The sequence below is a fragment of the Ornithorhynchus anatinus genome, chromosome 18 (genome assembly GCF_004115215.2).
Source record: "Ornithorhynchus anatinus isolate Pmale09 chromosome 18, mOrnAna1.pri.v4, whole genome shotgun sequence".
Classification (NCBI taxonomy): domain Eukaryota; kingdom Metazoa; phylum Chordata; class Mammalia; order Monotremata; family Ornithorhynchidae; genus Ornithorhynchus; species Ornithorhynchus anatinus.
In genome coordinates this window covers 21,528,896-21,600,120 of record NC_041745.1, presented here as the reverse complement: position 1 = coordinate 21,600,120, position 71,225 = coordinate 21,528,896, and the positions used below count along the sequence as shown (strand labels likewise).

At 48.5% G+C, this 71,225-nt stretch overlaps 4 long non-coding RNA genes across 6 annotated transcripts; all 4 read left to right on the top strand.

Annotated features, from left to right (window-relative positions):
• Positions 1-27,619: 27,619 nt before the first annotated feature.
• Positions 27,620-43,954, top strand: LOC114805434. Of its 2 annotated transcripts, none has more exons than XR_005661047.1 (3): positions 27,620-27,668; positions 42,719-42,913; positions 43,564-43,954. It is a non-coding gene; the product is annotated as an uncharacterized LOC114805434 (long non-coding RNA). The 2 variants fall into 2 exon arrangements; XR_005661046.1 differs by lacking the exon at positions 27,620-27,668 and adding an exon at positions 41,570-41,658.
• A 3,875-nt stretch (positions 43,955-47,829) lies between these two features.
• On the top strand, positions 47,830-49,880 carry LOC114805435. Its single transcript, XR_003753413.2, has 4 exons — positions 47,830-48,046; positions 48,571-48,700; positions 48,831-48,947; positions 49,606-49,880. It is a non-coding gene; the product is annotated as an uncharacterized LOC114805435 (long non-coding RNA).
• Positions 49,881-55,818: 5,938 nt separating this feature from the next.
• Positions 55,819-56,340, top strand: LOC114805504. 2 transcript variants are annotated; one of them, XR_003753479.2, is made up of 3 exons: positions 55,819-55,909; positions 56,063-56,120; positions 56,257-56,340. It is a non-coding gene; the product is annotated as an uncharacterized LOC114805504 (long non-coding RNA). The 2 variants fall into 2 exon arrangements; XR_005661076.1 differs by having other exon boundaries at positions 56,288-56,321.
• A 2,459-nt stretch (positions 56,341-58,799) lies between these two features.
• Positions 58,800-60,632, top strand: LOC120638970. The gene is made up of 3 exons (XR_005661035.1): positions 58,800-58,899; positions 59,999-60,093; positions 60,475-60,632. It is a non-coding gene; the product is annotated as an uncharacterized LOC120638970 (long non-coding RNA).
• The last annotated feature ends 10,593 nt before the right edge of the window (positions 60,633-71,225 follow it).

Here is a 71,225-nt window from a genome sequence, read left to right as displayed (position 1 = left end):
GCTGGATTTCAGTTTCTGAATTTTCTTGGAATAAAGAGCATCTGCCATGCTATTCGCAACAGCCAGAGCGGTGAATCTGCTTTGATGTTTATTCCTTTATAAGGGGAAGAGCCTCCTGAACTACTTAGCACATCCTTCCCTTACTTGTGACCATTCCTCAAAAACCACTTCCTCCAGGAAGCGCCTCTGATTGACCCCAGCTGGTTCTGTTCCTTATGATTTCTCTAATTAGAACACTCACCAGGGATGAAGGGGTACGTTTCTGCTGTTTGTGACTCTTTAGGGCCTCTGCTTTGATCATCTCTGATCCACTTCTAACTCGTTTCGGGTATTTGGATACCATCCTTCTCCTCCCCTACACGGTAGGTGACTGGGAAGCAGGAGGCCTATTTATCTGCCACCAAATGCCTAGCACCATGCTCCCCCTTCAGTGACTAATGTGATGGGAGCCTATTGGAATTTTGGGATTTTACCATTTTTGCCGACTCTCCCTTCATCGGTCTCCTTCCCTGTGCCATCTCACTCTGCTAGCTTCTCTCTCTGGGGCCGTGTCAGGAAGGATGTTTCCTCTTTGGAGCCAATCTCTCGAAGGCTCCCTCTGAGTTTGATACATTTGATACAGCTACTCCCTTTCACCGTCTTGGTCGTTGAAGCTTTCAAAAAGATTGGGCAGCATTTTGCTGTAATTACGGGGTCGGCCTCTGCATTAAGTTGTAGCGAGCTTACAGTGAACGTTTCCATAAAATCTATTAGCTTGAGTATTTTTTGCACCCCTAGAATGGAAACTCTTAGGCCCCTAATTGGATTTTCAAGATGCTCAATGTACCATTCCATTAGCAAATTACACCTGACAAGTCTTTATGTGGACAGAATTTTCTATCTGCAGTATCCGGTCTTCCGATTCATAAGGACATTTTTCTATTCCTGCCCTTCTTCTGTCTTGTGCATTAAGATGAGCTGCATTGCCCAGAAGTTCCCTCTTAATGAAGTCTTGGGTGATTGTAACGCAGGATAGTTGATATCAATTCCTCCAGGATTAGCTTTAATTAATCATTCTATCCTTTCTGCAGAAGCCAAATTTTCCCCTTAATAATCAACCAGACCCCTTTAACCATGGGGTTTACTTCGGGATTCAACTGTGCCTTTATGTGGAGGAGGCATATAGGACCCTTGGAAAGAGAAGTGGGCCAATGTGCCCGACTGCCACAGAGGTTGTGGACCAGGGAGGATTGAAGGGAAGAGTGTCAGTTTCATGTTGGAGTGGGGCTGCCCACTGACCAGGAAATCTGATGGGTGAGCCCAGAGGAATTCAGAGAACTGCCATACTCAGAATGTGGGAACACAGGATGTACTTCCACTCTTAGCATCATGTCCGGAAAGGCTCTGTCAAATTAAAAATGGTGGAGGCTGAAAGGGGACTTTGGTGCCTGTCTCTCTCTCTCAGGTCTCCCTTTCTGTCTGCGGTCACATGGTAGACGACGACGGGAGAGCGGTAGCCATCTTGAACCAGCGCAGCCTCCTCGAACCAGTTCAACCGCCACGATTCAGCTAAGGTTTGCGTTGGAGGTCTGCGCCTTCATTTGCAGGCATCACGAGGCGGCGCGGATGTCCCGAACCAGTGCGGCTGCCACTAACTGGCTAAAGGGTGGGCTGGGAGTTTGCACTGCCGCTGGCCACCCTCGTGAATCAGTGTGGTCTCCACCAGTTGGCTGGACTCTTCCAACTCCTCCGACGGGGGACTGTCCCCATTTACATGGATGAACATTACGTTTGATTTGGATCCGGAAGATCTTTTGGAGACTTCCGACTGTTGAGGTCAGTTTGGATAGTGAATTTTCCCAGCTCAGGGGGAGGGGTCAGTTTGGTACCCATGGAGCAGGCCCGGGGCTCCTGTCAGTGAGCACAAAGCTTCCGGTGGAGCGAGGCGTGATGCAAAGTGTGATGATGTCTGGATTGAGTGCTTCGATCTCGCCCGTCTCACCGCCCACCCCTGGCCCACGTCCTACCTCTGGCCTGGGAGTCCCTTCCTCCTCAAATCCACCAAACAATCAGTCTTCCCTGCTTCAAAGCCCTACTGAAGGTTCTCCTCCTTCAAGAGGCCTTCCCAGACTAAACCCCCTTTTCCTCAGCTCCCCCTCCCTTCCTCGTTACCTCGACTCGCTCCCTTTGCTCTTCCTCTCCTCTCCATCCCAAAGCACTTAGGTATATATATATGTATATATCTATAATTTTACTTATTTGTATTGTTGCCTGTTTACTTGTTTTAATGTCTGCCTGCCTGCCTCTAGAGTGTAAACCTGGTGCGAGGAGGGATTGTCTCACTTTATTGCTGTATTGTACTTTCCAAGCACTTAGTACAGTGTTCTGCACACAGTATGCACTCAATAAATATGACTGAATGAATGGTTAAAGCCCCATCTTGGGTTTCCTTCCTCTCAGGGTCCTCACCTCTTCCATTGGACTCCAAACTCTAAATCCCTACTTTCTTCTACTTCCCTCATTCATTCACCCAATCGTATTTATTGAGTGCTTACGGTGTACCGGGCACTGTACTAAGCACTTGGAAAGTACAATACAGAAATAGAGACAATCCCTGCCCACAGTGGGCTCACAACCTAGAGGGAAGCAGCTTGGCATAGTGGATTGAGCACTGGCCTGGGAGTCATAAGGTCACGAGTTCTAAAGCCAGCTCTGCCACTCGTCTGCTGTGTGACCTTGGGCAAGTCACTTCACTGCTCTGGACCTCAGTTACCACATCTGTAAAATGGGGGTGGAGACTGTGAGCCCCATGTCGGACAGGGACTCCGTCCAATCCAATTTGCTTGCATCCACCCCAGTGCTTAGTACAGTGCCTGGCACCTAGTAAGCACTTAGCAAATACCGGCATTATTACGAATTTCCCTCCTTGGTGTTAGTTGATAGTGTTGTTACTAAGTACTGAACCAGTAGCCCCTGTTGCTCAGATATGTCCTTCAAAGCAGTGATGTGTGCTTGTAAATCAGCCATTTCCTTCCATAGGGATTGGATGCCATCCACAAAATCCTGGAGTACAGCTAAGCCCCCTCTGCCAATTTCAGAAGGGGTGGCCATCCTCTCCTTTGGGGAGGTTGTTAGGGCCCTCCCTGTTCATTAAGGGCCTTGTGGATGAACTCACAAATGTGTTCTACCGTCCCCAACGCAGGCCCCAGGGGCTCCATCCCTCTGTCCACAGTCGACTGTGACATGATGCTACCACTTGTAGAGAGAGACGACACAGAGATGACAGTTTGGTCCGTGTCAGGCACCTAGAATCCCACTCTTTTCCAGGAGGACTTAGCCGGTCCAGGTACTGAGCATGGCCCATACAGGTCCATTGGCATAATCTGGCCATGAGATAACACGGTCGATTCCCCTTGGTTTTCCCAAAGATAGTTTCTCCCGCAGGGAACCATCATTTGTCCCCGTGCTGTTGGTTAGGTTCCGTGACTTCTCATTGGTGTTTGAGCAAGACGTTGACATCCCTTTGTACCTGTTCCTCATTCTCAGTCCTCTTCCAATGGTCTCGTTGATCTCTGCCTCATGGCCCAGTCTTCCATCTTGGAGCCATGTCGCTTGGGGGGCAGAGAGGAGCACCTCCAAAGTACACCAAGGTGACAGGGAAACGTGGAGCATTAGGGACACTCGCAATCTTCGATGGGTGGCGGTTGGAGGTGTCCTGGGATGGAACCAGCTCCAGGAGATGCTGTGGTTCCTCACCATTTGGCTGTGTGTGGGAAAGAGGAGGCAGATCTAGGGTGTCAGATCGGGTCCAACAGTGCTATGGAGCCCGAGCCTGGTGAAAGGAAAAGCTAATGAAAAATCAAAAAGCAAAGATCAGAGTGAACATGGAAGAAGCAGTAGGATTTCAGTCTCCTCAGAGAGCTTAGACCAACAGTCACAGAACTCACAGCAGCACTTACGGCGGTGACTGTTCAAAGTTAATAATAATAATAATGTTGGTATTTGTTAAGCGCTTACTATGTGCAGAGCACTGTTCTAAGCGCTGAGGGAGACACGGGGGAATCAGGTTGTCCCACATGGGGCTCACAGTCTTAATCCCCATTTTACAGATGGGGTAACTGAGGCTCAGAGAAGTTAAGTGACTTGCCCACAGTCACACAGCTGACAAGTGGCAGAACTGGGATTCGAACTCATGACCTCTGACTCCAAAGCCCATGCTCTTTCCACTGAGCCACGCTGCTTCTCAAAGTTCTAAAAGTTGGGAAGTCCTCACTCTTTGGCTGTTCAAATCTATTCTGAGCTAGAAAAATGTTTGATGGGAGCCCCAGTGTAATGGAGTTGTGGGCAGTGTCGATGTCATATGGCCATGACCTGGGGGGTCGGGAGTAAGATGAGAAGAGGTGAGATGGATGGCTCAGACAGCTGATGCTGATTAGATCCTTCCCAGGGCTGAAGCCATTTTGATGGGAGTCCTTGTTTCATGGGGTTGAGGTGAATAAGGGGAGAAGAGGAAGGGTCGTTGGGGTGACTTATATGGATGTCAAGATGAGGAGGCAGAATTGCCAATGAATTTACTCATTGGACTGAGGGAAAGAAGGGTTGAGGGCCAAATTTCTCAGGTTAATTTCCCGGTAGTCACTCGTTCACGAGGCATGTCAGGAGCTGAGGTTCTGGGTGTCATGATGGGAAGGTGGCAGGGATCATCTCACAAGCCCGCACCCTTGGTGTCATCCTTGACTCTGCTCCCTCATTCACCCCACACATCCACTCCATCACCAACACCTGCCGATCTCACCTTCTCAGCATCGCCAAGATCCGCCCTTTCCTCTCCAACCAAACTGCTACCTTGCTGGTACAATCTCTCATAATATCCCGACTGGATTATTGCGTCACCCTCCTCTTTGATATCCCATCCTCCTGTTTCTCCCCGTTCCAGTCTATTCTTCATTCTGCTGCCCGGACTATCTTTCTACAGAAACGCTCTGGGCATATCACTCCTCTCCTTAAAAGCTTCCAGTGGTTGCCTATCAACCTTCGCATAAAACAATAACTCCTCAGTCTTGGCTTCAAAGCCCTTCATCACCTGGCCCCCTCCCACCTCACCTCTTCTCTCCTTCTACAGCCCAGCCCGTACACTCTGCTCCTTTGTTGCTAACCTCCTCAGGGTCCCTCGTTCTCTCCTCTCCCGCCCTCGACCCCTGGCCCACATCCTAACTCTGACCTGGAATGCCCTCCTTCCTCACATCCGCCAAACTAACCCTCTTCTCCTCTTCAAAGCCTTACTGAGAACTCACCTCCTCCAGGAGGCCTTCCCAGATGGATCTCTCCCTTTCCCTCTGCTCCTCCTCCCCTCCTTGTTTCCCCTACTCCTTCCCTCTGCTCCTCCTCCCCTCCCCATTCCCCCGACTCCCTCCCTCTGCTCTTCCCTCTTCCACCTCCCCACAGCACTTGTGCACATTTGTATATGTATTTGTATATATTATTTATTACTCTTTATTTTGTTTAACGATGTGTAAATATCCATGATTATATTTATCTTGATGATATTGACACCAGACTACTTGTTTCATTTTGCTTTGTTGTCTGTTTCCCCTGTTTAGACTGTGAACCCATTGTTGGGCAGGGATTGTCTCTATTGCCTTAGTACAGTGCTCTGCACATAGTAGGTGCTCAAAAAATATGATTGAATGAATGAATTGGTAAGAATTGTGAAGCAGCATAACCTAGTGGATAGAACAATAGCCTGTAATCAGTAGGACCTTGGTTCTAATCCTGACTCTGTAATTTGTCTGCTGGGTCACCTTGGGCAGGTAATAATAATGATAATAGCATTCATTAAGTGCTTACTATGTGCAAAGCACTGTTCTAAGCACTGGGGAGGATACAAGGTGATTGGTTGTTCCATGTGGGGCTCACAGTCTTAATCCCCATTTTACAGATTGGGTAACTGAGGCACAGAGAAGTTAAGTGACTTACCCAAAGTCACATAGCTAAGTGGCAGAGCTGGGATTTGACCCATGACCTTTCATTCATTCATTCAATAGTATTTATTGAGCGCTTACTATGTGAAGAGCACTGTACTAAGTGCTTGGAACGTACAATTTGGCAACAGATAGAGACAATCCCTGCCCAATGACAGGCTTACAGTCTAATCGGGGGAGACAGACGGACAAAAACAAGATAACGTAATCACGATAAATAGAATAAAGGGGATGTACACCTCATTAACAAAATAAATAGGGTAATACGAATATATACAAATGTGTACAATGCTGAGGGGAGGGGAAGGGAGAGGGGGAGGAGCAGAGGGAAAGGGGGCTTAGCTGACGGGTGGTGAAGGGGGAAGGGGAAGGGAGCAGAGGGTGGAGGGGGAGCAGAGAAGGAGCAGCGGGAGCAGAGGGAAAAGGGGAAGCTCAGTCTGGGAAGGCGTCTTGGAGGAGGTGAGCTCTCAGTAGGACTTTGAAGAGGGGAAGAGAGTTAGTTTGGTGGAGGTGAGGGGGGAGGGCATTCCAGGACAGTGGGAGGACGTGGCCCAGGGGTTGACGGTGGGATAGGCGAGAACGGGGGATGGTGAGGAGGTGGGCAGCAGAGGAGCGGAGCGTGTGGGGTGGGCAGTAGAAAGAGAGAAGGGAGGGGAGGTAGGAGGGGGCAAGGTGATGGAGAGCCTTGAAGCCAAAAGTGAGAAGTTTTTGTTTCGGGCGGAGGTTGATGGGCAACCACTGGAGGTTTTTAAGGAGGGGAGGGACATGCCCAGAGCATTTCTGCAGGAAGATGATCCGGGCAATGGAATGAAGAATAGACTGGAGCAGGGATAGACAGGAGGAAGGGAGGTCAGAGAGAAGGCTGACACAATAATCCAGCCGGGATATTATGAGAGCTTGTACGAGTACGATAGCTGTTTGGATGAAGAGAAAGGGGCCGATCTTGGTGATATTGTAAAGTTGAGACCGGCAAGCATTGGTGATGGATCGGATGTGTGAGGTGAATGAGAGAGCCAAGTCAAGAATGACACCAAGGTTGCGGGCTTGAGAGACGGGAAGGATGGTCGTACTGTCCACAGTGACAGGGAAGTCAGGATGAGGATAGGGTTTGGGAGGAAAGATAAGAAGCTCAGTTTTGGACATATTGAGTTTTAGGTGGCAGGCAGACATCCAGGTGGAGATGTCCTGGAGGCAGGAGGAGATACGAGCCTGAAGGGAGGAGGAGAACAGGGGAGGAGATGTAGACCTATGACTCCCATGCCCATCCTCTTTCTACTGAGCAACGCTGCTTCTTGTCTGTGCCTTAGTTACCTCCACTGTAAAATGGGGAATAAGACTGAGCCCAAAGTGGGACATGATTAGCTTAGTACAGTGCCTGGCACATAGTAAGCTCTTAAGAAATACCATTAAAAATGCACTATGGCATGAGAATACAGCCAATAGTTTTAGGTAAAAGGACTGATAAATGCCTGTTTCTTTACCTTTGGTCCCTGATTTTGCCTATCATCCCAGAGACAATCTGAGAAATCCTTCCAGATTTTGTGAAATGACTTCACTCACTCCATGTGAGGATCTCCAAACAAATACACTGCAATAGAGCTCTGACAATCTGTGTGGAGTTTTAAAATGTCTCTAAAAATGCAGGACAAAATCCTCTAGCCTTTGACTAGGAAGTTTTAAGGAAGCCAAAAAAAAAAAAAGACTGTAATCCAAATGAGGGAAACTCCTTTTAAATGAAGGTTTTAGTCCTTCTTTATCATATGGAATTGCTAAACCTTCCCACTCTGTTCCAGACATTGAACCCAGTATGCTATGGGCAGCTCTCCTGAGAGCGACATGACTGAAAGCAAAGTTTTGAAATGCCGGCCCAGCAACACCCAGAGAGGATTGGGGAAGATTAGGATTTATGTTACACTTCATTCTGTCAAGTTTTAACTTTCCCTGCTCAATTGTGCCTTCCTTTCTTAGCATATATTAACTCTCACCCAAATCCTTCACAGTGCATTTAGAACCAAATAAAGCATTAATACATTCATCTGTGTGAAATGTTCTCTTAACTATTACCTCGGGCAATCATTTAGTTGAATTTGATAAGGAGAGCACATTGACATTGTTAAGGTTAATGACCCAGTGATTAACAATACCCATTTTTCCCATCAAATGGTTTTAGTCATTGTTTCACAGAACAAAAGAAACAACAATTTGTACATTACCCACTGTGTCCCAGAGTGGTGTCTTTCTTTTCATCATTAAAGGTAGATGAATATAATTGTCCTCCAACCTATATCAGACTCTTGAATTATTTTCAGTCACCTACTTCACTGACAAGCAAGTTTTCCATTAAAAATCATTTCTATGTTGAACCAAATTGTCTCTGTACCCGAAGGGGATATAAATTGATTGAACTGGAATAGCAAGCGCTTAAAGAAAATGAAGGATTAGCATTTGGTTGTAGGATTCCATGGAGTCTGCAGGAAGACAGTTTTAGCAAAACCGCTGGATTATTTCACCATTTCACTATTTTTTCTGACTCCTTTTCCATGGTCTGTATGCCTCCAGGAAGTTTGGAAAAATGGCTAGAGGTCCTCAAACAGATTACGGAAGCAGCATGGCATAGTGGATAGTGCACAGGCCTGGGAGTCAGAAGGTCATGGGTTCTAATCCCAGCTCTGTGGCTTGTCTGCTGAGTGAACTAGGGCAAGTCCCTTAACTTCTCTGGGACTCAGTTGCCTCATCTGTACCATGGGGAGTGAAACTGTTAGCCTCATGGGGAACATGGACTCTGTCCAACCCATTTGACTTGTGTCCACCCCAGTGTTTAGTCCAGTGCCTGGCACATAGTAAGCACTTGACAAAGACTATGATTATTAATATCATTATTATTGCTGGATCCATAGCCATCATACACCTCATTAATAAATGCCCCCAGAACTTTTTCCTTCATTATCTGCCTTGGAATCCATGACATCACCTTTAGAACAAAGGATTATGAGGTTACAGAGGAAATGGTCTGATTTTCTTTGGTACTTGGTATTAATAATAATGGTATTTAAGTACTTACTACGTGCCAAGCATCGTTCTAAGCGCTGAGCACAATTCCAAGCGCTGCAAGCACTTACTATATTCCAGGTACCGTACTAACCACAGAGGTAGATACAGAGTAATCCGGTAGGACACAGTCCCCGGTCTACGTAGCTCACAGTCTTATTCCCCATTTTACAGACCAATATTCAGGATTTAAAAGGCCTACTATTGAGAAAAAGTATTTATATATTATCTTCTAAAAATGCTGATTGCCATGACTGTTAACCCCTGACTATATGCCAAGCACTGTTCTAAACTCAGGATTGAGAAAATATAGTCTGGTGGGAAAGAGTCCCTGTCTGACGTAGGGCTCACAGTCCAAGTAGGAGGAAGAACAAGTATTTTACAACGGAACCACATGAAAGGAAAGTGACTTGCACACGGTCACACAGCAGACAAATGGCAGATCCAAGATTAGATCCCAGGCCCTCTGTCTCCCAAGCCACACTCTTTCTACTAGGCCACGCTGCTTCTCACTTTTGCAGGTGTATATATGTTCAATAAATTGTTCATTTCTTTAATTGTAAATATTTCTTATTCAAGTCTCCCCATTTCAGGGCAAGTTCCTTCTAGGTTGAGATCCTATCACTTCTTTGTATTTTACTTTTCCACTTGCTCAATTGGCAGGGTATGTACCTACCGATTCTGCTATATTGTTATAGTGTACTCTCACAAGCGCTTAGTATACTGCTTTGCACGGAGTAAGCATTCAGTAAAGACCATCGATTGATAAATTGATTGTTTGCATCACTGTCACCTGAATGACCCAATTTGGGTAAATGGTCTGGGTCAATTTTCAAATCTCCATTTTACTTTGTTAGTGGAAACACAGTTGTCATCAAATTCCACACCAAAACACTGTTGGGTCTTGAGACTCAAAGGGCCCATTACAAATCTCCATGATAAAACTAAAATCTTATTGTCTCTCCATCTCTTCACATGTCATTAGATCACTTGCCCCTTACCTTCCCCGATTAGACTGTAAGCCCATCAAGCGGCAGGGACTGTCTCTATCTGTTGCCAACTTGTTCATTCCAAGCGCTTAGTACAGTGCTCTGCACATAGTAAGCGCTCAATAAATACTATTGAATGAATGAATGAACCTTCTTCCCTCCTTGACTGTGATCTTCAACATTAATTTTTCAATACTTCTTCCCCATTGCTTTCAAACATAGTTATGCATTTCCTATCCTAAAAAAAAAAAATTCTCCTTTGGCCCAACAGCTTCCTCCAGTTTTCTTCCCATCTTTCTCCAAGCATTCCTCTTCCTACTCCTTGAGAGATTGTTTACATTAGCCTTTTCCACTTCTCTTCTATTTCTCTTCTTGATGTCCTCCCTTCTGGTTTCTGCCCACTTCAGTCCATGGAAACAGCTCTAAGGAAACCCATGACAATTTCCTCAACAAATCTGATGACCTTTACTCTAATCCTCCTAGACCTTTTGACTGCCTTTGACAACGTGGACTGCCCCCTTCTCCTTGAAACTTTATCTAATGTGGCTTCATTATCATTGTCCTCTTGGTTCTCCTATATCTCTGACAACTCTTTCTCAATCTTTTTGGCATATTCCTCTTCTTCCTCCCATCCTGACAGTGGGCATCCATCAAGGCTAAGTTCTGTGTTGTCTTTTATTTTCCATTTACACCCACTCCTGTGGAGAAATCGTTCATCCCTATAGCTTTAACTATCATCTCTGTGAGAATGATTCCCAAATATCCATCTCCAGATCTGACCTGTCTCCTCTGCAGTCCCTCCTTTCCTCCTGCCTTCAGGCCATCTCTGCCTGGATATCCCACCAACATCTCATGTTCAAACGGAACTCCTTAACTTTCCATACAAAACAGGTCCTCCTCTACCTTTCTCATCTCTGTAGACAGTGTCACTATCCTCCCAATCACACCAGCCCATAGCATTGGTGTTCTCAACTCATCTCTCTCATTCCATCCACATTTTCAATCTGGCCCCAAATCCTGCCAGTTCTACCTTTTAAACGTTGTTACAGTCCTCCCTTTCCTCTCCATCCAAACTGGTACACATTGAATCAAGCAGTTATCCTATCCTGCCTGATTACTTCACCTGCCTCCTCGTTGACCTCCCTGCCTCCTGTCTCTCCCCACTCCAGTTCATACTTCACTCTGCCTCATGGGTCAGTCAACAAAATAAAATGGTCAACCCATATCTCCCCAGTCCTCGAGAATCTCCAGTGGCTGCCCATCTACCTCTGCCTCAAACAGAGAACTCCTCAACATTGGCTTTAAAGTCCTCAATCACCTTGCCCCCTCCTACCTCACCTCGCTATTCTCACACTTCACTCTTCTAACACCAGCTTAATCACGATGACCTGATCTTGTCTATCTCACCGCTGATCTCTTTCCCACATCCTCCCCATAATTTGAAACTCCCCTCCTTCCATAAATGCCAGACCACAAGTCTCCCCACCTTCAAAGCCTTATTGAGGCCATGTCTCCTCCAGGACACCTTCTCTGTTTAAGCCTTCCTTTCCCCAGCTCCCTTTCCCTTCTGTGTCATTTATTCACTTGGATCTGTGACCTTTGGGTATTTCATTTCACCCCACCCTCAACCCCAAAGCATTTATGTACATATCTATAAATGATATATTTGAAATAGTTTGTTTTTATCAATGTGTCTCCCTCTCTACATTTTAAGCCTGTGGGCAAGGAATGTGTCTAGGAAGCCCATTGTACTGTATTCTCCCAAAGTCTTAGTACAATGCTCTGCACACAGTGAGTTCTCAAGAAATACCAGTGAAGATGATGTTGATGCCGATGATGTTTGCCTAAGTAATATGATGCTCTTGAGGACCGAGCAGGTATTTGGAATGCACCTTCCTAAGCCCAGGAGTAAACACTGGGTGGATGGTGGGGTGAGATGTGGTTCAGAAGGCAAGGAAGAATATGGGAAGGGTTGAAGGGAAGATCACAATATTTTTACATGAGCCTAGTCTCTGGCTTCAATGGAGAGATTCAACCTCCCAATCTGGCTAATCTTCAACTGTTGATTTTTTTCCTGTGAACAGTCCCCACTTCACTAGATTATAATTTGTCATGCCAGTAAAGTGGAATAGCATACAGCATAAGGTGATGTCATCTGGGTACACAAGAAAATTTTGTTCATCCCCAAAGCACTTCTCTAGGAAGGCTCCTCAATCCTCAACTTTCTCCACAAATCTTTGCCTTTCCTTTCTGGGTCAGTGTGAAAATTGGTGCAGTGTCTGAGTTGTGGATCTCAGTGGCAGAAAGGCCAGCTCAGAGAGGACTGGTACCAAAAATCAAAGCAAGGACTTTTAAATGTGCAACTGGACAGAGGACAAGCCCAGTAGACCCTGGTCAGCCTGGTGTCTAACTGGTTGACTGCACAAGCTAACCATTAGATCGCATTAATTGAGAGCCTCTGGCCCGGAGGGCTCACATGGTAACAACTGAATTTCCTTACCTTTGGCTTAATGGCTGTGTGAGATGAGTACTAAAAGGCTGTTCTGCTCATCCTGGTGTGGGGAGGACCACAGAAAGGAGTATTTAATCTCCCTTATCGACGAAGAAATCTGAAACTGAGTCAGAACATTGGTAAGGAAAACAAAGTGCCACCTTCCATATACGGATGCACCGTCTGGGACAGCAAAGTAAACAGTGGCAGAACACTCCACAGGTCACCAGCAGGAGAGTCTAGGCTTTCTGGTTTTAGAAGAGAGGGTGGTCCTTCCCCTCTCCCCGCTTGCAATTATGATACATTTTGCTCTGTGATTTTCCTCAAGTTTACCGCACTCCAGAGATGGATTTTTAAGTGGTTTGGTATTTCAAATGCTCTTTGGAACTGTGGCCAACAGGAGCCAGGAGGAAAAGAGAGGCATTCCTGGTGCTCTCAATCTGAGGGAGAGATAAGGGATTGGTGTTGATTTTCCAAGGGGGAGGCTATCGTGAATGGAACCTGCTCTTTCCCCTTATGCCCTCTGATTCTTGGGCGTTGTCACCTCAGGTATCTATTCACCCAAGCTGTTGGGGGGCAGGGGCTCTCAGGAGCCACTGTATTTTTTTTTCTCTTTATTTGCTCTACCTTCTCCCTGTGCCACACTCCTTATCACCCCATCCTTCTTCGTCCCAGATCTTTTTGTAAAGTTGCCTTGATCAAGAGTCCCCATCTGCTATCTCTGAAATGCAGGTGAGACTCCCCCAACCTGCGGCCCATTTCCCTACCAAACCAGACTCCTTCCCTACATTTTTTCTTTTCCAAGATGTGTCTCACCCTTTCTGATCTGATTCCTTTCTTAATGATATTTGTTAAAAACCTATTAAAGTTGTATCTTCTCCAAGAGGGCTTCCCAGACAAAGCCCTGATATTCCTAAATCCTCCCTTCTGTATTAACTAGGAACTTGGGGCTGTTTACCTGAGGCATTTTGATATTCACCCCTCTCCCAGCCCCACAGCACTTATGCATGTATTGATCTGTTATTTATTTATTGATTATCTTCTCTAGCTTGTAATTTCCTTGAGGATGGGCAAAGTATCTACCAACTCTATTGTACTGTGTTTTCCCAAGTGGGAGAGTACTCTGTCCAGGGTGAGCACTCGGTAAATATCATTAATTAATTGAATGATTGATTTAAGGCACTCATACAGCTCTCCCCCTCCTACATTACCTCACTGATTTATTTCTATAGCCCACCATACACCCACTTCATTCTAAGACCAACCTATCTCAGGTTCTCACTGCTGACCCCTTTCCCAGGTTTTCCCACTGGCCTGGAACTCCCACCCCATTCATATCTGAAAGACCACCACTCCTTCCATCTTCAAAGCCCTGATAAAATCACACCTCTCCCTAGCAGACGTTCCTGACTTAAGACTTTTCTACCCTTATTTGCCTAGTCTTCTGCACCTCCTATGAACGTGGGTCAGTACCCCTTAAGGAATTTGATTTTTTACCCCATCCCCACAGCACATACATATATATATATATATCTCTTATGTAACCTCCATGTGGGCAGGGATTGCATCTATCACATTGAATGTATCGTATTTTCCCAACGTACAGCATGGCACAGGAATGTTTCAAATGAAGCTCTCTTGTTAGGTGGGAATAAAGCAGGGACTGGACGCCTCGGTCTTAAAAACTAAGATGTTTTCCCTCCTCAAACCTTCTCCTCCTTGCCCTTCTCTTCCCGGTCCAGCGCCCTTTTCAATAGGTGTCACCCGTCACCGGGGACAGGTTCTTTCGGAATCAGCGTGGCGAGAGAGAGAGAGAGGCCGGGGATGGAAAATATGAGTTTTGTATAAAATTTATTCCACAGGGTGAATTGAATTAATTAGTTATTTAGGTGTGATGAATCGGTCTTCCCTTTTGGGAAGAATATGGTGTTAGAGCTTCCCTAATGGGAGGAATACACTGGTTTGTTACTCACGTGTGGGCGGACACCCGAGCCCAACCAGGCAGAGCTCACTTATGGTTTATTCGCACATGGTGAGGCGGCTGGTTCCCACCATGTGCACACTCACTCGGAGGAACCCACTTATGCGTTAGACCCACTTGTACGTTAAAACCCACTTATGCGTTAAGTTGACTTATGTGCTACTTGCACGTGGTGAGGTGGCTAGCTCTCGCCATGTGTGCACCCACTCGGGAGGAATCCACTTAGACTTTCAATCTACTTGGGTGTTGAACCCACTTATACCTGAGACTTACTTAGGCATTACACTCACTTTTGCGTTAAACTCACTTGTGTGTTACACTCACTTATGCCCTAAACTCACATATGCATTACCCACTTATGCATTAAACTCACTTGCGTTGCCCACTTATGCATTAAACTCACTTATGCGTTACACTCACCCGTCCCGCAACCCCAGTCTCTGTGCGTTGGTCATTGGTCCTGGTGGCAGAATGGGCGTCTGGCACTCTGGGCAGGGAAAGACACGTGGGTGGCTGTTGCTACCGCTGCAATCCTCCAAGAGACCAGAGCACTAGAGGCAACAGGTATTTATGACCTATGGTTTGGGTGGTCCCAACTTCCATCCTCTTCAATCTCCACCTCTTCCACTCCCTCCCCTCCTATACCTTATTGGGTCGGCACAGAGGTGAGGGGCACCTACCTTCCCCCCTCGCCCCCTCTGGCCAAAGAGGTTACGTCACCGGTGGCATTTTGACCTTGGGGTAGCTGGTGCCCAGGTCCACCTTGGCACAATAGGCCAGAATGAATCCTGAAAGGTTTATGCACCAGTTAAACCACCAACTTTCCAAAGAGAGTGATCTTGGGTCCTTGGGGAAAATCAAACCTTTTATTCAAGCTCCTTTGTTATTTCTTGAAAGCATTTGGCTCATAATCAAGACCTTTTTATAATCACAGTTATTTCCTGTTTTTTTAAAACTATCATTCTTTTAGTTTCCAGTATGTAATGAATAACTTTTCCCAGGTTTGGACAACAAAGAAAACATCTTCAAATAAAGAGAGAGAACGGAAAAGTCAACCAGGCTCCTAATGAGTTATTTTGAATAACGATGTCAGTCCATTCTCCCGGTTCTGCGGGGGAAGAAGGGGAAACCAACTCACATGATCTGAAAAGTTTAATTGTAAGAGTCATAAAAGAATCTTTCGTTCAAAATACATATTCAGTGGATCCATTCTAGTTAGTGCGTCGGGAGCTCTTAACCAAAAGAACTTCATCCCCATTTTTCTTTTTGGTGCCAAGAGTTTTAAAGAGGACAGGAACATCCCTTCAGAGCAGGGACACCATGTTTTCTACTTTCAGTCTACTCTCTCAAACATCTAGGAGGATGCTCTGCACAGAATAGGTGCCCAATAGAGTGATCAACACTCAGTAGACACAGGACAGTGAAAAGCACCTAAAAGGCATACAATACAGTGTTCCTCATATAAAAAGCACCCAGTTGAGTGCTGCACACACAGCAGGTGTCCAGTACAACCTGCTGAACCAAGAAGGTAACCAGTACTGCACTCAAAAGACACTCAGTGCAGTGTTCAAAGCAGGGTGGCTTAGAAATAGGGCAACCACCTGGGAGTCAGAAGAACCTGGGTTCTAGCACTGACTCTCCCACCTGTCTACTCTGTGACCTTGGGCAAGTCACTTAATTTTTCTGTGTCTCAGCTACCTCATCCGTAAAATGGGGATTTAGAATGTGAACCCCATATGGGAGAGGGATTGAGTCTGACCCATTTTCCAAGTGTCTATCCCATCCCTTAGAACAGTGCCTGGCACATAGTAAGCACTGGACAAAGACCTCAGTTTCAGAAGCCCAGTACAGGACTTGGTTCTTTGTAAGTGTTCGGAAAAATGCTCTCCACAGAGTAGGTGTCTAGTTGAGTTATATGCATACAGAAGGTATTGAGTAAATAATGATAACAAAGAGGTAGATTTCCATGTAGTACAGTCCTAAGTGATCACGACACTGGGGACCCTAGGTAAGTCTCTGCTTTCCCCGATCTTAGAAAAACTAAAAATGTTCCCTGTGAGTGAGACAACAGAATAATGTCCGAGATCGACAGTTAGCTCTTGGGCAGAAACCATAGTACATGATTTCCCAAATATTATTTCTGTCTTCATTGCGCAGTATGACTTTGCGAAATAAGAGGACCTGGGTTCTAATTGTGGCTCTGTCACTTGCCAGCTGTGTGACCTTGGACAAGTCACTTGGCTTCTCTATACCTGAATTTCCTCATCTGCAAAATGGAGATTCAGTACCTGTTCTCACCCCTTCTTAGTCTGGGAGTCCAGTGAGGGACAGGGACTATGCCTAATCTGATAAATTTATATTTACCTGCACCCTGAGTCCAGTTCTTGGTACACAGTAAGTGCTAACCAAATACCATAATTATTTTCATGAGAATTTAGAGAGAGACATACCCCAAGTAGAGCAAGGTCCAAAAACTGGCCTCCTGCAGAGCAGTTTACAGAGGAGGTATCTTGGTTCACCCAGCTATGAAGACTTGGGAGAATTCCATTGAGCCTTAGAGACCAGGTATGGGCCACCTTTCCTGGAAGACCAGTTGGTTCCTTCCAGGACTCGCAGTTCATGATTCTGTCTTTCTAGGAATTTCAGTGACCCAGCCCTCCCTTCTCCTGAAGCGTCTCTGGAGTTGGGGTGTTCAGCCCCAGTCTGTTTGCTCTTGCTATCGAGGAGGACTTGAGCTTTGTTCAAGGAAAATCAGAAAAAGAAAACAAAGCAGGTGAGCCATGTGGGGTCCGGCTAAACATCCGCTGCACCTGCTAAAGAGTCTCATGGCCAATTTCCTTTTGCTCAGCCTCGACCACCACAGGCAAACTCATCCTCAGTGGCTACTTGAAGGCCTCCCCACCCTCCCTTAGGGCATGAAAGGCCTTTCATCCATTGCTTTTCCCAGAGCCTGAATTAGCATGAGACAACAGGCATCTCCAGTTGTCCTCACTTCAATTCCTCTCCATCACTAATGTTTATGCCGCAATCATTTGTGATCTTTAATCTACAAGTTCCCCTCTCGGGGTCACAGCTGCAGAGTTTCCAGTACTCTACATTCTTGACTACAGTAGGGAGAATCAAGCAGAGGCCTATCCATTCCATTCCTAGCTTGGCCAGTGTCTAGAGAGTGGAAGATCAATCTGCTACAAGTCCAAACTTACCTGTGCTGGTCAGCAGCGGCGTGGGAGAGAGTCAAAGGGCGGAGACTCCAATTTACTGCATGGAAGGAGGTGATGGTAAACCCCTTCCGTATTTTTACCAAGGAAAGTATGGAAACTCTCTCGGAATGATTGCAGATGGAGGCAGGGCATTCTGGGAGACATATGCCCATGCGTCGCTATGGGTCGGAGTGGACTCAATGGCATGAGACAGGACAATCTGTGTGTTCCTACCTGGTTCTTTTGGGTCAGTCATTCATTCGATATTTTGTATTGAGCACTGACTATGTTCAGAGCACTTGACTAAGCACTTGGGAGAGTACAATAGAACGCTAAACAGTCACATTCCCTGCCCACAACGAGTTTACAGTCTGGAGGGGGAGAAAGACATCGGTATAAATAAAGACATTACAGATCTGTCTATAAGAGCTATCTGGTGGAGAGGAAGGGTGAGAACGGGAGAGGGTATCCATCATATCTAAATGGGAAATTAAAATCAGACCTTCAGGAACATAATGAATGGTAACTGAGGCTGATTGAGATCCAACCATTGGCCTTAAGCAAGCAGATTCCCCTCATCCTCCCTCGGATTCACTGCCTTCCCTGTGGTGGCCCCCAAGGGCATGGTCCTGAAGCTTCACAGTGGGTATGCTGCTGTCAACCAGGGGAGAGGTCCATGAAGAGCTCTGGTCCACCAGCAGCTCCAGACCACCCGGGAGCGCAATACGCAGAGGCCTCTGTTAGGGGGTCCAGTGGAGATGGGATGGGGTTCACCAAGGAAGTGTGATTCTGGGTGCCTTCCTTCAATGGGAAACACATGGCAAACACAACCATGGTTTTGATTGTCCCTTCTTGAGACTTTAAACTCCTTGTGGGCAGGTGACAGGTTTACCAACTCTATTATATTGTACACTCTCAAAAGTGCACTGTGCCCTGCCCACAGTAAGCACTCAGTAAATATGATGAATTGATTGATCAAATGTGATATTCTCCAGGTCACCTGGGCTGCTACAGTAGGCCATCCTAAGTTTCCCTGATTTTTCACTGGAGTCTTCGTCTAGTCTCTCCCCCTCTACCTTGACACTCTCAGCTCTAGGATCTTTAGGTTTAGTAGGTCCAGTTTCAGAGCTCCTTGTTTTCCTTTTGCTGTTATTTGCCTTAAGCGGAGCCTCAGAGGGCTGGGCTGTACTCTATGTACTCCCTGTATCTCCCTGTGTCAGCCAGACAGATTGTAAGGTCTTCAAAGGCAGAGATGAGGTCTTCTATTTTTATTGTATGTTCCCCAACACCTAGATCAGTACTCTGCACACAGCAGACACCCAGTATAGTGTTCTTCACATCGGGAGGCAACCGCATCAATGTTCTGCACCCAGCAGGTACTCACTCAGGTGTTCTATAGACAGCAAGCACTCAATATAGTATTCCACGCCCAGTAAGCATTCTGTTCAGTGTTCTGGTCACAGCAGGCAGTCAATAAAAACAGCTGTAGCTCCTGCTGGGGACCTCCTGAAATGCAGTATGTGAAGTTTGGAGGAATTGCAGCTTCCCGGGATGGGTTGTCAGTAAGCCTAATAATTTGCCTTTCCAAGACTGAAACCATGAAGCCAATCTGACTCTGTAGCCTGAGACCCTCCTGTTTGGCAAATTCCCCAAAAGTGACCATTTTCAAGTGCCCTTATCAGAGTGGCCATTACCTTTCTCAAGCATATGACAGCTTGGTTCCGACCAAGCTGGCCAAGTTGGGGCTGGGGAAGAAGGCTTTGGGGATTCCCTCTGCAGTCAGATCAGGGGCAGGCATACGGAGCTTTGGATCTGCTGCTTCTCTCTGAAGGAGTCTCCATAGAGGCCCCCTGGCTTCTGAACCAGCTTTTCTCCCCTTCCTCATCCCTGTGTTTCTGAGGATAGAGCCTGGGTTCCAGGCCTGGCTAGGTAAGGTATGAAGACACAAATGTGACTCAGCTCATACACCCCCCTAATCACAACTAAACTGTCTTCCTCCCATCGTCCCAGACTCCAACAATTTCTGCTCAGGCTACGGAAAGAAGACCAGAATGCTGGAACTAGGAGACCTGAGAAACAGAATGTCCAGTGCCATGCCATGAAGAGCAGAATAGAGAGCCTTTTGTGTTCAAAACCAGAGGGTATTGCATCACTGGTCACAACGGGGACTCAACAGGCTGAGTTTCCCACCAGTTGTATCCCAGTGAACACTCTGCAGCCAGATTATAAACCACTGATTGAATTGGAAGAAACCAAACCACAGTGGTTACCCAGAAGCCTTTTATCAGCTGTGAGAGTTGTCGATTAGCAAGCTCCAGACCTATCACAAGGCAGATCCCTTATTTGCGTGGACCAATCTTGGCTGATGGTTGCTCAGTATAAAAGATTCAGGCAAAAACCTCACTCTAGGCTAACTCCATCACTGACTCTCAGAACACGGCATCCTCAGAAGAATTGAATTCTGAAGTTCAGTTCTACAGGGCCTGGAGGCTTTTTTCTCTAATGGGATGTTATGTAGCTGCTTAAAACGTGAATAATTGAAAGCTTTCAATGAGTTGGAAGACATTGCACTTTGATATTTTGGGGATAAGCCCTCATGGTTGGCTTTCTTGAGGATTTTTTTATTTTATGGTCGGACAGAAAAGTGGATGTTTGTTAGGGCCCATTGTGAGGAGTGGAAATTAGTCACTGTCCAGCCATAATGCTACAGTGACTATGAAATTACCTGTAAATCAGTCAGTGGTATTCACTGAGAACTTACTCAGTGCCTAGCACTCTACTAAGTGTTTAACACTATAGTAAGTAACAGACTGCTCGCCCTGATAAGTAGAATTTCCTCGATTTCATTGCAAAGAAAGGAAAAGTTACTCCTATCCATGATGGTGATTTGTCAATTGGGCAATTAGACACATAGATTCTAAGAAACTGCTGTGAATGGGACATCAAACAAGTTAAGAACACAATTGAAGCTCTATAACCCGATTAAGATGGCGGAGTGGATTCAATCCTCCCACCAGTATCCAGGGGAATGCCAGCAAGAGTTAGCTGAGTGCAGGGGATAGAAAAATATTTCCTCTGCCCTCCTGTATACTTTTTTGTCTCGTGTGCTGGGTTGAAAAGGCCTAACGAGTTCCTGTTGTTGACCATCACGGTGACTAAGGAGGAGGAGTCCATCTTGTAGCTCTAGAAGTAGAGCTGTTAGCTGTCCAGAGGCATCTTGGGTGACTCCAATGGAGTGGGAAGGGTATATAACATTCTGCACAAATCACCCCACTTCTCAGAGCCTCCGTTTGTCACCCAAACACTTCCAAATCACAAAGTAACTCCTGCCACCAGTTTTGACTCAATCACCTTGTCCCCTCCTATCTTACCTTGCTCATCTCCTATTATAGCCAAGTCCCTACACTTCACCAACCTACTCACTGTACTTTGATCGTGTTTGTCTCCCCACCAACCCCTTGTCCATGTCTTCCATCTGGCCTGAAACTCCCTCCCTCCCTTTTCATATCCAACATACTACGGCTCTCTCTACTTTCAAAGCTCTTCTAAAATCATACCTCCTCCAAGAGGTCTTCCCTGGCCTCTCATCTCCCCACCCTATCTACCCTTTACCATGGATTTAAGTGTCTTAAAATTTTTAACAATAACAATAATCAGTAGACTGTGAACCCATTGTTGGGTAGGAATTGTCTCTTTCTGTTGCTGAATTGCACTTTCCAAGTGCTTACTACAGTGGTCTGCACACAGTAAACCCTCAATAAATAGAATTGAATGAATGAATAATTGTGGTATTTGTTAAGCGCTTACTATGTGCCAGGCAATGGACTAAGTGTTGGGGTAGATACAAGTAAATTGGATAGGACACAGTCCCCGTCCCATGTGGGGCTCACTGTCTCAAATCTCCATTTTACAGATGAGGCAATTGAGGCACAGACAAGTGAAGTGATTTGTCCAAAGTCACACAGCAGACAAGAGGTGGAACCACCTCACCCCCAGTAACCCGGGACTTCTGTACATGCCCTTAGAGTCTGCCATTTCCTTTCTCTGGAAGTCATTATAATATCTGTCTGTCTCACTAGATTGTAAGAACCTTGAGAGATCGTGTCTAACCACTCTACTGCCTTGTGATCATTATGGTATTTGTTAAGTGCTTACTATATGTCAAACGGCATTCTAAGCACTGGGGTAGATACAAGTGATTCAGATTGGACACGATCTCCATCCTACATGGGGCTCACAGTCTAAGTAGGATGGAAAAGAGGTACCAAATCTCCATTTTACAGTTGAGGAAACTCAGGCTCAGAGAAGGTAAGTGATTTGTTCCAGGTCACGCGGGAAGGCAAATGGCAGAAGCCAGGTCTTCTGACTCACAGGCCTGGGCTCTTCCTGCTTGGTCCCACTGCTTCCCAAATGCTTAGAGAGTGCCTTGCATACAGTAAGTGCTCAGTGAATACCCTCAATTGACTGAATGGTGCAACAACTCCTGGCCTATTTCCACAAGGAAACATTCGCTCAGTGGAACAGAATAAATGGATTTGAATGAACTGTCTGGGCTTTGGGGCTGAGGGAGTGGTGAATGAAGGGTGTACATCCGAGGGCATGAGTGACACAGAAGGTAGAGGGAAACGAGGACTTAGTTGGGAAAGGCCTCCTGGACGCGATGTGATTTAAAGAAGACTTTGAAGGTGGGGAGAGTGGTCACCTGTCTGATAGAAATGGGGAGGGACTCCAGGACCGAGGCAGGACTTGGAGTGTGAATGTTGGCAGCTCCTGGGAGGGGGTTGGTGGGATGGCCTGACTACTTGTTTTGTTGTCTACTTGTTTTGTTTTGTTGTCTGTCTCCCCCTTTTAGACTGTGGGCTCATCGTTGGGCAGGGATTGTCTCTATCTGTTGCCGAATTGTACATTCCATGTGCTTAGTATAGTGCTCTGCACCCAGTTAGCGCTCAATAAATATGATTGAATGAATGAACGAACAAACATAGTACGGTTCAAGTCCTATCAGTGGCACTGAGACTAGTCCACAATGCCTCATAACCTACAGAACGCCACACTTCCTATCTTCAAATTCCTACTACAATCATATCTCCTCCAGGAAGCCTTTGCTGACTAATCTCTCCTTGCTCCACCCTCTTTTCTTCCCTTCTGTTTCACCCACGCACTTGGGTCCTGACCCCTCCTAAGCCCTTGGGTACTGTCCCAGCTGCTACCCTTACAGCTCTGATGTATGAATCCTTACACTCAGTTGCTTCACCTATCTGTGATTTATTTTCTCTCTCTTGGTCCATTATTATCTCCTTCAGGACAGGGCTCGTGCCTACCTACTCTAAAGTACAATTATCCGAGGTGCTGAGTACCATGTTCTACCACAGAAAGCACACAGAAAATACAATGGATTGATTAACCGATGGATTTAGAAAACTCAGAACCTTTTCTCCATTTGCCAGGGTGAAACCAGGAAACAATGCTGTGTAAGAATTCCCATCTGGCTGCTCCAATGGGAAGGAAGCGCGGAAGGAAAGTGGCAGAATTTTCCAGGAACTGTGTGAATTGTTATAACATGTCCTCTTGAGAAACTCTTCCCAATGATCGAATTTTTTTTTTTTCTCATCAGTCCCAGACAGCAGAACTGAGGGAGGGAGTGTATCACAGTTATAGCAATTCTCCTGAATACTCTTTGATTTTATCACCAGATCAGCAGTTTGGGCAAGCATTCATCCTTCATCTCACATTCAGTTCACTGCCAACATACCATTCCACCCTGCAGATTCACCTAATTGAGTGCCTTGTTAAATAATTCAGTGACCTTTAATTATTAATTGTTTCAATATTGATCAAATCATTATGAAAGGGCAAGGATCTCCTAATATGGGCCTTGTAAATCTTACTCTACTTTTATGTCTTTGGCTTTTGGGGGCTCACTTTCACTGTCTCCCTACCAACTCGACTCGATCCCAACCCAGTCAAATTAAATGAATTTAATTCTAGTGGAATAATGGTACAATCAACTGTTGGTGCCAAACTGCATTGGAACAGAAGCAATAAACTAAATCCTAATAATTTTTTACTCTTCTCTTTCAGATCAAGAAAACTAAGCAAGACTAAGATAGAGCAGGATTTGCATTGAAGGCTGCCCCCAAATACCTCTGTGAATAGATAAGAACATGTAATTTAGAGAAGCAGCATGGTATAGTGCATAGAGCCCAGGTCTGGAAGTTAGAAGGTAGTGGTTTCTAATCCCTGGTCCACCGCTTGTCTGGTGTGTGTCCTTGGATGTCACTTCACTTTTCTGTGCCTCGGTTCCCACATCTGTAAAAATGTGATTGAGACCATGAGCCCCTCGAGGGACTATGGGACAGGAACTGATTCCACCTCGATTTGCTCATATCCAGTTCTTTGTATAGTGTCCGGCCCATAGTAAGTTCTTCACAAATACCACAATTATCATTATCAAGACCGATGGATAGCCATCTTTCTCGAGTGCATAAAGACCAGTTGGCCTGGCTGTGTCAGAAAATGAGCCTCAGTCATTCTTCCCATTTGATGAAAGACATCAGTGGCCTTAGTAACTACACCGGTGTACGGCCCAATTCAGAATGGAGGGGCTATAGCCTCCATCCACGTCTTAACTTCTCTAACTGCCCTCTATTGTCAATAGTGGTGATTTTATGGTTGATCAAAAGTCCCATTCTCCCCAGCACCTGTGTCTGTGAGTCTGCTCTCCCTCACCAGGATCCAGGGGTCGTTTAGCATCAAACTGGTCTGGTGAAATCCCTTTATGGGAACAGAGAGATGTAATCTTCACAGGGCTTTGCGCTGGATGATTTGGAGGCCAATTAAATGTTTCCCTCTCATTTTCTCCACTAGCTTATTGTATAGCGATATTGATACATCAAATGAAAGATAGCCGCACTGTAGCCCGTAAAGACCTCTGTAACGGCATCTTTGTGGAACCTACATTGACCGGGCATCTCCCAGTCTTCAGAACGGTGGGTCATCCTCTAGTGATGTGTACAGTATTTGGTGAACCACCTAAGTTAATCATAGATTTTGCTTTTTTCCAGGTTTTTTTTGTTTTGACAGTAATTAGAGTATAATTGCAGGAAACACCTGCCCTACTGGTGCTGACATTTCAGAACGTTTAGTACTTATAAATCAATTTTGATTTTGATAGGAATGTTTCATGGCAAAGAGAGTACTTTCATTTGTACATACTGATATTTCTACAACCTAAAAGTCTCATTTAGGAAAAACTAGGTTGAGTTTTTTGAAACAGGATGGGTCGAAATCCATATAACCTTCCCGATATGGGAGATTCTTCATCAGTTTATGTCAAATGGATCAGTGTTGCTGAGACCCTCTAGGCTCCACTCGTCCTATAAAGTCATATTAATTCATTAAAAAAAATTTGTAAGACCAGAAAAGGAGTCTTAAATTCTCTTGCAGCCCAAAGAGTTTTAGACGAATATAGGCTTTACTGACCTCAACATGAGTCAAACGTTGATCAAATCTGCCCTCTTCAGCTGCAGATGAAAGGGTAAAAGGACGAATCGAGGAGGTCATTACCATATCTGAAGTACTTTCAATTCCAGTTGCCGAAATCTGAATAAATAAGGTTTTGTGCCTCATGATTTTTAGCATTATTATCACATTCACTTCTCCCTTAGGCTTTGGGAGGACATCTCAAAACTTCATAGACCCCAGCCCCCACCCAGATTCTCACTCAGTAATCCCCTGAAACCATCTCTTCTCTCTGGCTAGAGAATACAACCAGTGGTTTCTGCATCGTGTAGATGTCCTCCCCATTATCAGAATTAACCACGTTCCATCTGTGTGCAGGGAGACAAATGGGATGAGAGGAAATATTTCTCATTGCTGTAATCCAGACAGGGTATGATAATACTAATAGCATTTGTTGAGCACTCACTATGTACCAAACACAGTTATAAGCCCTGGGGGAGATACAAGTAAATCAGGGGCTCACAGTCTATGTATAGATTTGCCCAAGATATTGACACATGAGAAATATAGGCAGGTCTCTGAAATTCATGTTTTAGGGTCTTTACAACTAAATTTGGCTTCCTAAACCCATGCAAAATACAGACAATTAATCAACATATATTCATTCAATCACATTTATTGAGCCCTTACTGTGTGCAAAGCACTGTACTAAACACTTGGGAGAGTCCAAAAGTATGAGAAATGCCATTTTCCCGAACAGTGTCTGCATGATATATACTATTTTAATGAAATTAATGTACATTTGGGAGCTAGGGAAAATCATGCTATTTTGAGAGAATATAGAAATCGGGGTCCAGTCTAGTCAGGTGCCTTTAGTTATGAGGGACGGTTAAGAGGTTGGGTGGAACGTGTGATAGACATGGAGGAGATCAAATTTTAATTCTTTGTCTGGGTTTATTCAGAGCGGACATGCCTTGGGTTCTTAATAATCTTCAGATTGTTAATAACTGGCGTGTTGCTAGCGGTTACTGTTAAGTCTTTAAAAATAATTTTAAATTACTAAAGCCTGCTTTGCAAAATAAGTTTCTATTTTGAATAGCGGAACTCACTTTCAATAACTGCAGGATCATTTCATGATCTAACTGAATCTTCGAAACCACAGTGTGGAAGAACGTCCTGATTTTTTTTATAAACACATCAGGGGTTGGTATATGCTTTGGACAAAGGCTGGATTTGCCCAGGGGGTGGGAAAGTTTGGGAAAGTAACAAATATGCCACCTCCACATTTCCAGCCTCCCCTAAATGACAATGGAGTGATCCATCATTATTATTGATTGAGCACATACTGAGTGCAGTGAACTGTACTAAGCACTGGGTAGAGTAGTATTCATAATAGTATTTGTTAAGCATTTACTATGTGCCAGGCACCATACTGAGCACTGAGATGGATAATAATAATTATGAATAACGATGGTCTTTGTGAAGCACTTACTATGTGCTGAGCACTGTTCTAAGCTCTGGGGTAGATACAAGGTAATCGGGTTGTCCCTCGTGGGGCTCACTGTCTCAATCTCCATTTTACAGACAAGATCGCCGAAGCCCAGAGAAGAAGTCACTTGCCCAAAGTCACACAGCTGATTAGTGGCAGAGCCTGGATTAGAACTCACAACCTCTGACTCCCAAGCCCAGATACAAGGAAATTGGTTTGGACACAGTCCCCGTAGTATTTTCTCGTAGTTCTCGTAGTAGAGAGAAGCAGCGTGGCTCAGTGGAAAGATCACGGGCTTTGGAGTCAGAGGTCACGGGTTCAAATCCCGGCTCGGCCACTTGTCAGCTGTGTGACTATGGGCAAGTCACTTCACTTCTCGGTGCCTCAGTTACCTCATCTGTAAAATGGGGATTAAGACTGTGAGCCCCACGTGGGACAACCCGATTCCCCTGTGTCTACCCAGCGCTTAGAACAGTGCTCGGCACATAGTAAGCGCTTAACAAATACCAACATTATTATTATTATTATATTTGTTAAGCACTTACTATGTGCCAAGCACTGTACTAATAATAATGTTGGTATCTGTTAAGCGCTTACTATGTGCTGAGCACTGTTCTAAGTGCTGGGTAGTTACAGGATAATCGGGTTGTCTCACGTGAGTCTCAGTCTTAATCCCCATTTTACAGATGAGGTCACTGAGGCACCGAGAAGTTGAGTGACTTGTCCAGAGTCACAAAGCTGATAAGTGGCAGAGTCAGGATTAGAACCCACGACCTCTGACTCCCAAGCCTGGATACAGGCAAATTGGTCAGACACAGTCCCCGTGGTATTTGTTAAGCACTTATTATGTGCCCAGCACTGTGCTAAATTCTGGGCTGCTTACAGGTTGGACGTAGTCTCCACCCGAAGCAACCCAGGTGCTTCTAATTGAGGTGAGGCAGCAGTGACCTTTTATGGCCCCTTCCCTGCCCTTTAATAAGGCTCCTGAGCCAGGCCCAGCTCAGTTTACAAGAAGATAGCAGACAGAGAGTGGCCCACTGTGTGTCCAGGTAAAGAGAGGTCCTCTGGCTGTCTGGCTATCCCCCCCCCCCTTTTTTTCAGGGTGGGTGTGGAACTGGGATTGCTCTTGCTTATTGTATCAAGAATGATGAAGGTGTGGGGCAGTTATTAGGGCTGGGCTGGTGGGACAGAGAAGGGGATGGGAGAGGGGTCGATTCCAAGATTTCAGAAATGACTGGGGACCCATGGGGTACGTGGGCTGAGTGTCAGGGAGCGTATGTTCACCATCTGTCTGTCTACACCTCTATGTGTTTGGATGTTGTCTGTCAGCCCCACTCCCGCTAGTAAGAGGGCTGGGATGCTGCCCTATCCATCCAGGAGAAGCGGCATGACCTACTGGATAGAGCGCGGGCCTGGGAGTTAGAAGGATCTGCATTCTAATCCCCAAGCCTGCCACTTGGCTTCTGTGTGACCTTGGGTGAGTCACTTCACCTCTCTGTGACTCAACGACCTCATCTCTAAAGTGGGGATTATGAAGGGGAGTCCCAGGTGGGGCATGATCTAATAATGATAGTATGTGTCAAGCACTGTTCTAAACCCTGGGGTAGTTACGAGGTAATCAGGTTGGACACAGTCCAATTAGCTTGCATCTATCCTTATGCTCAATAGAGTGCCTGACTCACAGGAAACAATTACCATGAGAAGCAGCATGGCTCAGTGGAAAGATCACAGACTTGGGAGTCAGAGGTCATGGATTCTAATCCCGGCTCTGCCGCTTGTCAGCTGTGTGACTATGGGTGATTCACTCAACTTCTCTGTGCCTCAGTGACCTTATCTGGAAAGTGGGGATTAAGACTGTGAATGCCACCTGGGACAACCTAGACTTCCTTGTATCCCTTCCAGAGTTTAAAATAGTGCTTGGCACATAGTAAGGGCTTAACAAATGCCATTATTATTATTATTATTATTTAACAGGAACCATAAACAAAGAACTCAGAGCTCCAAGTGGTACCCGATGCCCAGTATGTACCAGTCAAGGGCGGAGAGGGGCTGCCCCTGTCGTGGCTGTAATGCCGGGCTCGGGGTCCCAAGCCTGCAAGGTTGTGGACGAGGATCCTGTCCATGTGGGCAGAGGCTGTGTTGTTTCCTCGAGGAGAGGGGTGGGGCGTTAGGAGTGGGGGTGGGGAGCTGCTTCCTGCTCTATCTCTGTTTTTACTTTTTTCTCTTCCAACCAGTTGGAAAGAATGACAGACAACAGAGAAGCAGTGTGGTCAAGTGGATAAAACCTGGCCAGGGTTCTAATCCCGGCTTTGCCATGTGTTTACCGTGTCACCTTGTGTCAGGCCCTCCACTGCTCTCCGCCTCTCTTCTGTCACCTGTAAAACTGGGATTAACACTGTGAGCCCCATGTGTGACAGAGATTGTGTCCAAACTCATAAATTGCGCCTATCCAGCACCCCGCACAGGCCCTGGCAAATAGTAAGCACTTAAATGCTGTAAAAAAAAATAACATTTGTGTCCCTTCAGATCAGTCAGTGGTCTTTACTGAGCACTTGATAAGTACAGGGCACTGAACTAAGCATGTGGGAGAGTATAATACAATGAATCCATGGTATTTATCGCACACTTACTGTGTGCAGGGTATTTGTAAACTCCTGAAGTGCAGTGACGGTGTGCATTGTTAGTGCTGAATCCTCCCAAAGGTTTAGCACACAACTGCACTAATTAAATGTTCTTAATGTAAAATTATGCTCACTCTAGTGTTCTGGGCTCTCCATCGCACACAGTGAGCCCCCTCAAGGATGGACCATCCCAACCTGGGATGTGTCGGACAAGGTGAAGCCCCTGAGGGCGGTGTCTCTGAGGGCAGGGTGGCCGGCCATAATCGGAGTCTGTCGGCCCTCTCCCCACATGCTGGTACTGAGGGCAAGGGTGCCACCACCATGGAGCGTTCTGAAGCCATGAGCCCATCCAGGCCAGAGGTGCCATAACGTTGTGGTTGGGTGATGCTGGGAGCCCCTTGAGGGCAGGGCCACAAAAATGTTCTGTCAGTGTCACAACCATGAGCCCATCCAGGGCAGAGCCACCGTGCCATTGTACCCGTGTGACGCCATGAGCCGTCGAGGGCAGGGCCAAAGCAATGGTGTACCTGTGTAAGACTGGAAGTCTTTAAGGCCTCGGGGCAGGAAGAATGATAAAAAACATGGGGGGTGGCAAAAGGGGGCTGGACTTATGCCACAAACCCCAGATTAGTTTTTCTATTTGGATCTTGTTGTCCCAAGCACTGGGAAGAACAAACAGAAATCTGGATGATGGAAAAGGGGGTTGGTTTGATGTCATGAACCTCAGATTTGGGTCTTCCTAGCCCAGGTCCCGGGAAGAACAGCATCATGGGTGGCCTTGGAAATGGGGACTGGCTTCATGTCCCAAACCCCTCATTTAAGTCTTCCCATTTTGGGTCTTCATGGCCCAGGCGCCAGCTGGGATGAACAATGAAAATGTGGCTATGGACTCAAGGGAGGAAAGGCTTCATACCACGAACCCCAGATTTCAATGGTCCCATTGGGGTCTTCATGGGCCAGGTGCCAGGAGGAACAATGAAAAATCTGAGTTCCAGGAAAAGGGGGTCCTGGCTTCATGCCAAGAACCCCAGATTTCAATGTTCCCATTTGGGTCTTTATGGCCTGGGTGCCAGGGACAGTAATGCAAAATATGGGTGCTGACAAAGGGGGCAGTGGCTTCATGCCCAACCCCCCAGATTTGTGTCTTCCCATTTGAGTCTTCATGGCCCAGGGTTGGGAAAGAACAATGAAAATACAGATGCCGGCAAAAGGGGAGACTGGCTTCAAGCGAAGAACCCCAAATTTGAATCTTCCCATTTGGGTGATGACGGTCCAGGCACTGGGAACAAAAATAAAGATAGGGATGCCGGCAAAAGGGGAGACTGGCTTCTTGCTACAAACTCCAGATTTGAGTCTTCCAATTTGGGTTTTCGTGGCCTGGGCACCAAGGAAAATAATGGAAAAATTTTGGTGATGGCAAAAAGGGGGAGTGGTTTCATGCCACGAACCCCAGATTTGAGTCTTCCCCTTTGGGTCTTCATGGCCCGGGCAGTGGAGAGAACAAAATGACATGGGTGCTGGCAAAAGGGGTACTGACTTCATGCTATGGTCCCCAGACTTGAATCTTCCCATTTGGGTCTTCAAGGCCCAGGCACTGGGAATAAAAATAAAGATAGGGGGACCATCAAAAGGGGAGAATGGCTTCCTGCCGTGAACCCCAGATTTGAGTCTTGCCATTTGGGTCTTTATGGCCTGGGGACCAGGGCTAAGAATTTTAAAATCTGGGTGCCAACAAAAGGGGGTAGTGGCTCTGTGCCATGAACTCCAGATTTGAGTCTTGCCATTTGTATCTTTGTGGCCCAGGCACCAGGACAAATGATAGTAACATGAGTGTTGGAAAAGGCAGGACTACCTCCATGCCGTATACCCAAGATTTGATGATATCCATTTGGATCTTCCCGGCCCGGGAGCCAGGAAGCACCCTAAAAATACTAGTCAGCAAAAGAGAGCTAACTTTATGCCTCAGGCCCACACGTCTCTCTGACACCGTGAGCCCCCCAGCAATGTTGTGCCTGTCTGATCCTGTGAGCCTACTACTCCCCCCAACCCCCATATGGTCAGACTCCAAGGGAAACATTTGGGCTAGCACAGTCAAAGCTGACCCCCGCTCCATCCTGCCTCATTAATTACACAGCTCCGCATAGTGCCAACCCCAGGTAGGAAGTAGATGGACCTGCCGGAGGAAGGAGGCCCTACGCCGGCAACAAGACCGTATGGTGAACGACCGCCAAGGAAATAGCGCCTCGCGAATCTTGGGGCCCCAGAGATATCTGGAGTCAGGTGGCCAATATCTCCCTCCCCTCCACCCCTTCAGGACCTCCTCTGTTCTTGGCACATCGGAGGGGATATAAGGCAGCGCATGCAGGAGGAGGGTGCAGGGTGATCTCTCCAAGTCCGCCGGCCACCACGGACTGTTCTGTGGGTAAGCCCCCACCACGTTCTACTCTAAATAAACTATCGATCTGGACTTATCCACCTGTATCTTCAGTATTCCATTATTATCGATATACAGGGGACGGGCAGTCAACGTGGGCTCCAGTCCCGCCCGGCACACTCCCCAATACCTCACCAAGAGGCAGGGCTGCTGTGACTGACAATCGGCCTGTCTGAGTCCCCTGGGAGCAGGGCTGCAGTGGTGATGTGCTTCTCTGACTCGATGAGCCCCTGTCTGGGGCAGGGCTTCTAGGTGGTTAGACCTGTCTGGCATTGGCACTGTCAGCTTTTCTCTAGGCGGTAAACTCACAGTGGGTAGGGAATGCATCTACTGATTATTCTATTGTACTCTGCTAAGTGCTTAGTACAGTGCTCTGCACACAGTAAGCGCCCAATAAATACGAACGAATGAATGAACATATAACATTGTGAGCTGGGTTAGGGGTAGGCCGCTGTGATTCTGTGCCCATGTGACACTGTGACCCCCTCCCATGCCCTGAGGGCCGGGGCCGACGCCACTGACGATGGGCCTGTGTGACACTCTGAGCCCCCCGGGGACAGGGCTGCTGTGATGTCCTGTCTGTCTGACACTCTGAGCACCCCCTTAAGCAGAGCCACCGCAAGAAACATTGTGCCTGTGTGCCACTGTGCACCCCCCACACCTCACTGGTCATCAGGCCCAGTGACTGAGAAAAAGGGGCTGACTTTATGCCACAAACCCCAGAGCAGTCTTCCCATTTGGGTCTTTGTGGCCTGTTGCCTGGAAGAACAATTAAAATCTGGGTGCTGGAAAAAGGGAGAGCTGGCTTCATGCCACAGATCTCAGATTTGTTTTCCCCCTTTGGGTCTTCTTCATGCCCCAGCTCTGGAAGAGTGCAAAAGGTATGAATGCTGGGAAAAGGGGGTTGGCTTCCTGGCCAAACCCCAGATTTGAGCCTTCCCATTTGGGTCTTTATGGCCCGGGTATAACAAGGAACACTAAAAATATGAGTTCCAGTCAAAGGATACTGCCTTCATGCCACAAACACCAGATTTAAATTTTCCCATTTAGGTCTTCATGGCCCAAGCGCTGGTCAGAGTAATGACAAATATGGATGCTGGCAAAAGGGGCAACCGGCTTCATGCCCCAAACCCTATATTTGAGTCTTCCCATTTGGGTCTCCATGACCCAGCCCTGGTATGAACAATAATGACATGTGCCCTGGCCAAAGAGGGTGCTGGCTTTATGCCACAAACCCCAGATATGAATTTTCCAGTCTTCCCTTTTGGGTCTTCATGTCCCCCGTGCCAGGAAAAGCAGTGAAAACACAGATGCCAGCCAAAGAAGGGACTGGCTTCATGCCACAAACCCCCAGATGTGAATTTTTCCATTTGTGTCTTGTAGTCAACCTTTAACCCCGATCATGTGTACATGTGTTTAGCAAATATGATTATTATTACTGGTAGTAGAATTAGTATCACTGACTATGTATAGTGAATAGCTCATGTATTTGAGTGACTGTCACTGAATATGTATGCATATACATTGTGTTGAGTCTCATTTAGGAAAACAGTGACTGATAAGGCCAGGATCCACCTTATCAGCACCCTTAGCAACAACCAATTACTGACCACCAAGGCAATCCTAAAATCCCAAATATTTCAGCAACCCTGACAACAGCCAATTCCTGACTGCCACCCGCAGCCTTGAGACCCCAAATTATCAGCAATCCTGTCGATAGTGAATTCCTGGCCATAAACCCTTAGCCTTGAAACCCAACATCTACCTTTGCCGAACACTTCTTGCCAAAGACTTCTTCGGCCACAGAGTGTCTGCTGGACGACCCAAAGCCGATAACGAAGGAGCTCAGCATATAATGAGAGGCTAATGAAGACAACGACAAATGGGGTGGAGTGGCACGTGATAGGCCAATCTGACCCACGGACGAATGGGAGTTGAGGGGAGGGGTCGGACTAGAGGGAGGGACTTGGTGCTGTGTCACCCAGGGAAGGAAGACCAGCGGGAAATATCAGGATGGACTCATCCTCAGGTCTTTGGCTACCAAACAGCCACTGACCTTCAGTTGCAACAAAATTAAGAAAAGGCTGGCCTAACCTGACTGGTTACTTGGAATATTTTCCAAAAATTTGGTGACCACGAAGGGACAGCCCCCAACCATGGTGTCCGGAGCGATCCAACTACCTCGGATGACCCATGCTGGCAATGTGGTGAGTTCACCCCAGGGTCTCCGGGTAGTTGGACCTGGAGGACACCGACGGTCAGTGGCAGTCAGGAACCGTCACATTCCCAGCCTTAAGGAGAAACTCGAACTGGCACGAGAAGGCCAGGAAAGCCTCAGACTGAGCGGAGGTCAGACCCAGATGAGATAAGGGCAGTACCGGAGAAGGTGAGTTATTGACTGTGCAGGGGTCATGGTCCGAGTGAACGAAGAGCTGTGACAGCTGACATTGTCCAGGGATTTTGAACTGGTTCTTTGTGTGTGTGTATGCTTGTGCGTGTGTGGGACCATGGGGAGTGCAGGGAGTAAGGTCCCTGCAGGAACTCCACTGAAAAGCCTTCTGAAAGTTTGGTTGTCCGGGAAACTCCCAATCCATTCAACCACAGCAAAAGGCCGAGCAGTGGATTTATGTCACAAATGGGAAAGATATCTGAGAGATGATGGTACTCAGATCTGGCCTACATGGTTTGCGTTTGATTATTGTAAATTAAAGGCCTTGCGCTTGCGACTAGTCAATTTAGCACCACCTGGGCAGATGGATTATCAATATCGTTGGGCTGCCCTCTCAGATCATAGCCGTCCCACAGGGACATTCCCTGTAAATAAAGAAATCTCTGCGGTAGGAGCCAAAAAAAAAAAAAACCCTTCCCTCACCTTATGTGCAACCTACGCCGGCTCCCTGTTCCTACTACTCCGGCTAATCTCTACCTTATTTTGCAACAACCCATTCAAAATCCCCCGGCAGGTCAGCTGAACCAGCCTGTCCTGCTTAGTTAACAGCAGTATAGTCCCTGGAGGGGTCCCAAGATTTGGTCATATGGACGAAAGATGCGCCACCTTTTACCCAGGACCCCACTACTGTGGTCAAATGATTTTGAGCAATCATCAGGGGCCATAACCCGATTTGGGGTGATATGTATGGTAGTTCTCCTCACCAGGGATGAGAAAATAAAAATAGAGGCAGTGAGACAGGAGTAAAGGCCACTGGGGCTCTCAGGGTGTGGCCCGAGGTTGACCGCCAGTGGAATCTGGAGTACCAGGCTGATTAGGATAAATGAGTACGATGCATTGGGAAGCAGCGTGGCTCAGTGGAAAGAGCATGGGTTTGGGAGTCAGAGGTTGTGGGTTCTAATCCCGGCTAGGCCACTTGTCAGCTGTGTGACTTGGGGCAAATCACTTAACTTCTCTGTGCCTCAGTTCCCTCATCTGTAAAATGGGGGTTAAGACTGTGAGCCCCACATGGGACAACCTGATCACCTTGTATCCACCCTCAGCGCTTAGAACAGTGCTTTGCACATAGTAAGCGCTTAACCAGTACCATCATTATTATTATGAGCTTGCCAAGTTTTAATCCATGGTACGGAAAGGGCGGGAGAGAAACCCGGAGATGACGGCAAATTCCATTTGACACAACAAGGTCCTGAGGAAATCTCACATGCATTTTTTTACCTGCCTGTGTGACGGGGCTTGCCAGCATGTTCGGCTGGACCCAGATAACCCTAGGGACCTAAGGTCAGTAGTATCAGGCGTTGGTAAACCAATCTGCCTCTGACATAAAGGAACATTTCCACTGTTACTGTCCAGGGTGGAATGGGAAAGCTTTGATGGACATCAGAGGGATGGCTACTTACGTATATGAAGGAGAGGGAAAAGGAGAAAGAGAAGAGACAGTGGTTGGAGGAATTGTATGTGTAGGAAGGAAGAAGGAGGAAAAAGGAGAAAGAAGAGACAATGGCTGGAAGAAATGCATGTGTATGAAAGAAGGAGGAAAAAGGAGAAAGAGAAAAGCAGGTGAAGGAATTGCGGCTGCTGGCGGCAGTGTTAGGGGGAGTAAATAGAAGTGGATGCATTCAGAAGGGCAAATGGGCCTGAAATGTGGGGAGACAACAGAGAATGCCCAGACGGGGAGGGGGCAACCAGCGCTCAGACCCAGTGGTCTGTTACTGGTGCCATCAGGCTGGTCACCTCAAGAAAAATTGTCAGCTCTGGAAACAGAACTGGGACAATATCAGAGACCAGCAGGATGGCTAGCAATGGCCCCCGGGTTCACCTAGACCGTTTTCTGAACACCCCCAGATCAGCTGATGCGATGAAGGGATCGAGGAAAAAGGGGAGGAAGTAGAGGAAGCGACTGACAGTTTGGTTATGCTACAAATGCCCCTTCCTCTGGTACCCGAGAAACTTATGTCAATCTGAAAACTGGGATGGAAATATAGAAGTGTCTGCTTGATACGGGTGCTACTAAATCGCTCTTGAATATAAACCCTGGGCGTCTGCCTGGAGATGGTCGGGAAACAGTAATAGGGGTGGGTGGCCAACCTCTGTGTGCAGTGAGACTCAAATCGACACCTGTGACACTAGGTCTGGTGACTGTAGAACACTCCTTTCTGCTTGTAGATCAGTCCCCCACCAATCTGCTGGGAAGGACCTGTTGTGTAAGCTGACGGCCACTATAAGGTGTGACTCTGGGGGCGCGGGGGGACTAACCCTGGAAGTGCCCGTTGATCATCGGTCTGCACTCACAATGCTGCTTCAGACCCCAGAGGATAACATTCCTCCTCAGTTGGCTCAGTTGCCGGACTCTCTAGTGGGATGAGGTACTCCTGACATTGGACTCCTTAAAGGAGCTACCCCGGTGGAGATCCAGGTAAAAGATGGAATCTACCAGCCAGACCCCAATATCCCCTTAGCCACGAAGTGGAACAGGGTATCTAGCCCTTAATAGAAGCTTACCGGTAAACTGGTATTGTAATCCCTGGCCCATCCCCATGTAATATGCCGATCCTACCAGTAAGAAAACCCAAAAACCCAAAACAGATAATGATGGGAAGCCTGTCTACAGATTTGCACAGGATCTCAGAGTAATTAACCAGTATGTGATCCCAAGACATGCGATAGTCCCCAACCCAGCAACCACTGTGACTTCCAGCCTGGCAGAAGCTCAGTATTTCACTGTGATAGGCCTGTGTGCCGCGTTCTTTAGTACCCCAGCTCACCCTCGGTCCCAATACCTCTTCGCCTTTACGTGGAAGCAGAAAGAGCTGACCTGGCCAAGACTTCCCCAGGGTTCTGTTGAGAGCCCTCCTTTGTTCTCCCAGATCCTAAAGTAGGACCTTGAAACTATTGTTTTCCTGGCTGGTTCAGTACATTGATGACTTGCTTCTTGCTTCCCTTTCCAAACCGGATTGTGAAACAGATACTCTAGCCTTGTTACATGGACTGGCAGAGAGGGGCCATCAAGTCTCCCCGAAGAAGCTCCAGTATTGCCTCACTGAAGTAATCTTGGGTACTTACTTGGGGCCGAGTATCGGAGAGTGGCTCCAACTCAAGTAGAAGCCCTCCGGAACCTTACTGTGCCTGTTACAAAGAGGCAGGTGAAAGCTCTACTGGGAATGGCCAGATACTGCAGAGCCTGGATACCGGCCTTCGGAGAAGTTGCAAAGCTTCTGGAAAGAAGAATCCGAGTCCCTCCAGCCGACAGCTGAGATGTTACAAACTGCTTTTCTCTCAGTGCCCGTCCTAGGGGTCCTGACTACAAGAAGGATTTTTCCTGTTTATCCATGAACGGGGAGGAGTGGCTTCCAGGGTCTTGGCTCAGCAGTTTGAGCCCTGAAAGAGACCTGTGGCTTATTACTCCACACAATTGGACCCTGTAGCAAGAGGAGTGCCTGGATGCCTCTGGCTGTGGCTGTGACTGCCCTCCTCCTAGAAAAGTCCAAGGATTTGGTTCTGGGCCACCAGCTAATTGCCCTGGCCCCCCATGAGGTGGAGGCCCTCCTCTTGCGTAGCAGCACACGGGCCTTCTCCCACCAGAGACTGGCGTTACAAAATAGAACTATTGGCAGCAGAGAACATCACCCTTCAGAGGTGCAGTGTGCTGAATCCCGCGACCCTACTTCTGGAGGAGAGGAGGAGAGAGTGACTTTCACAACGGTAACCGGGTCTTAGACCTGGTTGAGAGACCCAGATCAGATTTGTCCAACCTCCCCTTCGAGAACCCTGACTTGACTCTGTTCACAGAAGGCTCTTCCTTCACACTTAAGGGACGCCGACACACAGGAGCAGCAAAGTTGTCACTTTGAATGATACCTTGTGGGCCGCTCCCCTGAGCCAGGGCAGCGCTCAAGTGACAGAATTGCGTGCCTTCATTCAAGCCAGCACCCTGGCCCAGGGTCAGCATTTATACTGACTCCAGGTATGTGTTTGGAGTACGCCAAGCCACAGGAGCCCTCTGGAAATAGAGGGGATTCCTCACTGCCTCTGGAGGCAGAATTACTAATGCCAATCCCATCTGACAACTCCTGGACGCGAATCACCTGCCGAGCCAGATTGCGGTCATGCATTGACTGGCCCACACCGGGCGCAAGGATCCCATTTCCAGAGGCCACACTAGAGAGGATTATGTGGCCAGGCAGGCTGCCCTTCGGTTCCCCAGCGAAGCCCTTGCTTGTACAACCGGCATTAGAGGCCTCGCTCCCTATTTGTGACCCCCTGCAAGTACAGGAGTGGAGAGATAATTATGAGGTGGAGGAGAGACAGGGGTTATGGGTCTCCCCCTCGGAAAAGACTTTCCTTCCTAAAGCCCTCTACCGGACTGTATGCATCCAGTCACACTCAAAATATTACTTTGGGGTCCAGGGGGCGGTGGATTCTGTTTTGCGGGCATGGGTAGTGTCCGGAATTTATTCTGTAGCCATAAGAGTTGCCAGTAGCTGCAAGACCTCTCAGGCCTATAACTCTAAAGCCAGGACTGAGCCAAAGAAAGGGGGGCATCCATTGGTATACCAGGCTTTTGAGACATTACATATCAACTTTGTCCAGCTTCCTGGCCACCAAAAGTGTACGTTTGCTCTGGTGATGGTAGATAAGTCGACCCACTGGGTTGAGGCATTCCCCGCTTCACAAGCCACGGTCAAGGTTGTTAGAAATGCATCGTTCAGACACATCACCCCCAGGTACGGCTTACCTGTGACTATTGACTCTGACCGGGGACTTCACTTCCCTGAGACCTACTTAGCAGAGTTATATAAGTTCTTTGGGATTCAGAGGTGGCCGCACACTCCCGATCGTCCTGCCAGCTCCGGCCAGGTAGAGCAGGCAAATCAGGAAATCAAAACCACATCGGGAAAAATATGCAGAGAGAAGCACCTTAAATGGCCCGAGGCACTTCCTATTGTCCTGTTCACCCTCAGGAATCAGTCTCAGAGGGATCTGGGGGGGTCTCCCCATATGAGATGCTCTTTGGACATCGCACCCCTATCACTAAACAGTTTTCGCCGGTTTACACTGTACTGGACAATTTACCATCCTGTCTCTGTTCTGTCTCCTTCCTTTATTGTACTAGGCAATTGACCATCCTGTCTCCAGTCTATCACCTTCCAATTTTGTGCTAGACATCCTATCGCCATTTAATCTCCTTCCTGTGGTAGATCGATCAGTTAAATTTGGGTAATGATGTGTCAATTACATGACCTTAGAAGAACCACTCCAAAGAACTGGTTCTGAATGGAGGGTGGAGTTCAGGGCAACGCCAGGGGATCAGGTGGGATTTGGGGTGTGCACTGGAAGAGTTGCAGTCGAGTGGAATGTGGAAATGCTTGCAAATAAAGGTACCGGGTTTGGGATGGCTCGTGGTTGTTTGTCACTGGTACCCCACTGGGGCAAACGGGGGGCAGCCACTTTCCACCCTTTCCTGCTCTCTCAGCTAGCTCTCTTGAGTCTGTTCATTTCTACACCAAGGTCACGAAACCCTCTCATGCGATTGCGAGATCAGAGTCGTTTCTCTGACAAAAATCCGTAACAGTTTTGGCAACCACAACGGGACCTTGTGCTTAGGATTGGATAGACCAGGTTGAGAATCTCCGGGAACCAGGTGCCCAAGCGCGCTCAAAGGAAAACTGTAAGCCCGCTTTTAGGGTTCGGACACCCCTTCCTTGAGATTTCTCTAGCCTAATTGGAGCACCCGCGGGTTGAGCGGGTAAGCTGGTAGGATTCTCTCTGTTCACAGAGAGGGGACTCTGCGCGGTTCCCACAGAGAGGGAGTTCTCTGGATTTGGAGAAGGGGATCACCCTAGGAGACATCCTAGGGGCTCTGGGAGATGTCCCAGAGTCTCTTTCCTGGTTGAAGGAAAGGGGCTTCCCGGTAAAGGGAAGGGTGGGGTCTCATCTGTTTAGAGAGAGCTCCTGTATTCAAAAAATTCTCCAATCCTGGATCAAGGTCATCTTCCGTTGGAAAAAAAAGAAAGAAAAAAGTAATGACGAAAAAGCAATTGAGATGGTACCATGACTGTTGGACAAATATAAACTGATCGGCAGGGTCTCAATTTTTGGCCAGAAGGGGGTACTTTTGATCCCATAGCCCTGCAGAGTGTACGTGAAATTCTGATCTAAAGACCCAATGAGATATGTTAAGTGGTATGGTTAAGCAAAATTGCCTGAGGGATTTCTGGCACCCATGAAAACCCAAGATAAAAACCCCCTTACTAAAACTAACGCGAACACTCCAGAGAAGGCAGATAATAATAATAATGTTGGTATTTGTTAAGCGCTTACTATGTGCAGAGCACTGTTCTAAGCTCTGGGGTAGACACAGGGGAATCAGGTTGTCCCACGTGGGGCTCACAGTCTTCATCCCTATTTTACAGATGAGGGAAATGAGGCACAGAGAAGTTAAGTGACTTGCCCACCGTCACACAGCTGACAAGTGGCAGAGCTGGGATTCGAACTCACGAGCCCTGACTCCAAAGCCCGTGCTCTTTTCACTGTGCCACGCTGCTTCTCTTGATGCTGAGCATCCCTTGATAAACCTAAGTTTTGGTCAGTCCTCGGCAGTCCCGATGAAACCCCAGGACTGCCCAGCCCACGGATCTTTCTTATATTCACCTCTGCCAGTCTCCCCTCCCCCACTACTGCCAGTTTATGGTGCCCCTTCCACCCTCCCAGCAGATATCGTCCTTCTAGCCCCATTGTAAACTTCAGGCCATGCTTAAATATGAGGAGGAGGGAATCATGTTAACTAATGGGAGTCTCCTTGGTAAATCGGACTTGCTGAGACCAAGGAGCCAAGGCTCCCTGATGGTAATTGCTGAAGACCCCGTGGAAACCGATGACCCCATTTTGCTTACTTTGCCACCAAGCCTCTGAAGCTAGGCCCATCAGACTTGGGTTTCCTCCAGGGAACTGAACCGGTTAAGATCAATAGCCGGCTCCAGAAATTTCCTCCCTGTGTCCGGCAATATCCTATGTTACCTGAGGGCCGTGCAGGGTTGGACCCAATTATCTCTGAGTTTTTTGGAAAACAAAATCCTTGTTGAGTGCAGTTCTCCCTGTAATACTCCAGTGTTGCCAGTAGGTAAGCCAGGGAACCCCCTGACTTACCATTTTGTACAGGACCTGCTGGTCATTAATGCTTATGTGACCCCTATTCATGTAGTGGCCCACTCTGATCTCCAGGATACTTCTTTGGAGATGGCAGATGTGGATGGATTTGTTCACTGATGGCTCGTCTTTTATGGACCAGGGCAAATGCCACACTGGGGCTGCGGTGGTCACCGACGATTCTGTTTTATCGGCCGGATCTCTCCCTTCCTCGTGTAGTGCTCATGCGGCTGAGCTCGAGGCTCTTATTCAGGCCTTTCACCTGGCTAAGAGATCGCGCGCTAATATTTACATGGATTGCAGGTACGGCTCTGGCATTTGCCATGTGACCAGTGCCTTATGGCAGAGCCGAGGTTTCCTGACCTCCAGAGGAAAGCCAGAAGCGAATGGTGAGTGAGTAGCCTGCCTTTTAGCTGCCATCAGACTTCCCACGGCTCTCGCTGTTATCCATGTGAGAGAGCACACCCGGGGAAAGGAGTCGGTTAGTCTGGGAAACCATAAACCTGACCAAGCCTCTCGCTGGGCTGCGCGACATGTTCCTGACCCTCCTCTGGAGGCTCTCAACCCCATGGTCACTGCGCCTCAGCCTGGTTTTCTGAAAACGGAGAAGGAGTGATCTGAATGGCCTACTAAATACGAAGTTGTCGAGTGTAATGGGTTTTTCTGGATTCTGGATGGCCGTCCAATACTTCCTGCAAGTGCACTTAGAGTCGTTTGTCTACAGACTCACCAGAATACCCACTATGGAGCAGACGCCCTGGCTGCCACAGTTTTACGTCACTGTTTTGCTCCTGGTATCCATCCTGTGGCCAAGCGCGTGACAACGGCCTGTCCCATGTGCCAGAACTTTCATGCCAACCGACCTTGGGCCCTTCCCCAGGGTGGCTGAGCCTGGGTTTACCACCCCTTTGAGGGGCTCCAGATCTATTTCATGACCCTCCCTAGAGCTGAAGGGTACCGTTACATTCTGACCATCGTTGACCACCCTACAGGGTGGTTAGAGGCCTTCCTGGCCCGGCATGCAACTGCTGCTTTCGTTGCTAAGGTGTTGTTACGGGAACTTATTCCGCGATTTGGGCCCCCTTCCATCATTGATTCGGATCAGGGTTCTGATTTCACCGAGTCCATTTTGGCTGAGGTCTATCGCTGTTTAGGTATTGAGAGGAGCCTGCACACTCCCTACCATCCCCAGAGCTCAGGAAAAGTTGAGAGGGCTAATTGGGAATTGAAAACTATGTTAGAGAAATTGTGTTATGGAGACACATTTAAAGTGGTCTCAGGTCTTCCCCATTGCACTGTTACGATTACATTGCCGTCCTCGAGGGGACTTGAAGGTCTCCCCATATAAGTTACTGTTTGGTCACCCCCTCCCGCGGGGGAGGTCCGGTTCAGTCTATCACTCTCATGGAAGGTGATGAAACGCTGGCAAAGTACTTCGTCTCCCTGCAGCAGGAAGTGAACACCCTCCAGCGAGACGTGATCAACTGCCAAGCAGTACACTTAGATGGTCAAGCCAGCGGTCATGGACGGTTCTCCAGGGGAGTGACCTGCAGACAATGGAACTGACGCCATGGAGAAGCAACAACCCCACACTCCAATTGCTGCTCTATGTCTCAGACGGTCCTCGACTGGATGGACGATCTGGTGAGACTCAGGAGGACTTTGGCCACCATTATCAGAATGATCTGTGATCCTGCGGTGGTTAGCACACCTAGGATCAAAGGGGCGATTGTACTGGATGATTTACCATCCAGTCTCTGTTCTGTCTCCTTCCCATATCATACTAGGCAATTGACCATCCTGTCTCCATTCTATCGCCTTCCAATATTGTGCTAAATATCCTATCGCCATTTAATCTCCTTCCTATGGTAGATCAATTAGTTAAATTTGGGTAACGATGTGTCAATTACATTACCTTATTAGGACCACTCCTAAGAACTGGTTCTGAATGGAGGGTGGAGTTCCGGGCAATGCCAGGGGATCGGGTGGGATTTGGGGTGTGCACTGGAAGAGTTGTGGTCGAATGGAATGCAGAAATGCTTGCAAATAAAGGTACCGGGTTCAGGACGGCTCGTGGCTGTTTGTCACTTGTACCCTGCCGGGGAAAACGGGCGGCAGCCACTTTCCGCCCTTTCCTGCTCCCTCGGCTCATTTATTTCTTGAGTCTTTTCATTTCTACCCCAGTGTCACGAAACCCCCTCATGCAATTGCGAGATCAGAGTCGTTTCTCTGACAAAAATCTGTAACAACACCTCCCTGCTGGGAGGGGTGAATCAATTAACCCATGATGTCAGAACTCTCCAGCAGTGCCTGAAGCAGCTACATAAGGCCAGAGTCCTCCACCAGCCAGCCCCAACCCACTGCCACCTGCACCCCTATGTGCCCGGAAATTTCGTGTTGATCCTGCACCACCGGAGGACCACGCCTACGACGCCGAAGTGGGATAGCCTGTTCCAGGTGCTCCTGACCACACAAACTACAGCGAAGGTGGCAGAGAGGAATGCCTGGATCCTCCACTCACACCTTAAACGAGCATTCAGGTGTGATTCACTCTGTGCTAGAGAGCCTTCGGCAGGTGATTTAGGAAACCCACGCAACCCGCATTGAGCGTGGGGTGGTGGGACCCTACTTTCTGGTTTTCCTGTCTGAATCTACAGGGTTGGGGGCAGACAGTCCTTAGATAGTTCCTGGCATTGCCCTTTTCATCGCCTGTCTCGCCTGTGCTCCCCTCACCCTTCCCACTCCCACCTTATGCCCCTACATGATGCTCATTGGATACACTCTAGGCTTGATGCTAAGTATGGGCCTTAGGGTCCTTGCCAGACCCAGGCCCGAAGAGGGGAACTGTAGTCAAACCTTAACCCTGATTGTGTGTATAGGTGTTTAGCAAATATCATCATTATTATTATTGGTAGTAGAATAACTATCACTGAATATGTATAGTGATGAGCTCATGTATTTGCATGACTGTCACTGAATATATATACTTATTGTGTTGAGTCCCATCTAGAAAAACAGTGATTGATAAGGCCGGGATCCACCTTATCCACACCCTTAGCAACAACCGATCACTGACCGCCAAAGTAATCCTAAAATCCCAAATTATGAGCAACCCTGGCAACAGTGAATTCCTGACTGCCACCCACAGCCCTGAGACCCGAAATTATAAGCAATCCTGTCAACACTGAATTCCTGGCCATAAACCCATAGCCTTTCATTCATTCATTCATTCAATAGTATTTATTGAGCGCTTACTATGTGCAGAGCAGTGTACTAAGCGCTTGGGATGAACAAGTCGGCAACAGATAGAGACAGTCCCTGCCGTTTGACGGGCTTACAGTCTAATCGGGGGAGACGGACAGACAAGAACAATGGCAATAAACAGCGTCAAGGGGAAGAACATCTCGTAAAAACAATGACAACTAAATAGAATCAAGGCGATGTACAATTCATTAACAAAATAAATAGGGTAACGAAAATATATACAGTTGAGCGGACGAGTACAGTGCTGTGGGGATGGGAAGGGAGAGGTGGAGGAGCAGAGGGAAAAGGGGAAAATGAGGCTTTAGCTGCGGAGAGGTAAAGGGGGGATGGCAGAGGGAGTAGAGGGAGAAGAGGAGCTCAGTCTGGAAACGCCTCTTGGAGGAGGTGAGTTTTAAGTAGGGTTTTGAAGAGGGAAAGAGAATCAGTTTGGCAGAGGTGAGGAGGGAGGGTGTTCCAGGACCACGGGAGGACGTGACCCGGGGGTCGACGGCAGGATAGGCGAGACCGAGGGACGGTGAGGAGGTGGGCGGCAGAGGAGCGGAGCGTGCAGGGTGGGCGGTAGAAAGAGAGAAGGGAGGAGAGGTAGGAAGGGGCAAGGTGATGGAGAGCCTTGAAGCCTAGAGTGAGGAGTTTTTGTTTGGAGCGGAGGTCGATAGGCGACCACTGGAGTTGTTTAAGAAGGGGAGTGACATGCCCAGATCGTTTCTGCAGGAAGATGAGCCGGGCAGCGGAGTGAAGAATAGACCGGAGCGGGGCGAGAGAGGAGGAAGGGAGGTCAGAGAGAAGGCTGACACAGTAGTCTAGCCGGGATATAACGAGAGCCCGTAATAGTAAGGTAGCCGTTTGGGTGGAGAGGAAAGGGCGGATCTTGGCGATATTGTAGAGCTGAAACCAGCAGGTCTTGGTAACGGATAGGATGTGTGGGGTGAACGAGAGGGACGAGTCAAGGATGACACCGAGATTGCGGGCCTGAGAGACGGGAAGGATGGTCGTGCCATCCACGGTGATAGAGAAGTCTGGGAGAGGACCGGGTTTGGGAGGGAAGATGAGGAGCTCAGTCTTGCTCATGTTGAGTTTTAGGTGACGGGCCGACATCCAGGTGGAAACGTCCTGGAGGCAGGAGGAGATGCGAGCCTGAAGGGAGGGGGAGAGGACAGGGGCGGAGATGTAGATCTGCGTGTTATCTGCGTAGAGATGGTAGTCAAAGCCGTGAGAGCGAATGAGTTCACCGAGGGAGTGAAACCCTTGAAACCCTTGATAGCCTTGAAACCCAACACGTGCGTTTGCCGAACGCTTCTTGCCGAAGACTTCTTCAGCCATAGAGGGTCTGCTGGATGACCCAAAGTTGATAACGAAGGAGCTCAAAATATAATGAGAGGCTAATGAAGACAACAACAAACGGGGGCAGAGCGGCACGTGATAGGCCAATCTGACCCACAAAGAGATGGGACTTGAGGGGAGGGGTTGGACAAGAGGGAGAGACTCGGTGCTGCATCACCCAGGGAAGGGGGACCAGCAGGAAATATCAGGATGGGCTCATCCTCAGGTCTTTGTCTTTAGCTACCAAACAGCCCCTGACCTTTTGTGGCAACATAATGAAGAAAAGGCTGGCCTAACCTGACAGGTCACTTGGGATATTTTCCAACAGTCTTCATGGCCCACGTGCTGGGAACGACAATAAACATATGGTTGCCAGCAAAGGGGGAACTGCCTTCACGCCATGAACCCCAGATTTAAGTCTTCCACTCTGGGTCTTCACGGCCAAGAAGAATGATGAAAAGATGGATGCTGGCAAAAGTAAAGAGTGGCTTCAATCCACAAACCCTAAATTTGAGTCTTCCCATTTGGGTCTTCACAGCCCAGGCACTGGAAAGAATAATAAAAATGCATGCTGGCAAAAGAAGGTGTGGCTTCATGCCACGCCTTCCAGATTTTATTCCCCTATTGGGTCTTAATGGCCCATGTACCAGTGGGAGAGAGAAAATGTGGATGCTGGCCAAAGGGTCTGGTCTTCATGCTACATACCACAGAGGTGAACCTACCCATCTGGGTCTTCAAGGCCTAGGCACTGGGAACAACAATCAAAATAGAGGGGCCTGGCCTCATGCCATGGACCCCAGATTTGAGTCTTCCCATTTGGGTTGATGGCCTGTGCACTGGGGAGAAAAATTTAAAAAATTGGGTGCCAGTAAAAGGGGGTCTGGCTTCATGCCACCCACTCCAGGTTGGAGTAGTATCATTTGGGTCTTTTAATGGCCAGGGCACTGGAACGAATGACAAAAATATGCCAGCCAAAGGGAGGTTCTGGCTTCATGCAGTGAACCCCAGATTTGACTCCATTATTGGGTCTTTATGGCCCAGGTAGGGGGAGAGAGAAATACTGATGCAAGCAAAAGGGGCCATGACTTAATGCTGTGAACCCCTGCTTTGAGTCTTCCCATATGGGTCTTGCAGGCCTGGGTCCTGAGAACAGCAATAAAAATGAATGGTGAGAAAAGAGGGTATGGCTTCATGAAATGAAGCCCAGACTTGACTCCCCTTTGGGTCTTCATGGCCCAGGCATTTGAAAGATTGATAATAACAAGGGTGCTGGCAAAACAGGGGACCGGCTTTGTGCCACGAACCCCATATTCATGTCTTTCCAACTGGGTCTTCATGGCCCAGGAACAAAGGTGACGGATCGTGTGAATGCTTGCAAAATGTGGGCTGGCTTACCACCACAAGCCCCAGCTCTGAGTCTTCCCATCTGGGTCTGCGTGGCCCCAGCGCCAGAAAGAACAGTAGTAACATGACAGCTGGCAAAACGTGGGGCTGAGTTCAGGCCACAAACCCTGTATTTGAGTGTTCCTATTTCGGGTCTTCACGGCCCAGGCGTTGAGAAGAATAAAAAGAAAGTCTGTGCCAGCAAAAGTGGGGGATGACTTCAGGCCATGAGCCTCAGACTTCCATTATTCCATTTGGGTCTTTATGGCCCAGGACCCGGCAAAAACAATGGAAAAGGAGCGCTAGAGCAAGGGGGCCTGGCTATATTCCCTGAACCCCAGATTTGAGTCTTCCTCTCTGGGTCTTCACGGCGCGGGTGCCGGGAAGAACGATAAAAGTATGGGTGCGAGCCAAAGGGGGGCTGGCTCCGTGCCACGAACCTCAGATGTAGCTCTCTCAGTTGAGTCTTCATGGCTCGAGTATTGAGCAGAGCAAGAAAAATTTGGGTGCCAGGAAAATGAGGGACTGGCTTCAGAACCTTGGGAATTGATTTTCTCGGTTGCATTTTTATGCCTGGGTTCTAGGGAGAGTGGAGACGGCCTTGGCTTTGTCACTTTTCCCTCAGTTGGACTCTACCCCCGGGTGCGAGGCTTGGCCATATCTGAGACCCGACAGGTGGAAGAGCCTCCCGCTCATTCTGACGCTGATCCCCGGAAGAGTCTCCACCTGTATTGTTCCCTCCGGTCAGCTCGATTCTCTTTACAGTGACCAGAAGGACCGTGACCCTCAGACGCTGGCCCTACTGAACAGGTTACAAGCGGCATCACCTTGGGGCAGGGTGCTTTTTATCTTTTCTTAAAACTTGGGTTGGGGCAGTTTCCTGTTGAGCAAGAAAAGTTCAGGCCTGGGCAATGGAGGACGTGGGTTCTTATCCCAGCTCTGCCTCTTGCCAGCTCTGTGACCTTGGGAGCGTCACTCTTCGTGTGCTTCAGCTTCTTCACCCCTAACAGGTGGATTCAACACCTGCACTTGGATTTGCTCCCTTTATTCACCCCTCCCTCAACCCATATCACTTGAGTCTGTATTTAGAATTTATTTCTATTCATGGCTGTATCCCCTTATGGACTGTGAGCTCACTGGGGGAAGGGAATGGGTTGCTAGTTCTACCGACTTGTACTCTCTCGAGTGCTCAGTATCCAAAATGAGTGTTCAATAAAGAACACCGATTGAGTTACTCCAGATCCAACATACTTTGGGTTTGCCAGCGGAGGATTAGAGAGTCTAGACCTAACATCTCACTCGCTGCTTGTTCTAAAGCAGTCCGGTTTTTCCAGAAGGGTCTGATGATCAATCGAGCCTACGTGCTTTGGCACGATCGGATTCCTGAAGCATCTCTTTACCGAACCGATCTCCATCCACGAAGGGCGTCTTGTGTGCAGACCCTCGGACCGAGCACCGGGGAAGGTACGATACACTCGCTAGACAGAATCTCTGCCCACGAGGAGTTGACGATCTTCCATATCTCTGCAGTCCCGTCAGGCAGCGGTCAGACTCTAAATGTCTCTCTTGCCTTTTCTGTTGATGCGGGGTTCAGCCGTGACTCCCAGAATACCCGAGGAGAAACCGACAGATAAGTGGGATTCTTCCGGCTGTGTCGGGTCCAGACCGAGCGACTGTTCAGACCGAGCGACTGTTTTCGGCAGGAGATCAGGTGTGAGCTAAGGATTTTTCCCCATGAATCGGAATTCCCTTTAAGAGATGGCTTCTCCCGGGATGGCATGGCCGGCGGCCCCTGGGCCGAGACGGGAGGGGTCAGAGGAGAGTTCCAGAGGAGGAGGGCTCCCCGGCGATCCGTGGCATGAATTGTGTGGGCAAGGGAATTTCAGGCTGACTCCAAATCAGGGCTTTCGCCTCCGCCGCCCTGGGTCTACCCCCCCAAAATTTGCCTAAAGGTCATTTTTACCCTCCAACTTGAGAGCTGACCCAGTCGTCCCAGCATCCGGGAAGAAGGAGGAGAAGATGTGGGCAGAGAGAGAGAGTGAGAGAGAGAGAGCTTCCATGTCCGGCAATGGGGTTGTGTGATCGTGTCCGCGTCTGTGGCCGGAGGCCGTCTCTGCGGGCCCCTATTGCAGGGGGGCAGCGGAGATGGCATGGTGAGGGGGAGAGGGAGGACAGGGTAGGAAGAGGTGGACTGTGGCTCTGAACTCCCTGCAACACTGCCGCTAAGTGTTCCCTGATCCTCCTGAGGGAGAGATGGCGGGGGGAAGGTGACAGTCATGGGGAGGGATGGACAGGGAGGAGGGCAATGCTTGGCGACTCTTTCTCCCCCAGTGCCCTTTCCCTCCTTTGACTTCATCTCCTCTTGCTAGTCCCACCCCGGGCCCTGCCAAAATAAAGCCAGTGGCAGATAGAACAGCGACTCCACGATGATGGACCACCTTCCTCCGGAATCCCCCAGCAGTCATCCCGGAAGGCGCCAGATTCACTGTTCCTCGATGCCCCCGGCCGAGACCGCCCGAGCCACGGTTGTGGAATGTCCGCCGGGGACATCCCCCAATGCCTTTGGGCGCCCCCCCGAGATAGGCCCCGGGACCCTCTGGTCTCCTGTACATGGAGAGCAGTGAATAAAAATGTCTTAAGCCCAGTCCCAGGCCTGTTGGTGGTCTCTTGTTTGTGGATTGGGTCTGTGCTGTCCTAAGCGGTGGGACATGTCAGGAGCTTCTTTGACAACCAAGATTTTGCAGGTCAGTGAATGGGTCTACCACATTCTTCCCTGTAGCTGGCCGAGGGCTCCGCAGAGCAGGTAGGCCTGAGCCCCCGACCCCTTGAAGAAGCAGTGGGGCCTAGGGAATAGAATAAGGGCCTGGATTCTGGTCCCAGCTCTGCCGCTCTGCTGCCACGTTACCTCGGGCAGAACATTTCACTTCTCATCAGTGACCTCATCTGTGAAATGGGGATCAAGACGGTGAGTCCCATGCGGGAGAGGGACTGCGTCCATCCCCGTCAGCTTGTATCTACCCTAGGGCTGACTGCGGTACCTGGCCCATTGTAAACACTTCAGTAGCAGTCCTATAGATGTACCCAGAGAACGGGGGGCTGGACCCCGAGACCCTGTATAGGTTACCCATCCAACTCTGCATCTAACTCCTCTCTTCTGAGCGCACGTCTGGCTTCACATCAGGAACCTCCTATTTGAGTCTTCCCATTTGGATCGTCACGGGCAAGAACAGTCAGAACAGGATGCTGTACTCCAAAGGAGGGAGTCTGTCTGTGGGCCATGGGCTCCAGCCCCAGAAAAATGAAACACACAAATGCATTGAATCTCACGACGAAAGTGAGAGCGTGAATGAATAAACCTACAGAAGCTATGGCTTTAATGTGGAAAACAGACACAAACTGTGAACGCTGCAACCCAGGTGGTTAGTATGGGGCAAAATAGCTCCGGTGTAAATAATTTTTGACTCTTTTTAATATTTCTATCAATTAACTGGATTTCAGGTGTGTCCACCATGCCTAAATCTGCAATAGGAGTAGAGCATTTTACTGCGCCCCCCTCCCCCTCCCCAGAGTGCTGAGCATCTGAAGTAAAAACAAAGAAGTGACATGTTCCTAGGATCAAAAGAGATTCTGTGCCACTGGGGGAGACTGGCCTAAAAATAGTTATAAATTATGGAGCTAAACCGCTGAATACCCAATTGGTTAAACATGTATACCAAAGAGCCAGACTGAGCTCCTCGGACCCTGGGCTTCTGGAACACGTCTTAAGGGGCATAATCTAGGGGCAGAGCGTATTTGTTCTTCTCCTAAAACTTTGGTTTAGGCAGTATGACCGAAGGGGAAGCGTCCAGGCCTGCAATGATGATGATGGTATTTGTTAAGCGCTTTCCAAGTGCCAGGCGCTGTTCTAAGCACTGGAGTAGAGATAGGCTAATCAGGTTGTCCCCAGGGGGACTCCCAGTCTTCATCCCCATTTTACAGATGAGGGAACTGAGGCAGAGAGAAGTGAAGTGACTTGCCCCAAGTTACACAGCTTTCAAGTGGCGGAGCTGGGATTAGAAGCCACGACCTCTGACAACCAAGCCCAGGATCTTTCCACTAAGCCACGCTGCTTCTCTTCTCCGGGAGTCAGGGTGCCTGGGTTTGAATCCCAGGTCTGTCGCTTGCCTGCTGTGTGAACTGACTCGAACCCTAACCTTTGCATTTGGATTTACACCCTTTATTACCCCACTCTCATCCCAACATATATGATGGACACATACCATAACCCTAATCCTAATCCTAACCCTAACCCTGGGAGGCAGAGGACTTGCATTTTAATACCAGGTGTTCTTTACCTGCCAAATGACCTATCTCAAACCCCAGATTAAACTCCCTTTTGGGTGTTTGAGAGTTTGGGGGAGTTTTGCCCCTTCCCCTTCCGAGAAATGGCACGGCTTAGCGGAGAGAGCACGGACCTGGGAGTGGCAAGATCATAGGTTCTAATTCCCTCTCCGTCACTTGTCTGCCGGGTGACCTTAGGCAAGTCGTTGCACTTCTCTGGGCCTCAGTTTCCTCATCTGTAAAAGGGGGATTGAGACTGTGAGTTTCACATGGGACAGAGACTGTGGCCAACCCAATTTGCTTGTTTCCCCCCCGCCCAAGCACTTTGTACAGTGCCTGGCCCCTAGTAAGCGCTTACCAAATACCATAATTCTTATTTGGGGATTGTCATGGCCCAGACACCAGAAAGAAGGAAAAAAATATGGGTCCTGGCCTATGGATGACTGTCTTCAAGCCATGATCCCCAGCTTAGGCTCCCCTTTAGGGTCTTCACGGTCCAGGTGCCAGAATAGTGGTAAAAATAACTCTGCCAGCAACACGTTGAGAGCACCTCACGCTCCAACCCCAGATCGAGTCTTTGTATTTGGGTCTCTGTGGCTCAGTCTCAGAGAAAGAACAATAAAAATACGGTCTCTGAGAGAAGCTGGGCAGGTCTCCACCCTCAAACCCCATATCGGAGTCTTCCCAGTGGGGCATTCACGGCCCAGGTGTGGGGCAGGGAACTAAAATATGGCTGGCGCCCCAAAGAGGTGGGACTGGCTTGGTGCCACAGACTTTGCCTTTGAATCTGCTATTTTGGGTTCCTCTTAGCCCAGGTACCCAGAAGAATGATAAGAACAGGGGTGCTGGACAAAGAGGGGGCTGGCTTCATGTTATGAACCTCTGGACTCGATTCTCACCATTGGGTCTTTTTGAACCGGGTTTAGGGGAGAGCCAAGATGGGTTTAGCTTCATCACTTTCCCCTTCATTGGACTCTACCCTTAGGTTTGGAAAACTGAGCCCCATTGGAGGCCCAACAGGTTGAGGAGCTTTCTGCTAATTCAGGCAACAATCACCAGAAAAGTTAAGAGTTTCCACCTGGCTCTTTTTCACCAGCCCACTCTCCTGTCTTGACAGTGGACGATGGCCCAAGCTTTTCCACCTGTAAACCTTTGAGACCCCCCCCCAAACGCCCCCCCTCCCCCCGCGCCCCAACACCCCCCCCCCCCATCAGATCAGAAAGGGTGTGATCTTTGGAAAGAGTGCATTGAATCACTTCTTTATAGCTGTAGTTTGGTCCGCCTGACCGACGGTCTAGGCCTGGGAGTCAGAGGCCCTGGGTTGTCATCCCAGCTCTGTCCCCTGCCTGCTCTGTGACCTCGGGCAAGTCACTTAACTTCTCCGTGGCACAGTTTCTTCACCTGTCAGAGGTAGATTGAATATCTGCCCCTGGATTTGCTCCCCTTATTCAGCCCTTGCTCCACCCCACAGCATTGAAGTCCACAGCTCTCATTGACGTTTTTAATGTCTGTCTTTCTCTTCCCACAACGAGCTTCAAGTCTAGAGGGGATAATAATGTTGGTATTTGTTAAGCGCTTACTGTGTGCAGAGCACTGTTCTAAACACAGGGGAATCAGGTTGTCCCACGTGGGGCTCACAGTCTTAATCCCCATTTTACAGATGAGGGAACTGAGGCACAGAGAAGTTAAGTGACTCGTCCACAGTCACACAGCTGACAAGTGGCAGAGCTGGGATTCGAACTCATGAGCCCTGACTCCAAAGCCCGTGCTCTTTCCACTGTGCCACGCTGCTTCTATGTATCTAGCAGCTCTGTTGTATTGTCCTTTCCCAAGCGTTTAGTACTGTGTTCTGCAAACAGTAAGCACTCAGTTGATGATTGACTGTTCTTCCTCCCATTTATAACAGGAGCCCTAAGTGGGCCAAGGACCTTGTCTGATCTGCTTATCTCCTTTCTCCCCCAGTGCTCAGTAGGGTTCCTGGTACCTAGTAAATGCTAAACAGAGACCATCATTATTATTTCTAGCATGCTTCCTGGGTGCAGACGCTGTGCTGAAGTACAAGGGAGGAGCAGGGGGCGTGCTATGGTAGGCCCTGTTTGCCCCACCTTCAGCTCCACAACCCTTATGTACATATGGTAATGATAATTACAGTCCTGGTTTAGAGATAACTTTGTATCAAACACAGTCCTAAGCACCGGTGTAGGTGCAAGTTAACCTGGTTGGACAAGGTGCCCCGCCCCCATGGGGAGCACAATCTAAGTAGGACCGAGTAGGATTGAAGAGAAGCAGTGAGGCTTAGTGGAAAGAGCACGGGCTTGGGAGCCTGAGGTCATGGATTCTAATTCCGACGCCATCACTTTCATTCATTCATTCAATAGTATTTATTGAGCGCTTACTATGTGCAGAGCACTGTACTAAGTGCTTGGAATGAACAAGTCGGCAACAGATAGAGACAGTCCCTGCCCTTTGATGGGCTTACAGTCTAATCGGGGGAGACGGACAGACAAGAACAATGGGTGGTGGGACTTTGGGCCAGTCGCTTCAGTTCTCTGGGCCTCAATGACCTCATCTGTCAAATGGGGAGGAAGACCGTGAGCCCCACATGGGACAACCAATGACCCTGTATCTACTCCTCCAGCGCTTAGAACGGTGCTCGGTACATTGTCTGTGCCTAACAGATACCGATGTTATCATTATGATTCTTTAATCCCCATGTTACCGATGAGGTCACTGAGGCACAGAGAAGTGAAGTGACCCGCCCAAGATCACAGAGCAGATATGTGGCAGACCCAGGTCCTCCGACTCCCAGTCCCGTGCTCTTTCCACTAGGCCGCTTCGCTTCTTCCCCACGAGAATGGCAGCTCCCGGTGGACAGGGAGTGCGTCTAAAGACTCTATCATGCTCTCCCCAATGCTTATGTACAACTCGTAAATTTTATTCATATATAGTCATGTCCGTTTCTCCCTCTAGAGTTTAAGATCCCTGTAGGCAGGGAATGTGCCTATCAGTTCTGTTGTACTGGACTCTCCCAACTGCAGGTCTGTAGGCTTATTGAAGTATATTAATGTCGGTCCCCCCGCCGGTCTGTAAACTTGTTGTGGACAAGGAATGTGTCTGTTATATCGTGACGCTGTACTCTTCTGGGCTCTGCACAGTTAGCATTCGATAAAGAAAACCAACCGACCGTTCCACCCTCGGGAAATGCTTCATCTAAACCATCGATCAATCAACGGTCGCTCAGAGTGGGAGGAGGCCGGAAGATTCCGGGCCTGAGAGTCCGAGGCCGTGGGTTCTAATCCCTGCCCTGCCGCGTGATAATAATCCTAATCATCATTGTATTTGGTGAGCACTGACTACGTGCCAGGTACCATGGTAGATATGAGGTAATTTCTTGTCATTGGGTTGGGTCCTGGTCCCCGTCCCACCTCGGGCTCGCAGTCCAGAGGAGGGAACTGAGGCCCAGAGAAGTCAAGTGACTAGCCCAAGGTCACACAGCAGTGACAGAGCAGTTACTGGAACCCAGGTCCTTCTGACTTCCAGGCCCGTGGTCTTTCTACTCAACCCTCTGCTGGGTGACCTTGGGCAAGTTCCTTGACTTGTTCAGGCCTCACTTTTCTCCTCTGTAAAATGGGATAAGCGCTTAACAAATGCCACAATTATTATGATTATACTGTCTCAGAGGATCCAGAGAAAGGCAGCCCCCCTCCCCCCGATGGCAGAGAACCCTCTTCCCCTCCAGGGGCAGCCGGCTGGGCTGAGCCGTGGGGTTGGGGGGCACTTCTTCACCTCCTCCCCGAGACACCCCCCCATCCCGGCCCCCACCTCCTGCTCCTTAGGAAGGGCCAAATCCAGCCCAAAGGTAAGTGGAAAAGTGAATCACGGCACTGTCAAACCCCTGGTCAAGAGATCGAATGGGGGGCCGCTAGCGCACTGTGACCAAGGTGTTCCAGAAAGTGGGTTTGTTTGGGGGGTGGGGGGGTCCCTGGGAGACGCCTGGTCCCCGCCCCCACCCTAGTCCCCCTCCTCCATGGAGGCCTCTGTTCTTTCCTCCCAGGAGGCTGCTGACCCCACCCTGCCCTCAGCCTAAGTGTTCCTGCTCCAGCCTAGGAGATGAGCAACTCCTGGTCGGTCCTGGCTCCTGTTTGGCCCCCACCCTAATCAGCTGCTCCCAATTAAGCTCTCTGACCCATATAAACCTCCAGGAAAGTGGCCACCTTTATGGAGCTCCTTCTTCTGCTTAGCTGAAGAGCAGCTTTCCTTTCTGGGGTGTGGGGAGGAGTTATGTTGGGGGTTTCTTTGTTCTTTTTTGGGGGAGAGCTTCTGTTCTGGCTGAATGTGTAATCTTGGCCCCAGGTGGGGATATTGGCAGTGAGTTGTAGCTGTGGTGGAGGGGTGGGGAGGGGCTGGCTGGGTTTGGGGGTTTGAGGACCAGCTGACCTATCTATTTTCATTTCATGGTATGATGGTAGGAATTCACTCGGCTTGACTTTGTGTCTAAATTTTCAGCTGTTTTGTGGACCAAGAGTCCGGGGGTGACTTGCCTGTTTTTCACCAACCCCCACAGGTGAGTAATTTAAATGCTGTGTTTCCTCCTTCTTACTTCTTCTTCTTTCTGCATCCAATATTCATCATGGTAAGGATTTTTCTGCTCGCTCCTTCCTGCAATTAGCTCCCCCACATCTCTCATTTCCCCCTTACAGCAGTACAGAGACCAAGCTATTTTTTCTTCAGGAAGCAGCATGGTGTAGGGGATAGAGTATGGGCCTGAAAGTCAGAAGGACCTGGATTTGAATTTCCACTCTTCTGGCCTACTGTGTGACCATGGGTAAGTGACTTAACTTCTCTGGTCTCCAAGCATCTTATCTATAAAATGGGGATGGGGATTGCAAACTCCATGAGGGGGAGGGACTGCGTCTAACCTCATTTGCTCATTTCCACCGCAGGGTTCAATAAATATGCTCTTCAACGGAGTCAATCGCTTTCTCTCTTCCTGCCTGATCTCCTTTCTTTTGTACTCCAACTCAGATGGTGCCTTCCACTCTTCTAAGGCCATCTTCTCACTGTATCTGTATCACCTCCTTTCATTTTTGTTATTCAGCTGGCTCAAACCCAGCTCCCCTATTCTATTCTGACATTAAAAAATCTCTCTTCCTACTAAAATGTAATCCCCTTTGTTGCTAAACTCTTTCCCTGATACCCACTACTATTTTTATTTACTCCAAAAACCCTTTAATCTTTCTTCTCCATCCCCCCTCTGCCCATCCCAATCTGGGAGTGGGAAAGAAGTTCAGCACTCTCAATTCCTGGCTGAGCACGGGTTAGGGGTGGGGATGATGGAGGGAAGACTCCGATTAGATATTCCTATCTCCAGAGAGATTTCCTGATGTATTTCTTGGTCTTCAGGAGCATCCCTCTGCCACTTTGGATTATGAGGTCAGCTTTGTGGTCTGACCTACCCTGTCATGGAGGTAGAGCTGTGGGCTGTCTCACCATTTCAAAAGGAAGGTTTTGGTCGCTTGTGTGTGGAAGGGGTTAGGGTTAGCTGGTTTGGGGGAGAGAGCAGCAAGCAAGAGGAGGCCACTGTAGATACAGAAACTGCTTCTGGAAAGGGGGGCTGGGGCTCTGTGCAGGGAACTGGTTCTGTTTGGCTTGACTGTGGGTCTGAGAAGACCCGGGGCCCTTAATTCTGTAGAGGGGTCTATGGGTGCTCACAGTCCTGTCTCCAGAGTCACTCTGTACACCCTTGGTCTCCCACGAAGGGACTCTTCTGTGTCAGACAGTCGCTTCTGGGTAAGAGAGGAGGGAGGTGCTTTAGGAGAGAGGCAGGGAAGGTCCTCTGTCTACCGGATTGTCTTCTGAGCAACTGAATGGGGGAGATTTATGGTTAGGCGTGGTTGAGGAAAAGTGAATGAGTCACCTAGAGGCTGAAAATGCAGGCATGAGTACTATGGACTTTTTGATTTTTCCAATATAGAGAAGGGTGGGGTATCTTTGGGGTCAAGAACATCATCCCTCCAGGTCTGATTACTTTCTTGTGGGAGAGAGGGATACAGTGCAGAAGTAGGGTAGAGCATAGTGAAGAGTCCTCTCATCGGACCTGCTTGGTCCATTTGTAACACCCAGGGAAGGGATCTTTGCCCTCGCTGTAAGAGAATGCTCCCAGGGGAGTATGAGGTCAGTGTTGATACTGTGTGTGTCCACCTTTTTCTTCTCTAAAGCCCTGGAGCCTCCTTCTTGAGCTGCAGTGGGGAGTCTAGAAAGTAGAAACATTCCTGGGTCTTGCAGGATTTTTGTTTTTGTTTTTCAGTCCCAGAAGTTGCCCTGGAGACCTCTTATTCTGTGTGGAGATTAGTTAACCTAGGGCTGGGGGAGGGTGGAGTGGAGAATGCAGGGTGCCAGAGGCTGTGGTCTCGTGCATCTTCAATGATAGATAAATTTGGGCATGGTGGAAGAATGTGTCCTTCAGAGAAACTGACTTGTCTGCCTTTCTTCCTGTTGCCTTCTCAGCCTCCAGGAGCACCAGCAGACTTTCAGCTTTCCCACTTTCGTGCCCCAGAGGGAAGCTGATGCAAATCGGGCCCTACGACCACCTCAACCATCTCCTGGCAAGTGAGAAGGAATTCAACTTGGCTTTCCCTTGCTCAGCAAAAGAGTTCACCTTGACTTCCTTGACTACTGCCTTGACCCTGTGTTCCCAATTTTAACTCTGGCTTTAAATCCCCCGTGTTCCTTATTCCTTGTCACTGAGGTGACTGAGTGCTTAGTACAGTAGTTTGTACTTGGGAAGTATTCAAGAAATACAATCAGTACTACCCAAGAGTCTGATCCCTGAAGCCACAGAATTTTTTTGCCCTGTCCCCAAATCTTCTTCACAGATTCCACACTGATCCTCACAGTTCCCTGTTGTCTCACTTGCCTGACCTCAGATTAGTCTCGTCAAGTTTCAATGACCTGTGCTTCACTCACAACCATTCTTCTATCCTTCCTGATGACCCTCTCGAAGCTTTCCTTCTGTGCCAAATTAATAGCTTTTTCCAGTGTTTTCTAACATGCCCACAGTTCCCTAATCTCACACCCAACCGCTCAAAGAAAAAAAGACTATCCACCCCAAGTTTACTTTGTTTTCCTACACATCCCACAGCCTAAATTCCTGAAAGTGGGAACGTTGGGATGGGATGATTGATGGCAGGTATTTACTAGCTCTTATTCTCTCTACAGTGGATGCTCAGTGTATTTCCCAGCCTCAGGAACCATCCCTCTGCCACTTGGACAGAGCAGCACATCTCAGATCTGCCCTGCTATTGAGGTGCAGGTGTGGGCTGTATTGCTACTTTGAAGGAAAGGTTTGTTTATTTTTATTCGTGTGTGTGTGTGTGTGAGAGAATGAAAGGGGTCAGGGTTAAGTGGGTTGGGGAAGAGAGCTATGAAAGGGAGGAGGCCACTGTGGACACAGAAGGTGCTTCCAGACCTGGATGCTGTGGCCCTGTGCAGGGCGCTGGTTCTGTTTGACCTAACTGTGGGTGTGAGAAGACCTGGGGCCCTTAATTCTATAGAAGGGTCTAATCTCTGGATGCTCACGGTCCCGGCACCAGAGCTGTTGTTGTTGGTATTTGTTAAGCGCTTACTATGTGCCGAGCACTGTTCTAAGCGCTGGGGTAGACATAGGGGAATCAGGTTGTCCCACGTGGGGCTCACAGTTTTAATCCCCATTTTACAGATGAGGGAACTGAGGCACAGAGAAGTGAAGTGACTTGCCCACAGTCACACAGCCGACAAGTGGCAGAGCTGGGATTCGAACTCATGAGCCCTCACTCCAAAACCCGTGCCCTTTCCACTGAGCCACACTGCTTCTCCGCTAACTCTGTACAGCTAACTCTGTACATCCCCGGTCTCCCAAGAAGGGCCTCTTCTGTGTTAGACAGTCACTTCTGAGGAGAGGCAGGGAGGGTTACAGTCTCCTTTTATCTTCTTTAGAGAACCTGAATAATGGGGACTTGAGATTGAGGTCTGTGGTGAGAGACAGAATGAGGTGCAGTGAGGAAGCTGCCTAGGGGCTGGAGAGGTGAAAATGCAGGCATCGTCCTAGAAATTGACATTGTGATATATGCAAGTGTGGGGTATTTGAAGTCAAGAATTCTAGCTTTCTCCCTGGGTTTGATAAGGAGTATTGAAAGCAGTACCTGGGTACCGCTTTCCTTACATACCTGTTTGGTCGTTCATTGCTTTGGAGACCTCTTATCCCTTGTGTCCAGGCCTTCCCTGGCCTGGATGTGTAGAGATGAATGGAGAAGCCAAGGTGTCTGGTGGCTGTCCTTTTTTTGTATGCATTTAGCTAAACGGGTTGATTTGGGGGGTGGGGGGGGGGGGGTGAGGACAGGAGAAGAATGTCTCATTTGGAGAAACTGCACTGTTTTCATTGCCTCCCACTCTTTCTACCCTCAGGAGCACCCTCAGCTCTCCTCGACATCTGCCCTGATGCCACAGAGCACTGTTGCGAGGGAATGTGGGCCTCTGGACCATCTCAGACATCTCAACGGGTGAGAAGGAATTTAACTCTGCTCTGTCCCCTGCTCAGAAAAAGCAGCTCCGCCTCCCACATGGACTCCCCTGCCTGTTGCCTTTAGTCTTTGCTAGACTTAACTCCTGTCTCTAAATCCACTGTTTTCTCGATTCTGTCTTACTGAGGAACCAGCGCTTAATACCGGACTTAAGAATTTTTTTTACATATTATGACTACTACCAAAGAGCATAATGACCCCTGAAATTCCTGGAATTGCCCTGTCCCCAAATCTTCCTCAGCTACTCTCCATGATCCTAAGTGTTCTTATGTCCCTCCTGCTTGAGCTCCAAATGTTCATTGTCAGGCAGTGCACAGGTTGGGGTGGGATGACCAAGGGAAGAAATTCTCTCTACAACAGGTGCCCAATGCATTTCTTGACCTCAGGAACCTTACGTGTGCCATTTTGATCATCGGATCAAACCTCAGACCTGTCCCACCATTGAGAGGGAGCTGTAGGCTGCACTGTCACCTCAAAGGGAAGGTTTTTGTTTGGTTTGGGTTTTTTTTTTTTTTGTGTGTGTGTGTGTGTGTAAAAAGGGCTTAGGTTTAATGGGGCTGGGGGAGCGAGCAGTGAGGAGGAGGCCACTGGACACAGAAGCTGCTTCTGGAAAGGGGGGCTGGAGCTCTGTGCAGGGAACTGGTTCTGTTTGGCTTGACTGTGGGTCTGAGAAGACCCAGGGCCCTTAATTCTATAGGTGGGTCTAACCTCTGGGTGCTCACAGTCCTGTCTCCAGGCTCACTCTGTACATCCTCAGTCTCCCATGAAGGGACTCTGCTGTGTCTGACAGTCACTTCCACAGAAGAGAGTTGGGAGGTGCTTTGTGAGGAAATAGGCAGGTAAGTGGGTCTACTGGACCATCTTTTGAGAAACTGAATGTTGGGGACTTGGGTGTGAGATGGATGGCAGTGGTGAAAGAATGAGGTGCAGTGAGTAAGTTGCTTAGAGGCTGGAGAGGTGAAAATGCAGGCACTGTATGAGGAACTGGCTTGGTGACATGCAGAAGGCAGATCTACATCTCCGCCCCTGTCCTCTCCCCCTCCCTTCAGGCTCGCATCTCCTCCTGCCTCCAGTACGTCTCCACCTGGATGTCGGCCCGCCACCTAAAACTCAACATGAGCAAGACTGAGCTCCTCATCTTCCCTCCCAAACCCGGTCCTCTCCCAGACTTCTCTATCACCGTGGATGGCACGACCATCCTTCCCGTCTCTCGGGCCCGCAATCTCGGTGTCATCCTTGACTCGTCTCTCTCGTTCACCCCACACATCCTATCCGTTACCAAGACCTGCCGGTTTCACCTCTACAATATCACCAAGATCCGCCCTTTCCTCTCCACCCATTCGGCTACCTTACTGTTACGGGCTCTCGTTATATCCCGGCTAGACTACTGTGTCAGCCTTCTCTCTGACCTCCCTTCCTCCTCTCTCGCCCCGCTCCGGTCTATTCTTCACTCCGCTGCCCGGCTCATCTTCCTGCAGAAACGATCTGGGCATGTCACTCCCCTTCTTAAACAACTCCAGTGGTTGCCTATCGACCTCCGCTCCAAACAAAAACTCCTCACTCTAGGCTTCAAGGCTCTCCATCACCTTGCCCCTTCCTACCTCTCCTCCCTTCTCTCTTTCTACCACCCACCCCGCACGCTCCGCTCCTCTGCCACCCACCTCCTCACCGTCCCTCGGTCTCACCTATCCCTCCATCAACCCCTGGGTCACGTCCTCCCGTGGTCCTGGAACGCCCTCCCTCCTCACCTCCGCCAAACTGATTCTCTTTCCCTCTTCAAAACCCTACTTAAAACTCACCTCCTCCAAGAGGCGTTTCCAGACTGATCTCCTCTTCTCCCTCTACTCCCTCTGCCATCCCCCCTTTACCTCTCCGCAGCTTAACCCTCTTTTTCCCCTTTTCCCTCTGCTCCTCCACCTCTCCCTTCCCATCCCCACAGCACTGTACTCGTCCGCTCAACTGTATATATTTTTGTTACCCTATTTATTTTGTTAATGAATTGTACATCGCCTTGATTCTATTGCCATTGTTTTTCGAGATGTTCATCCCCTTGACTCTATTTATTGCCATTGTTCTTGTCTGTCCGTCTCCCCCGATTAGACTGTAAGCCCGTCAAACGGCAGGGACTGTCTCTATCTGTTGCCGACTTGTTCATCCCAAGAGCTTAGTACAGTGCTCTGCACATAGTAAGCGCTCAATAAATACTATTGAATGAATGAATGAAAGGTTGGAGTATCGTTTGGCCTTAGGAATGTCAGCTGGAGTGTGGGGGATGGAATGAGGGGGCCAGTGAAAGAGTAGGTCAGAGCAGAGTGAACAGGCATCTCATTGGAACTGCCTCGGCCCAGCCAAAGCTTCCACGGACGACACCCGAATCTGTGAGGAGTTGCTCCCGGGGCAGTGGGATGTTACTGTCCCGACTAAGGGTGTGTATGTCGTCTCCCCATTCTTCTCTGGACTTCTCTAGCTTCCTAGCTGGGTTTTTGGAGGGAGTACAGAGTGGATAATCTTGGCTCCTGCAGGCTTTCTCACTCCCCCATCTAGTCACCTGTTGCCTTGGAGCCTGCTGGTCCTTTGTGTCCAGTGATGGGTGATCACTGGGTGATCCAGTGATGAGGGAGGGAAGAGTGGAGAAACCAGAGTGTCGTTAGCCATCATCTTAGGCACTTAGCAAAGCGGGTTGATCTGGTGGGGGGGCGGGGTGGAGGAGTGTCTCCTTTAGCAAACGTGCATTGTGTTCATATTCTTTTTCAGTCCCCCAGGAGCACCATCCCATCTTTTCCACTTGTATCCTCGGTCTGTTGGGGGATTCTGGGCACTAAGACCACCTCAACTCTCTCTCGTAGGTGAGAAGGAATTTAACTTACATTTTTCTCCCCTGCTCAAAAACAATGGTTCTCGTCCTCCCTCATGAACTTCCATGCCTATTCCCTTTACTCTATGCTGGACTTAACTGCTGCTTGGTATTCCTCATTGCAGTTGAGGTGCCAGTGTTGAGTACAGTGGCTTCCACTGAATAGTTGAATAAACACTATGACTATTACCCGAGTCCAGTGACCCCTGAAACCACTGATTAGTCCTGTCCCCAAACTTTACTTACTTAGTCTACTTCATCCTCAGTCTTCTCAGCTGTCAGATCTGCCTCAGTTCCCAATCTATGTCTGGCAGTGTGACGATTGAGGGTGGGAAGTGCATGGAACAGTGCTTGGTGTCCATAGTAAGTGCTTAGGAAAGACCATTCTGACAACCAAGGGGAGAGATTGACTCACTATTACTGGGTCTACAGCAGGTGCATAATGCATTTATTGTTTCTGAGGACCATACCTATGCTGTTTTGGGACCAGTGGATCAAATCTCAGACCTGCCCTACCAGCGAGATGGACTAGTGAGCTGTCCTCCCACCTCAAAGGGAAGTTTTGGTGGCGTTTTTGGTGTGTGTGTGTGTGTGTGAGAGAGAGGGGTTAGGTTTAACGGAAATGGGAAGAGAGCAGTGAGGAAGAGGAGGCTACTGTGGATGCAGAAGCAGCTTCTGGAAATGGGGGCTGGGGCTCTGTGCAGGGCACTGGTTCTGTTTGGTTTGACTGTGGGTCTGAGAAGACCCGGGGTCCTTAATTCTATAGAGGGGTCTAATCTCTGGGTGCTCACAGTCCTGTCTCCAGAGTCACTCTGTCCATCCTCGGTCTCCCATGAAGGGACTCTTCCGCATCAGACAGTCGCTCTAGGGGAGGGGGGACGTGCTTTGTGAAGACAGAGGTGGGAAAGGTCTGGTCTCTCTTCTCTTGAGAAAGAGAATTATGGAGACTCTAGTGTGAGATGGCTGTCAGGAGCGAGAGGGAGGAGCATTGAGGATGGAGAGGTGAAAATGCAGGCATTTGTACTAGAAAAAGAATTTGCCCTATAGAGAAGGATGGGTTATTTTTCTGGAGTCAGGAATGGTAGCCTTACAGGCCTGACACTTGGAAGCAGAGGGGAAAACACTTGGGAGAGAAGGGTCCAGTGAAAGAGTCAAGCAGTATAAACAGTCCTGTCACTGGAGCTGCTTTGCATACCTGTAGCTCCCCCAGAAGAGACTCTTCCCTATTGGTAAGGGATTGTTCCCAGGGGAGTGGGAGGTCAGTGTCAAGATGCAGTGTGTGTGTGTGTGTGTATCTGTGTGTGTGTCCCTCACATCATTTTTCTCTGAAGTTCTTTTAGATGCCTGCCTGAGTGTTGGTAGGGAGCATAGAAAGTAGCTAAATCCCTGGGTATTGCAAACTTTACCCCCTGTTCAGTCAGCATTTGTCCTAGCTCCCCTGGCCTTTTTGGTTCAGGTAATCTTTGGCCTGGGTTTGTGAAGATTCCCGAGAAGAGTGGAGAAATCAGGTGTCTGGTTTTTTTTTTTTTTTTTTTTTTGGCGGGGGAGTGGAGGAATGTCTCCTTTTTAGGAAACTGAATGGTTTGCATTTCCTCCTTCTCCCTTTGCAGCCCCCAGGAGCACCATCAGATCTTCTGCACTCCTCTTGTCAGGCCACAGAGGGCTGTTGTGGGGGAATCTGGGCTACCATCTCCCACATCAGGTGAGAAGGAATTCAACTTGGCAGTCTACCCTGTTCAGCAACAATGTCTCCTCTCCCTCACTGAATCCCTTGCCTAGTGCATTCACCCTCTGTTGCAAACTTAACTCTCGCCTTACATCCCTTGTTTTCAGCACTCCCTTCTCATCCCTGAGGCAACTGCCAGTACTTAATGAAAGGTTCTGCACTTTGAAGGCACTTAAATAGAATTGCTACTAACCAAGATTCTGGTGATCCCAGAAGCCACTGGATCTTCCGAGTTCTCAGACCTTCCTCACCTACTTTACACTTCTTTTTATTATTCCCAGCTATGTCACACCTGTCAGATTTTGAAATCTGTTAACTTGAAGTTTGGTGGTTTTCCCCCCACCTCCCCCACCCCTGCCTCCATCACGTCACACCTCTTAAACATTCACAACCATGTTCTTTCCCTTCCTATCTTAAAACATTCTTGTGGTGAATTCATTCCTTTCTCCAAGTTTTCAAACATGCTCACAGTTGCCTTGCTGCTTTTTGTTTGGTTCTTTTGTTAAAGAGGGGTTTCACCTAAGTTATACACTATTTTCATCCAAGTCACAGACCCTCAGTGCCCGCCAGGTTGGGGTGGGATGACCCACGGGAGATTTTTAATAGCTTTTATTTCTGTCTATAGCAGATGCCCAGTACTTTCTGGACTCAAAGACCAGCTCTGGGCCATTTGGGACTTTGGATTGAATTTCAGAGCTGCCCTGCTACTGAGATGGAGCCATGGATTGTCCTGCTACCTCAAAGGGAAGGTTTCTTTTTTCCCTTTCTCTCCCCCAGCCCCCCGCCCCTGCAGCTGTGTGTGTGAGAGCATGGAGGGAGTTAGGGTTAGCTGGGTTGGGGGAGAGCAGTGAGGAAAGGAAGGCCACTGTGGACACAGAAGGTGCTTCTGGAAATGAGGGCTGGAGCTCTGTATAGGGAACTGGGTTCTGTTTGGCTTGACTGGGTCTGAGAAGACCCGGGGCCCTTAATTCTATAGAGGGGTCTGATCTCTGGGTGCTCACCGTCCTGTCTCCAGAGTCACTCTGTACATCCTCGGTCTCCCACGAAGGGACCCTTCTGTGTCTGGCAGTCGCTTCTGGGGAAGAGAAGAGGGAGGTCATTTGTGAGCAGAGAGGCAGGGAAGGTGAAGACCTCCTTGATCCTCTTCTGAGAGAGTGAATTATGGATCCTTTTAGTCTGAGGGATGTCTGGTGAGAGAATGAAGTGATTTGCAAACTGCTTTGAGATTACAGCCTAGGGTGTGGAGAGCTGAAACTGTAGGCATTCTACTAGAAACTGACTTTTCAACATAGAGAAGCGTGGGGTATCTTGGGAGTCAGGAATATCCATTCTACAGGTCTGATCATTTTGGGGTAGGGATCTCTGTGGGAGCGGGAGAGAGGAGTGCAATGCAAGTGTAGGGTAGAGGATAGTGAAAAGTTCTCTTATTGGAACTGCTTTGCAGATGAGTAGCTTCCACAGAAGGGACTTGTCCCTATCTGTAAGTTTGCTCTCAGGGGATTGAGAGGTCAGTGTCAAGATGACGACTGTGTGTGTCTCCACCCCATTTTTCTCTGAAGTTGTGTAGTCTCCTATCTGAGTGATATAGGGAATATGTCCTGAAGGCCTTCCAAACCTCTGTTCAGTCAGCAGTTGCTTCGGAGACCTTGGTCTCTGCCTTCCAGTCTTCCCTAGTTCAGGTGTGTGGAGACCCATCGGCTGAGGTAGGGAAGAGCAGAGAAGTCAGGATGTCTGTAGGTGTCCCTTTGTGTGTTGGGAATAATTGATTGAGGGCCGGTGGTGCAAAGTGTCTGAGAGAAATTGCATCGTTTGTCTCTCCTCCAACTTCTTTTTCAGCCCCCAGGAGCAGCATCAGCCCTTCTCCACTCTGGCTGTCACACCATGGGTTGCTGCCGAGGTGGCCTAATCTGGAGCATGTACCACCTCATAGCAGGTGAGAGTGAATTACTTGTGCTTGTTTGTTGTTACTTGTGCTTCAGTCATGATGATTCCCCTTCTTCATGGATGCCTATGCCTATCGCCTTCAACCTCCATTCTAGACCCAGCTCCTGCATGAAATAGCCAGTGCTCTCTACTCCCTCTTTATCCCTGAGGCAACTTGCTAGTGGCCAATACAGGGCTCTTCATTTGAGTATTTAATAAATACAGTGAGGACTATTAAACTCTGGTGACCCCTGAAGCTCCTGGATTTGCCTTGCCCCCAATCTTCCTCACCTACTTGATACACTCTCTCCTTTCTCCTCAGATAGCTCTCAATTATCTGACTTCTAAGTCTGTCCCCTCACTTTGATTCCCCTTTTCCTCTTGCATCCTGAACACTCACTTTTTCTTCTCTTCCCAATGACCATCTTCAAACACTTTGGGTCAAATGAGTTCCACCCTCAAAGGCTTCAAATTTCCCACAATTCCCTGATTCTATAAAGAAAACAAACCCAAAACTGGCCCACCACCGTAGCTCCTTGTTTTCTTCACACAAGTCCCGCAGCCTCACTGCCTGGAAGTCGACAGGCAGGGGTTGGATGAGGCAAGAGAGAATTTTACTAGGTGTTATTCTCTCTACAGCAGAGGCCCAATGCACCTCACGGCCTAAAGGACCATCACTCTGCTATTTGGATTGTCGGGTCAAATATCAAACCAGTTCTGCCATTGAGGTGGAACCATGGGCTGCCCAGCTACAGCAGAGGGAAGGTTTGGGGTTTTTTTTGTTTGTTTGTTTGTTTGTTTGGTGTGTGTTTTGAATGGACAGGGTCAGGGTTAGATGGGTCGGGGGATAGAGCAGGGAGGAAGAGGAAGACACTGTGGACACAGAAGCTGCTTCTGGAAATGGGAGCTGGGGCTCTGTGCAGGGCACTGGTTCTGTTGGACTTGACTGTGGGTCTGAGAAGACCCGGGGCCCTTAATTCTATAGAGGGGTCTGATCTCTGGGTGCTCACAGTCCTGTCTCCAGAGTCACTCTGGACACCCTCGGTCTCCCACGAAGGGATTCTTCTGTCTCCGACAGTCGCTTTGGGGTAAGAGAAGGACGGAGATGCTTTGAGGAGAGTCATGGGCGGTCATGGTCTCCTTAATCCTCTTAAACTCAGTGATGGAGTGTTTAGTGTGAGACATGTCTGTGGTGAGATAGATTGAGGATGTAAGTGTGTTGCCTAGAGGCTGGAGGGTTGAAAATGTAGGCATTAAAGTAGAACCTGACCTTAGAGTGTACAGCGATGTGGAGTGTCTCTTGAAGTCAGGAATACTCATTTTTTGGTTCTGATTCCTGAGACAACATGGGGAGGAACTCTCGAGGTACAGAGGGGTCCAGTGCAAAGATAGGGTAGAGCATTGTGAGGAGTTTCTGAATCAGAAATGCCTTAGACGTTGGTAGCTTCCACAGAAGGGGCCTTTTTGTAGCTCTAAGGGGATGTTCTCAGAGGAGAGGAAGGTCACTATCAAGACTTAAACTGCTTGTCTGCCTATCCCCATGCTTCTCTAGGATTGTGTTGTCTCCTGGGTTTAGTTAGGGATCCTAGAAAGCAGATAGGGTCCTGGGTACCGCAGACTTTCCCACATCCCAGTTCAGCTGGCAGTTGACCTGGAATCCTCTTGGCTGTGTCCTGACCTGGATGTGTTGAAGCCAGGGTGTCTGACTGTCCTCGTGTAGTGAACAGTCATTTGAGTTGGGGGTGGTGGAGGAATGTGTCCTTTTAAAGAAACTGCCTGTTTTCTATTTTTTCCCTTTTCCTTCTCAGCCCCCAAGAGCATCATCAGATTTTCTCTGTTAAACTTTGGTTCCCTTGAGTAAACACCTTGTAAATGCTCATAACTGCTTGTCTTCCCTTCCCAATGACCCTCTTGTCCTCCTCTCTCTGTGTCAGAAAATTTCCTTCCTCAAAGCTTTCAAACGAGCTCACAGTTTCACTACTTAAACCCTACAAACTGGCCCCCACCCCAGTGCCCAGGTAGACAAGGCATGATCAAGGTGAGATGGTCCCGATTTTCATTCGATGTTAATCTCTCTACAGCAGATGCACATTGCATTTCTCAGCCTTGTGGACCATCCCTCCGCTACTGGGACCGTCTGTTCAAATCTAAGACCTGACCTGCCACTGAGATGAAGCTGAGGGTTCTACAGCTACAAAGGGAAAGTGTTGGCTTGTGTGTGTGTGTGTGTGCACCTCTGCCTCTGAGTAGAGGGCGATAGGGTTAATTGGCTTGTCAGGGAGAGCAGTGAGGAAGAGGGGACCACTGTAGAAACAGAAGGTGCTTCTGGAAATGGGGGCTGGGCCTCTCTGCAGGGAACTGATTCTGTTGGACTTGACTGTAGGTTTGAGAAGACCCTGGATCCTTAATTCTATAGAGGGGTCTAACCTCTGGGTGCTCACAGTCCTGTCTCCAAAGTCACTCTGTCCATCCTTGGTATCCCACGAAAGGACTCTTCTGTATCAGGCAGTTGGTTTGGGGGGAAGAGAAGAGGGAGATGTGAGGAGAGACAGAGAAGATGTTTGTCTACTTGATCTTCAGGGAACCATAATTATTGGGAATTCAGTAGGAGATGAATGTCTGTGGTGAGAGAAAGCATGAGGTGTAATGAGTAAGTGGCATAAAAGTTGGAGAGCTGAAAATGCAGGCATTGCCCTAAAAATGGGCTTTCCAATGTTTAGAAGGGTGGGGTATAATGTTATTCAGGAATACCAGCCTTAGAGGTTTTAATATTGAGGTCAGAGAAGGGTCCAGTGCAAGAATAGGGTAGAGTAAACAGTCCTCTTTGGAACAGCCCTGCAGCTTCGACAGAAGGGACCTTTTGTGTATCTGTAAGGAATTGCTCCTGGGGGTGAGGGAGATGAGGGTCTAGATTTAAAGTGTGAGTGTGTGTATGTGTATTCACCCCATTTTTCTCAGGTGTATTGTATTGTAGCCTTTGGAGGTGTGAGGTTTTTTCTTATTGTTGCTTTTGTTTGGGGGTGGGGGGGGAGCAGAGCAATCTGGCTAAAGTTCTGGGCCCAGCAGGCCTTCCACACACCTTGTCCAGTCAGTGCCTGTCTTGGGCATCTGTTGGGACTTTTTGTCCAGGCCCTCTTTGCCTTGGGTGTGTGGAGATGCAGGGGAAGTGAAAAGTGAAGAATCCAGGCTGTCATTTTTTTGGAGGAGTGTTTTTTTATTTATATATTATTTGTACATTAGGTTGATTTGTGGTGGTGGAAGAATGTGTCTTTGAGAGAGACTGCATCGTTAGCATTTGCTCCCTTTTTTTTCATTCTCAGCCCCAGGAACAACATCAGATCTTCTCCATTCCTACTCTTTGTGGCACGAAGCGCTGTTGGGGACCCTCTGGGCACGAGGACCACCGTGACCATCTCACGGCAGGTGAGAGTGAATTCAACTTTGTTCCATCCTGGTCTTGGCAACCGTGGGTCCCCTCCCTCGTCTTCAGCCAGGGTATCGGTTTAGCTCTGTTTTTGACTTTACTCCTACCTGAATTCTTCAGTGCTCTAAACAGGGTTCTGTACTTCAGAAAATTTTAATAAATGCTATTGTTAATATCCAAGAGTCTGGTGCCTCTGAAGCCATAGCTTTAGTCCTGTCCCGAAATGTTCCTCATCTATGTCACATCCATCCTCATTCTTCTCAGCTGTTACACCTGACTTCTAAATCTTCATTGCAACTTTGATTCCCCTTGTTTTGCACATCTGAAACACACATCCGTTTTTCTAGTCTTCCCAATGACCATCTTCTACCACGCCTTCTGAGGTGAAGCACTTCTTCAGCCCTTTCCAACCTGGCCACAGTTTTCCATTTTAAAAAAAAAAAAAGCAACAAACAAGCCCACCATCCCAGATTAACATTCCTTTCCCACAGGTCATGCTGTCTCAACACCTGCTATGGATAAATTTAGGGTGGGATGAAGAAAGGGAGATTTTGACTAGGTTTTTCTCTCTATAGCAGATGCTCAGTGCATTTGCCAGGCTCAGGACCATCCCTTTGCTGTTTGCACCATCTGGTCAAATATTGAACCTGCCCTGTCATTGAGATGGAGCTGTTGGCTGTACCATTGTCTCAAAAGGAAGGTGTTGTGTTTTGTTTCCCCCCCCCCCCCCCGCCCAACCCCGTGTGTGTGTGTGTTTTGAATGGAGAGAGTTAAGGTTAGCTAGCTGGGTTGAGAGAGCCGTGAGGAAGAGGAGGCTACTGTGGACACAGAAGTTGCTTCGGGAAATGGGGGCTGGGGCTCTGTGCAGGGCACTGGTTCTGTTGGACTTGACTGTGGGTCTGAGAAGACCCGGGGTCCTTAATTCTAAAGAGGGGTCTGTCTAATCTCTGGGTGCTCACAGTCCTGTCTCCAGGGTCACTCTAGACATCCTCGGTCTTTCACGAAGGAACTTTTTTGTGGCAGTCATTAGCTCTGGGGTAAATGAAGATGGAGATGCTTTATGAGGAGAGGCAGGGCAGGGCATGATCTCCTTTCCTCTAAAATACAATGATGGAGTCTTTTTAGTGTGAGAGATTGAGAAAGTGAGTGAGTTGCCTAGAGGCTGGAGGGATCAAAATATAGGT